Source organism: Papilio polytes, unplaced genomic scaffold (assembly GCF_000836215.1).
Source record: "Papilio polytes unplaced genomic scaffold, Ppol_1.0 DF823731.1, whole genome shotgun sequence".
Lineage (NCBI taxonomy): Eukaryota > Metazoa > Arthropoda > Insecta > Lepidoptera > Papilionidae > Papilio > Papilio polytes.
In genome coordinates, this window is record NW_013525473.1 from 2206781 (window position 1) to 2257453 (window position 50673).

The following is a 50673-nucleotide window of genomic DNA, read 5'->3' on the forward strand; positions in this document are numbered from 1 at the left end:
TTTTGTTTTGTTTTTAGTGCATTTTGTTTTGTTTTTAGTGTATTTTGTTTGGAAGTCGGTTTTGTTTTTTTATTAAAAAGTTTATTTTTGAATAATTCTTTCTTTAATAAAATTCTACACTTACGTCACGCTTTAGGCTATATATTTTCATGCCATTAAACTTAGGGGGTAAATGTTTGGATAATAACTCTAATATGGGAAAGAAACCATAAGTTGCTGCCAACATCAAGGAAGCAAGACTGTCGAGGTTAATCATGTCATGTCATTTTGACATTTGCTATTGATAATTTGACAAATGTAAACAAAAAAAAAATATTTTTTCATAATTCCATGCGGATGAAGCCGCACGGTAACAGCTAGTTTAATAGTAAAATTCATTGTTTAGATTCGGTAAATAGTTGCTGGAGGGTTTTACTTGGTTATATTTGGAAAAAAAATTTCAGTAACATTTCGGTTTTAAGTCGATCGATGCGTATCAAAAGTACGGAGTTATGATAATTCGTTGATATACTTGCGCATTTAAAATTAATTTACTAATAAGTACACAGGAAGTCTATTTAAGTAACTATTAAGCCACTCTGAGTATGGTGTTATATATTCATATTGTTTTGCAGCGTGCAACATTATGGTGTTTGACCCGGAAGGCGTGTACACTCTTCGCAACCACGGCGAAGCTGGCAACTGCTCTGTGTTGGCCATAGCGCCAGCCATCGTGCAAATATTGGCTCTTGATGTTGGACAGTCTGTGAAGTCTGGCCCGCTGAACCTTGAGACTGGGACTATTCATTTCGTAAGTTCTATTAATTTAAATATTTTTTAAATCCAATTTAGTGTATAATCTTTCGGGTGCACGGATTTGATAAAGATACGTTAATCGGATAAAACATATTGAGAAAAGTTCAATATATATTGTATGGATTTATCTATTACATGAATACGTAGTTACATTTTATTTAAATTAATGTAGGTAAATTATAAAGATACTAATTCTGTGTAACTTCAATAATTATTTTCCAACAAATTTTCATTAAGTTCGCCGCATCAACGGGCTTATCTGCCCAATTAATCTTGTTAATTCTGTGGGTAGCGCTACAGCCAATATACAAATTTACAAAATAACTTAATGTCAATAACAACTTAATTAGATTTATTTGTATGAAATAATTACTTCGAAACATTAACTAAACATCATTATTGTTAGTTACCAAAAATAGATTTTTATGTTTAAAAACGAAGTGAAAAGAATCTGCGATTTAATTAAGTTATTATATGACATAGTTACATAAAGTAAATATGGTAGCGTAAATAGGAGCCCAAGGTATGTACATCCATAAAATTTACGATATAATAAAAAGAGCGATGTTAAAAGAGCCATAATGAGGCACAATATTTGAATGTATTTATACTCAAGTACACGAACACATATTTAACAACGTATCTATTTGTATTATTTTTATAGCGTCTTAAAATTTAGAAATCGGCTATGTGAAATTTTGGACGTCTTAAATTCTTCTTTAACTAGGATTATAAGAAAAATAACTTATGGGTTCTTGCAGACTCTCCTCTAAATTTGTGCCGAGATTCATTCAGCAGTTTAGGCTACAAACTCTACGGAAAAATACATCCATTTAAAATTTCGCGTTTATAATGTTAGTAAAATTAAAAAGTTTAATATTTTTTTTTTAATTTAACTAACGCAAATCCTTTCAGTAAGTTAATGAGTAAATAAATTCTGTCAGTAAATTAGTCAATCGACCGAGACCTATCACGATCAAAGCTTAATTTGATAAACCCGACATGAACCCTTTTGACTTTTAGCTCATCACTATCCTTTGAAGATTCCACTAAAGTAATAGTTTTAGCGTTCATTTAATTACTTCATAAAGATTATATTTAACAGCAAAACGGTAAACAGAACTAATGTTATGTATATTACATTTCCGTTCATTAACTCACTTGAACTTTTGTTATGTAGTACTAAGTCAGTATAACATTTTTAACACTATCGTGCATTGTTACATTTTTAAAGTTTCTAGGGCATTATAACGCTGAAAGCTCAAGATAAGCTTTGTAATATGTTTGCTTGGAAGTTCAACAGCCGCTATCAGCGGCTGCGCTCTGACCTAATTCACACTTTTAAAAAGCTTAACTTAAAAATAAATACTTTGAACAGTACAGTAGAATTTAATGTGTCATTTATCTAAAAGTTTAACTTAAGTTTTCATACCTAAAACTTCATGAAAAATACATACTATGTCTATATTTTTAAAGAGTATAAAAAATCATGTATGTTTCTGTACAAATATACGAAAATTTCACTCTATACGTGCTAATTATAAAATTAACTCGAGAGTGATTAAAAATGCCAATTATCACGGCAAAATCTATCCACTTAGCGACCCTCGGCTTTGTTCTTAATGTCGTGAACTAGATATCCAACACAACAGATAGCGTCGGCTAACGTGGGTGGCTGACCGTACAACAACACTTGCTAACGATATTTGAAGTCGTTACATTGTACTTATCAATAAATATAAGTGCACGAGTTCTGTTTTCTTAACTGAAACTATTTTCAACTTGTGTAACTTTTTTCAGCAATATTCTGTTTCACGGCTTGACGTTATACTAAATACGTATTATCAAGGTTCGTTATTTATAAAGTTAACACTAAAAATAGTTTTACGGAACATATATGCAACTTTCCGAAGGCTTAAAGCCTCTTATAGATTGAAAAAGCAACTCAATTTTGTCTGATTCCCGTGCGTCGGATGCAATGAATATTGATGTGTTTAAATTTGCACTAAAAGCGTTCCTCCCTTGATAATTTGGCATTTTTGTAGTGAATTTTTAACTTGCAATTTAACAATAGTAAAATTTTATTTCGTAAACATTTAAAGAAATATACAACGCTATAAGAAGCTATATTTTGCTACATCTATTACAAAACCTAATCCTCATAATTAAGGAAAAATGTAAAACAAAAGGAACCTCTACAAAGGACCTTTAACAAAAAATAACTAAATTATAAACGTTTCATACATTTACTTTAATGGGATTCATATTTTTTGCCATTAATATTTCTTTGAAATTCAACATTTCATATTAATGTTTCTTGTCGTTTCGCCTTAACCTCTGTGATGTACAAAGTGTTCTTTTTCTTTGTTATTTTTTGCCGTTGCGTTGGTTATTTTTAAATACTTAAACAAAATTTTGTAGAGTTTAGTGAAGCAAATCTAATTTACTAAATTGTTAATAATTTGTTTAGTGTAAAAAGCGTGGTCTCCCTGACTACGTGGACATCGGCGGAGCTACCGGCCTCGATCATACGAAGATGAAGGTGCTGGATAACATCTGTGGATTGGATTCTATGGCAGGTAATGTACTAAATTGTGAATTTACACTGCCAAAACAGTTTGACACTTTTGGTATCTCAGGTTTTGTAAGTGGTATGTAAAGGATGACAATGTATTCAGGCTGAGGATACTCAGAAAGGTTTGTTGCCACGTCATATTGTAATATGTACCAAAAAATCTGGAACATGCAAATTGATGTGACGTCACTATTTAAAGTCGATTTTATCGATGACGTATCTTCCAGAATAAATTTACTAGTGAAAAATTCCGTATTATTTACTAATTTTAAAATGACTCGACAATCTGCAGAGTTGTCTATAATGAAATCGTAAATCTAACGGAGTGATGCTTGAACTAAGGATCTGTTGGGATCAACTTGATAAGGCAGATGTGAATAGACATTATGACGTGAAGAATGATTGATGATAATAAATCTTGAACAGAAGCAAAATTGCTTTTCTTTGTGCTACTTATTGGTTGCTCTACAAGAGTCGTTTTAAGTTAAAATATTTTTCTTCATAAATTGTAAGGAACTTTAATTAAATTTTAATAAAAATCTGTTTTCATAATTGAAAATTAAAATTGTAATTTTCTAGCCGTCGACGTCTTTACTTAGATTTCGCAACTTTCCTTTGAATGACGAAAATTTAAAAATATATTTTCATATCAAGTAAAAAATGTAATTCCATTTTCACTAACAATGTAAATTATAACATAATCTTGTACGAAATTTTATCGAAGGATGAACGAAAATCTTTTAACAAATAAACGATATCCCAGTAGAATGAAGACAAATAACAATAGTTCTCGAATTACACAAGGATTCGAGTACAATAGCAAAAGAACATTAAAAATGGATACGACTTATGTTTCAGGTCAACGACCCTTGTTCATCGCCTGTGAGGAAACCGTCGTCCGTTTGGTGTCCAGTGGCCTGTACAAAAACTCCGTGACAATCGGCTTCAGTCCCTTGATAGTTGAACATATTCAAGACGCCTATTTTAACTGCGCTCCCCTCGATAAATAAATACATCGTAATCAGAGCCCTCTATACACCGCTTATGAAAACGAAATGTAACGCAATGGTCCCGTGTACTGATGTAATTTTAGGTATTTGTGTGATTTTTTTGTCTTGATGTAGAAAATAAAAAAATTATAATACACATATATGAGTTAATTTAATTTTAGTTACGATTTCTACCGTTTTATTTGTCTTCTGTATGAAGTTAACAAAATGTTCTGTTATACATTTTATAATAATTGAAAATGTTATCATCACAATATAACAAAACTAGTCGGGATATTCATTCAGTTATGTGTAACAAATGAATCTCTCCCGTTCGTGTACATGTATTTTAATCTAGTCAAAATAATTATGTGAACATTGTTCTAAGATAACCCGAACCAATAAATATAAACTTAACTCTTCCTATTGATGTTTTATTTCATAAAATCTCTGTAGGATTTAAACTAGTTTTATCAGAAACAGTATCCTGGGAACATGGGGATATTATCATTCAATTAATATTTTTAATAATCAGAAGAGTGGAGAATGTAGAGACCTTTTTTTTGTAACACACTATTGGCCTTAACATGGTTTTAACTAAATTGTAATTTTGTTTAAGAGGTACAGGTGACATCTTGCGATCAGACATTTTTCCACAAAATGCGAAAACATTGTTTCCTTAACTTTTATCAAAGCTACGCTAGATGGCAGCAGTTTAAAGTAAATATGAGAACGTTTTCAGTAAGTATGCTTTAATTTAAAATATTGGGTCGGAATTTTAATATATGCGAAATTTTAGATGGATTGATCTTTATTAGAGTTTGTAGTCTAAACTGCAGAACGGATATCAATGAAATTTGGCATAGATGTAGAGGACACTCTGAAAGAACACTCAGGCCAATTTTATAAATTTTACATGGATGGAGTTGTGGGCGAAAGTTAGTTTCAGAATAAATTATAAACATTGTTTTAAACTAATAACTTTAAGGTAAAAGTAAACAAACGATTTCAGTTAGTTTTATTTATTCAGGATAGAGATAATAATAATAAATATTTAAAGCAAATTATCAACTATTGTCTAACAATATTTGGATAAAAATATTCCTTTTTTTCTACAGACAAACAAATCTTAGTGCGACTGTACAAACGAATTTTAAAAAACAATATTTCTGTTAAATTAACTATTTCATTCTTTTATTTCAAATAGAAATAACGTGTTAAGGATCTAGGTGTACTTCAGAGTATGGCGTGATTACTTACAGAATTAACCAATTATCCATATAACTACAAAGCTTTGATTTCAACATTTTCGTTTACTGACATTAAACTTTCTCTAAAACATCTACATACAAATATGATTGTATAATAGCGGAAAAAAGCCTGCCCTTATACTATGAATTGTTCGGTTTTCACCCATTTGGATACAAAGTATAAAACAGATATTGTCCAATGTCAAACGCATTTCTGTTTTTTTTTCTCAAAAAGATTATAAAATGAAGTGCACACCGACATGTATACATTTAGCACCTAATTTAAAGCAGAGTCTACATTACGTTCAAATTACGCACATATTGCAAGCGTTTCACAAATAACATTGAACATTTATCTAACGAAGTTTGTATTCTACTGTACTTTACACATGTATAATGATATCCAAACTATACGCTTGCTCGGAATTTCGGATCAAGCGATCAGCAAAGTACTCCTTTAAGTACCCACAGTGGGCACATCGATTTAGACAATTTGTTCGGATCTAACCCGAGCATATGTAAAGTTTGAATAACATAATACAGAATCAAATAAACATTCTAATAATGACTATAATTTTTTAGTTGTGTAATATTCGGTTTAAATTTTACATTTAACGCTACGTATAATCTGTTATTTTTTATGAATTCCTGCTATCTAGTAACTTAACAAAGCTCTTTATGAGTTCAAAATAAAATTTACAGCTTAAATTTAATTAACAATATTAGACATTTATACAAATCTAATATCGGTCACATTCAACCTATTTTTTTAAATTACACTAAAAGCTAAAACTCTATATTATGGCATAGTTTTTTAGAAATCTGCTCTTCTAACAGGAAATTAATTTTTTTACAACAGAAAATTTCACATGTAATATTTCTTACATTGTTAACACTCGTTAGGCCAGTAATAATAAAGTAAATACGAAAACATGTCCAAATAAAAAGTATGAATCCACGGACCTTTGACTATTGTCCTGGAAATAGGGTGATTTATTTCTACCATTATAAAAATGGTTCGAGATCTCAATTCTCTTCTAAAAAATTACCTTGTAGATTTAAAATAAAATGGTTAGTTTTTGACCAAAGTAATACTTATAAAACAATACTGTGTTTCTGGAAAATGAAAACATTGTAAATTTATTTCAAATAAATGAATCAGGAGATATATGGAAGATATTTGTCAGTTGTCAATTTTGCATTATTGAGCTCTGGTTATTTTAAAATCTAAATTAAGTTCATTCAACATTGTTAACTTAAGATGCCCTATATAGCTTACAATAAACCTATATTTTATTTTCTACGAAATTAATACTTGAAAATATTAACACATTAATCAAAGCATTTCAATCATAAACATTTAATATAATAATAATTTAAAGTTATTTCTATAACAGAAAATACAATTTTTTTTATCTTAATTCAACAACAATGAGACAATTCAAAGCAACTAACTTAGCACTCACAACTACAAAATACAATGAAAACACGCTTTTTAAATAAAGTATTATATTAGGATTATCTTAACGAATGTTCTCTTTACATGTCACTTTAGACTAATTAAAGCTATCCCATACAACTTCTTAAATTGTGCTAAATTCAACGAAGCCAGTGTGGGTGCAGATCTACTTTTTAATAGCTAACATTCTCAGCACTATGCGATAGTCTGAAATTTAAATACCATTTAGTTAATTTGTGCTAAAATATCGCCAGTTTAAGTAACGTTTGAAATAATTGTAATTTGTTGAATTATTATTTTTTAACTGCTGCTTACTCAAGTAATATTTTTTTTTTGTGTGGTTGTTAAAATCTTACATCATTTGTTTAGCTTCGAGCTCTATAATTACCTTCTTTGTTCGTCATATCGTACTTGGATAGTAATTGACAATATCATATTTAATTAAATTGTTTAAACTATCGTGGAACAATTACTTTGAGCGAAAATTAAACACGGTTCAACTGACGTTTTTTCCTCCAGTGATAGAGAGCCTAATACTGCGCGTGCGGGGCGCGACGTGACCGCGAACAAAAGCTAACTATTACTCGCCCAGAAGACGGACCCTACTTGGTGCCGTCACCGGAGAATAAAAACGTGAGTTAAGACGTTTTTAATTTCCACTTAAAGTCATACTTTATTAGCTACTTATTATTTATATACTTTGCATGTAACATTTTTTATATTCATAAATTGATTTTCACCTAAAGCAAAATCCTTGCAGCAACTTGTATTGATATTTTTGTAATGCATATTTTACAATATATTGGGGTAATTAAAATAAATTCATAATTTGCCATTTCAGTGCACATAAGTGTTTCCATCTATACATATATAAATTAGTCGAAAATCCTTACGTTGCTATTAAATACTCCTAACACTGCTTTTACATACATAGAAAAATCCTATTTAGTGTTCAAAATATCGTGAACTATTCATAAGAAGGGATTATTTACAAAATATATAATACTATATTTTGATTATAGTCATAAGAATGTGGATTTCATAAGAATTTCAAGTGGTACGATATAGCGCCCTAATCACAAACAGTCATAATGTACATATATTGGTAAAAATTCCCTAGATTCTAAAATATTTCCGTTATAATATATAATTCTAGTCACTACGTTAAAGATATGTATCGTTTGCTATAAGCAGAGGCACACATTGATATGTATTGTGATTCAAGTCAACTGACGTCAGGCGACGCTGTATCGAACGAAGCCGACCTACAAATTTGTCTAATTACACAAAAACTACACATCAAATTCTCAACATATAATGTTCTAATACATAAAATCGATAGACGTATTAATTAAACAAAATCAGATATTACAATATAAATAACGTCCGGAAAATACGAAGACAGTTTTAAGAGGATTAGGTAAAAAATAAGGACTTCTATAAAATTACGTATAGGAACATAGAGAAAGCAATTTTTATTAGGTACAAATAACAGTTATGTATAACAGCTTTTTACCTTTAATACATAAAAAGCATTTCTATATTTGAAAACCATATTTAAAAAAAAACGTGGGAGTTCAACCCAATTCATTAGCGACAAATGTCAAATTTCACTCCATACGTATTAGTACACCAAATTTTCGGTTCAACCTTTAAATCGTTATTAATAAACGTCATTGCCTATCAGTCTCTCACTGTATCTTACACTGTCACCAAAAACTTTACACTTCACCTATCAAATAAACAATGCAACTTATCTAATAAAACTTATAAAACATCAAGGGAAAATCACTAACGTTAAAGTACAAACTACTAAAAAAACGCGATTACCCGTTATTTTAAATAAGTGATAAATTCGACAATAGAAGCAGTTCTTGGAGCTATTTTTGGCTATTTTAGCATTATGATTCAATAGTAATTATTAGTGTCGTTTGTCACTTATCTAAGACAACGGGTTAAGGGAATTTAATCTCAACACGTTCAATTCGCGTTATATTTTAAAGTGTAGCGGTAATAGCTAGCGTTGTAAGCAACACTATCGGCAGGGTTGTACCAGCCACGCTGCTGTAGGGACCCGTCACTGCCCCGTCACAAGGCACGTGCTCCAGCTCTGATAATAAAAAAAACACTGATTAATATTACCTTCCGTGTTTATGATACAATGAGTAATTATAATAGAAAAAGAAAAGAAAGACAGCTAGCTGACATTCAATAAAACATTTAATATAAAACGATAAAATAATTTAATGCGGATGAAGCCGCACGGAAACAGACAGTTAAAAATGTTTAAGGAGCATTTCAACAAAGCAAAATAAAACTGGCACATGTGTTCCTCACCTTCTGATTATTTTTTTTTTTTTTAGGTCTAAGAAATGGAATCTATCAAAACGATGAAAAAATTTAAGTATACGAAAGTAGTTGTAGGCTATCTTACCGTTAAGTTTGTTGAGAAAATCGTTCCAGAAAGCGCATGCAGAGGCACGAGGACCCCGTGGGCCGGCTGGACCGCTGCTACCGTCAGCTGTATACGTGTAGTAATGAGGCGACGACCGCGAGTACAAAGGCCACTTCTCCTCCGACTTGTGCGGCTTTCTGTAATGTAAAGATAATGTTTTTGATTAAAAAAAGTACGCAAATTAGCTGATTATTCTAGATTTTCAGTAACTACTGCACTGCATGCTGACAAGAGCAACATAATATTACATTTGGTCTAAAGTAATCCCACCTTTAGGTTTAATAGTAAAAGGCGAGAAGTTGGAAGTAAGAAAGAGAATAGTTCTTTTCATCAAATCTATTTCGTGCGTATTTCCATGTAAAATATTAATGATGTGTGTTTATCGTGAACACGTGATTTTTTTTCAATTACGACGAAGGTCTTCAGTCAGTCATCATTACCAAGTATGACATGTTTCCATATAACTTACCCAGTTAAAGCAAATCTAGTAAATGACTGCATGATGTGAGTGGCCAGGTCTCGCTCGCGGGTGTGGTACTGCAGAGACATGTTCAGAGGATGCCCGAATACGTATTCCATCTCGTCTCCGTGCATTACGCCCATCCATTCACCCCACAGGCTGGTGCTTGTTCGCTGGAAATAGAAACAAAAGAAATAAATTAAACAATTGCTAAACAGTTGCTTATACTTTTCTAATAGGAACTATTTCTGTAGGGGATTTGTGTAACAAGAGTAAGGCTAGATCAGTTTATTTACTATTCGCCAAACGATTTGAATGTTTGCTTCAAAGAAAGTGTTTTTATTTGTTTGTAAAATTGTGTTACGTTTTAAAGGATAATGTTTTCCAAACCCGGACATTGAAGAAACCGTTTGTAACGTTTTTAATAATGCAAGGAAAGGGGCTGCTGTGTGATCTACAAACATACGGTATATGACGAGGCGAAAGGTCAACACTCATATTAAATGTAACATTTCTACCTTAATATTGTTGCGACCTACGATTTTGAACGTGTGTCATTGACCTTCTATTCTAACCTTTTCCATTCTAGTTTTTGTAATTAATTTATTTGAATAAAAGTTCGTCCACAACATATACTTTAATGTAGTCGTACATCATCGAGATCCCCAATGGAATATGTCTTTAATATCAGTACTAAACTTTACTCCGGAGTCGAATGAGTTAAAAAGCTATCAGGTCTATATGAAACAAATAAAAACTATAATCGAATAATAATTGCCCAACAAAATAAACCTTTATAGGTACGAGATCTAGTTTTAAAAATAGCATGTACCAATTATGCTTCACCTGACACAAAAATACAGTAGACTAATAAAAGCAGGTCACAAAACTAAAATAAAGTAACATGATAATCAATCGTTGGTCTACATAAAGCCCGTTATACACCTTCAGTTCACCTGAACGTACAAACTATACTTAAAACTGACGTGTGTATGCAAAATATTAGTCAGTTGAGTTTTAGGGTTGGTGACGTGCAGGCGGCTGGCCGTCAAAACAATAACATGAAGGTTTATAAAACCGTGTTCGACAACCTTAGGTGAGTGGTCCAGGTAGGTTATGATGTTTAAATATTGAGGCACTCGAATTCTACATTAAGAATCAGTTTAGTTCGTGTATCAACAATGTGATGCAATTAAGATGATTAAGACTTAGTCCTAATCTGAGACAATAATTGCCCTTGAACCATTTAATACTATATTTACTAATTGAAGCTTTCGTGTTTAAATTTTATTATTACAGACAAGGTCAAAAATAGGTCATTTTTGCACTACAAAAGAATGCCGTAAAACAAATCTAGAATTAAAAGTATATTGTTACGGTCCTTTGTCAATAAAGCAAAGAGGTTGTTAAACCGATGTCCCTGCAGATTTAATGAATTTTAAAACAGGGGTAAGGCTGAAAGGGGTAGGTTGCTTGTCAACAGGAAAGATGTTAATAATTGGACGCTCTTCGTTGGTGTTTTAATTATAAAGCAATTTAGAAGTTTCCCAATACATTATTACTAAATTTAATTATTTAGGCATTGCTGTGAATTTAATGTAAAATATCAACAATATATGACATCATAGATTATATTTCACAGTGTCTACACTGCAAAACAAAGATGACAGAAGGAATAAGGAACCTTGGTTATTAAGATTAACGCATCTTAAATTCCATCATATGACGGTTTTTAAATGAAGTTATAATTCAATAACAAAACAGTCAGCGACACAAATGGAACGGCGACGGGTCACAACCCGAAATAGCCAGCTGTTAATCTGTGACCTTTGACTTCGGCTCGGCGGCGACGGCTAGTGCGACCCATGCCTAATTTATTAAAACAGCTCGCAGCCATTCCTTAACGACAAACATCGGGGCTGTCCTCATAAATTCTCTTTTTTATTTCCATATGTAACCTTTTTATTCTATTGTCCTTATTTCCGGATTTTTTGCATTCCTTAGATTGTACATCCTCAATCTTGTTCCAAATTAAACCTAACTTAATATAGAAGAATTATTACAAAATAGCGCGATTAAATAACTGAAATATAGTTCATGATATTATACCGATGACATTCTACCTAGACTTACGAATACATTGTATATGACACAAAATAGTAAAACACATCTCACGCAAAGGAAATATCGTTAATGTACGTTTCGTTTCATCTACCATTAAACATAATGGTTAAAGGTTCATAACATCAAACACACTTACATAACCGCAGAAAACATTTTGATGTTATAAGCAGAATGTAGCGAAGCGGTAATTTTGTTTGCATATTCAAAGTTTAGCAAATTTCCGTACTAATAAAATACCGCTCCACTAGCTCCGATCAAATTTGGAGCAGCGTCGTAGGTACGGTAAAAGTTCACGTGTGGATGTGAAAACTGATATAACTTTATATTCACTAGTCTATATTTGGTTTAAGTATATAACAAAGCAAGAGCGTCGGTGGCTCAGTGGTTTAAGCACTTGACTTGTAATATACAAGTCTTGGAGTCGAATCCCGCCATGTACAAATGTGATTTTCCCTACGTGCGGACAGAGCGGAGTGACGGTTGTGAATACTCCCAGCCTCTTAGAGTAGGCTCCGAGCCCCTTAGTGGGGACATATAGTGAGTTGGTGATGATAACGAAGTACTAGAATAGTTCATACCACGAATTAGTATTAAAAGAAATAAATAAAACTGGACACATAAGTAGAATAGCCAAGCATCATAGAAATTAAAAGAACACAATACTTTTTAATAGTTAGTTATTTGTATGTAACTAATGAAATGTTTCCATATCGGTAGTTTTAAATTACAGATTGTCTTGTGGTAAGTACTTTGTATTATTTATAACCACAATTCTCGACCCACAAGACTGTCTGTTGTATTTTGTTATTGTTGCAACATGACATAGTTGTATGATTTGTTACTTGTATTGCGACATTGAATTATGATTCTAGATCTCTTCTGAATTTGCAGGGGATTTAACATTTCCTAGTACTTGTAAGCACAAAGATAAATCAATCCAAATACCCAAGCTTGCAAGGAAGTCTTTTAAGCACACTAATCACAATAGAAGAATTTTAAATTTATTAATTCATCATTAAAGGTGCCTCACAGGCTCAAATCTATTTTATAGATTTTGGAAAATAAGCGATTTCAGATTTTACTATAAACATAAATAATATAAGAGACAAATTCAATTTAGTTAATTACGATGAAGTATGATTAAGAAGCTCTAGTTGGAAAAATATGAAATCCTCGTTTATAAATTGTAACAGTTTACTTTTCAAATCAAAATCTCACTTAGAGTGTCTAAGAAAATAACGAACGTTTTATTATTTAATGCCTCACAAAATGTTCCCAACCGTCAGTTAAGCTTGTTTGGACACTCGTGACCCATAAACTGCCGACAATGCTCGTCTGTCAAACCTTATTCCAGCGACAAATCGCCGTCGTCGCCGCCCCGGACAACTTTTTGATTTATTGTCAGGCATTCATTTCTTTTCTTACTTTTTCATACTTTAGAACTTATATTAAAGCACTAATAATATTCTTTAAAGCTGTGGGCGTTTATGTTAATAAGACTTACATTATTCGATCTTTTACTTTTCGTTTCTAAAGATATAAATTTGATAAGAATTATATTTTTCTGACACGATTATGTAAAACGGTAAACTCCAGTCGAATTCGAATACGATTCGGTCTAAGTAAACTTAGCTTTTGGACATTTCCCAACTCGCTATAACTTTGACTACTTCTTTAATAAAATCAACATCTCCCAGCAAAAAGGCTGAATTCAATTAACTGTTGGATAAACAGAATTGAGATAATTTTGAAAAAATTCTATTTAACTATACGTATATATTGTGATATTGAATGCAAAAATCTACTGCAGTATCCACGTCTTCCGTAAGTTCTCAAATATCAATTCTATTCCTCTCATTATCCGGAATAATCCAGCCAGCTTTAACTTCATTTTTGACATTCAAAAATCAGAATACCAGCCACAATGTGGATCGTAAAGCTATCATATCGTTGTTTTTTTTGATACAAACCACATAATATTTTCACAAATTATAATCCAGGTTAAGTTTACCGTTGAATATTTGATGAGTGCGGCCGACGTTACCGGCCAGGAACTGACGTGCTCACAATGAACACACATGGATACCTGTCAGCAACTTACATAACCTCAACCGTAATAAATTTTAATCATTTATGGACTGGCCAGCGATAATTTCTTTCTATAAAGCTATAGCGCTCCATAACATATTATACTTAATAAAAAATACAATAGTCCTACCAATGGAACCTAAAAATATAACTTAAATTTAAGGATATACATTTCCGTTAGTTGAGAAAAGAAAATTTAAAACTACATATAGAAGACACTTGGATATCCATTTAAAATGTTACAATAGAAGCATAATGTTAAAATTGAGTCCATACAATAAAGGAACAAGCTTGAGTGGCTATTCTTGAAGAATTGAATCACAAAAGAAGCGAAAATATTCAAGGGTAGGGAGATGTATGGACACAATAGCGGCGCAAGTTTGCTTCAGAGTTTGTTAAGACATAGTGCACAATATATTCAAATTTATTTCAGAATACTTTTTTCAAAAAGAAATTGCAAATGTATGTTAATTTCATTTCTTAAATATTAAATAGGATTTATTCACAAAGTCATTTAAACTGATCGAGCCGTTTCGGAGTTTACCTGGAGCGAACATGAACTTGCAGACAGACAGACTGGCAGACAAAAAATATTTTTTCGTTATTAGCAACGCAAAGACGATTAATTTTCGATATTTATTCTACTTTACAACACTACAATTAAAAATACTAATGTAATCGCTAGACATATTTATAAATTCCGTTATAAGCGCATTGAACAATCATTCCTTGCACGGATACCAGTCAGCGGTGTAATGATGATGACTATTTAATGTCCTAATAATTTCTACTGTAATAAAGCATGGTAAGAACCTATAAACTATTACACAGGACGATGAAATAACATGAACTAATTGGTAAATCCAAGAAATTGTGCAATCCAATCATATAAACTTGTGTTATGATAACAGCCTAGTATTGTCTATTCCGGAAGTCACAAATTAATGTAACGATAGGCACAGGAAGTTTAATCTAAATCGTAAAAAAATTAGAAATTGTTGAACGTTTTTTAAAACTAATAACGAAGTAGATTCACAAACTTTGACAAACATGAACATTTTGCTGACATTGTTAAAAGTTTCTCTTTAACTAAGTCGTAGTCCTACAAAACGTACTTAACATTTCAATATAATAATTCAAGTGAGTAAAATCCGTATTCATAGTATCCTCAATAAGCGTCTACTGGTATATTGAATTTGTAATGCACTTTTGCACGGAATTCACAAAACGTTTCTACGCCCTCTCCGCTTCGACGGAATTCAGCCTTTGAGCTCGCAGCGCCAAAGCAAAAAGCGAATGTTGCAGGCAGGCTCTTCACGAGGGCACTCGCGTTTGGTTCGTTAGCCAAATTAACGTGTTAGCCCGGAACCGGTTTCAACTTTCAAGAGCGTCTTCCTCACAGAAATGACTTTGAATTTTTTAACCTACATCTGAATGTGAGGTAAGTTCTTCTTTTAAATTCTTTCGATCGTTTGGATTCTTCGAAACCAAATGTGAAGTGCACATTTGACTGCAAAATTGTAAAATACATTTATAATTTTGTTATTTTTTCTGCACTTTGGTAATTTTCTATATATTTAAGATTTAAATGAAACAGAGTTAACCTAGTTATATGAAAATCAAACAAAATTTTGGAACTTGAACATCATCAATTCTAGCTATTAATCTATGAGAAAAATTGATTATCTCCTTATAAACATTTTGGTCAGACAGGAATACTGGCCGCAAAAACTGGTCCTTTGTTTTTTCCTATCAGCTTCACTTGCAGCATTACCCTCTCTCTAGATAATGGAAATTGTATTTTCCAGCCCGCGTCTCATAATGTTTCCGCCGCAATACCTTGAGGTTGTGCTTTCTAGTTCCCTCGAGAAATTAACTTTAATTAAGTATTCTTCTTCAAAGGATTGCATTTGACTTTCATGCTTTCAAAAAGACTTTTTAAATGCATTATTTAAAAAGAAATTTAGATGTTTTGCCTGATAATTGTATATTAATGTTTCTCGGCCTAATCGGTCAATTTTCTGTCATGGCAGTTTGTCCTCTTAAAATTATCTCAGTCTGTCATAAGAGAACTGAAAGACTACGGAACTTTTTAAATTTAGAATGATTTGAAAATTATAATACTCACATGGGTAAAATAGTAGTAATAGACTTCGACGCCAGCGTCTGCGAGGATTTCAGCGAAGTAGTTGGTTGGACAGACAAAGAAGTAATCGCCCACCACATCTGCGATCATCTTCTGGTTCAAGTAGCCGTCGGTTATTTCTTCCCAATCCGTATACTAAAAGTAAAAGCAAATTGTTGACAATGTTGTTTTAATTATAATGTGACAAGTCAATCAGTGTTGTGTAAATGAAAGGATGATTTATGCACAATTGTGTTTATCGTACATGTTTCATACAAACGATTCTATTCGTCGACACACTAATTACGTCCTTGTCCCACGAGGGTCATTCTATTTGATTTATTATCTACGGTAATAGAGAATTATAATGTTTTACATTTGATGATTCCTAACAATCGTTCTGTTAATAATATTGTCTTACTACATACTTTTTAATTATGATAATGTAGTTTTTATACCTCCGAGAATACCCGGGGGTTTACTTCTAATGTTGGTGCAGTAACCTTATATTAAAGTAATGTATTTATATAAGACTAAATTATAGGGCACAGATATTCAGCACCTAGTTGTAAAACTATCCAAAGCAGGAATCGCACATTACATCTTAACTGGTCATTTCAAATTGAACATCCTCTTTACTCGTTTCTCAGAACACGACCACAATTTGCTTCATGCAAACATAAATTGCGCATATTCTGTGAAATTGAAATTGACAGATTGCTTGTTGAGGATAGAGTTGTATTCATTTGTACATCTTTCATACTTTAACAATATGAGTAAACATGCATTGACCACACAATTTAAAATAGAAATTGTGGTATTTTAGACATATTTAAAGTGTAATGTAATACATGGTTAATGCAACTTAAGGAGGAGAAAATTAATAGCCCTTATATTAAAATATAAAAAAAGTTATGAAGTAAACAATGTAAAATATAAATTATAGCACTTAATGAATAATAAATACAACAGATACAAGGTACCGATTTAATAACAATAAAATTATAAACGCTTTAAAGATACTCACTTGAAAAACAATTGCTTCTCTCTTAATTTTCGAGAATTCTTTGAAAATTGTATCAACAATCTCAAGAAACTTTTCTCGTTGCAGAAAACTTGGGCCGTCTTTTTCGAAGTAATCCAAGAAATCGTAGAGTAAGAAATATGTGCCTGTAATAAAAAAACATACATCTCTTACTTACTTAACAATATATACAAATGTATGTATATATGTATGTTTAAAAGGTAACCAATTTAATATCCACCAATCGTAGCAACGATGTTTTCTTACTGCAATCGATTTAAAAAGATTATCTCTAATTTCATATTTGAAAAAACGATTCTTTTGTTTAAAAAAATCATTGAGATGTCTGGTAGAGCAGTGTAATTTTTTGTTTCATATGGTTTCAAATAAAACTTACATAATGTAATTTTATTCCAACAAAATATTTCACAATTTAAAGATTTTATGTAAGCTCGCCCATTTGGATATCTCTGTTACGATAATCTATGAGATTACAACAATCATAACAATGGATAAAATATGCAGGAATAAAATCCATAAAAGGCTAATGGTTATTGCTCTGTTTACTAGAGAAAAAAAATAAAAGGGGATCGTAATTTCAACAAAATTTCTGTAGAAGTATATTGTACAATCGAATAAACCATAACTATGTTTAAACGATAAAAATAATATTCATATTCAATTAATAATCATGTCGTTCTTTTCAACACATTTGTTCTCAAAGGAAACACTTGTTTGCTTCTGAATAAAACATCTACGAAGTACAAAATGTTTTTTGATCCGTATAAAACACGCCGAGTTAAATTCTTCAAATACAACAAATGCACAAAGCCAACGAGGCTACAAAAGCAAAACAAACATTTGCACATCTTTACCGGGCGTCAAGGCAACGTTTGACGCTTAGATCTTTTATGCAACATAATTTATCTGCATATAAAAAATGCATCTCATTATGTATACAATATGAATGCAGTGAAGGTAAAGAGCTCTCCGAGAAGTCAGTTCATTAAAGTTATATCACGCCTTTAGTTATTCGGAAAGCCACGATTTCTAAATGTACACACAGTCAAGGTCATGTCTACAGAATGTTTCGACATATACAATCATCTACGACTAAATATTGACATGGAATCTTTTGTTTTTATGTCACTGTATCCCTCTATCCATTTGATACATCAGATCCAACGGAAACCGTAATGACGAGTTCAATTTAACATAGAGTACAAGCGGAGAGACGTGCAGATCGGATATCCGTCGCGATCAACACGCAGTTCCTTTTTAACATCGATATTTTCGCCGCAACGATTGATTTACATTAGAAAAGATTCGTGGTAAATAAGATAAGTAAAGTAGGGCATTCAACAATTTAAAATAATAAGATTCAGGTGCCGGCGGTGCCCGCATTCGAGAAGTTGCTCTTATCAGGCTGGGCAAACGTGGTGGCGCAGGAGGATGGGAGGGGGTTAGGGGTGTGCGTGGCAACACCGGCCAGGGGATGGGTGTCGGAGGCCTGAGCTACGTGGGCGAGTCTGTAGTACCTGGTAGTACGACTATCCACAGCGTGTTATTGTTGTGTCTACACAGGTTTGCGCAGGCGTGTGCCCCGTCGGCCGCGCCGCACCTCGCCGCGCCTCACCTCGCCGCGCCGCACTTACACCTGTGCGCCGCACTCTACGCCTCCGACAATCAAACGACCTCGAACTCCTCGACCGATATTGATAGATGTTGTTTTGAAGTTATCCTAATCATCTTACTATCGACGCGTCAATGTACGGGTAGATTTGAATTCTAGATCTACGAATTTTCTTTAAAAGTTTGATTATATTTCTTACTCATTGGAATCAAAAAGAACTTGTTTATTGACAATTTTACGTCATTTGAATTCAAACGCAATAGAGAAGTTTAAGTTAATAGCTAAAAAACATATCCAAAACAAATAAAATACCTTGTAATCTTAGAAACGGAGAGAATTTACTGACTCAGGTGAAGCACTCAACCTAATGACCGGATAAATCTATACTAATTATACGGAGGAAAGATTTGTTAAGTTTCTAACGAGTAAAGACACTTCTGTCCTGGTAATTTTTTGTGGATATGTAAATGTGTGTTATGTATGTATGTTTGTATGTTTGCATGTTTATCAATAGTAAAATTTTTTGAAACGTTAGATGGGTACAGTGAGTTGAGCTTAATAATCTAATTATCTCATAAACAAGGTTGAATTTACATTCGTGTAATTCAAATACTGGTTTAGACAAACCGGACATTCAAACATGACCTTGACGGTTGTAATTAGATTCCACATGTACTCATACTTATTTAAAGCGTTTTATCCCCGTCGTATATTATATTGTGACGAACTAAATGGTAAACTTACCTTCATCTTGATTACTCCCAAGTAATACTTCAGCATTATGAAAATTCCCTTCTTTTATCATCGTATCTGGATCTTTCGGAAGAAATACACCATCAACGGTTGGCGCTGAGGGGAACCCTAATATACCGGTGTAAGAATTCCATTGTTGTACTGATATTGTTTTAGCATCCACACCGCGCATGCAGTCCATTACAAGGCTCGGATCCGTAGCTAGCAGGCTACTGTTACAATTGCAGTCATCTACCAAAACTTTGCCAATGCTTTGAGCACGTTCGCCCGTCATCCAACTCCAAGGGGCATTTAAAGTTCCCGATTGCAGTATGCCCCTCTTAAACAACCCCTTCATTTCGGGTGAAAGCATGTGCAGACTAACGCAACCTCCTCCTGCCGATTCACCGAACAATGTTATCAATTCAGGATCTCCACCAAACGCACGAGCGTTGTCTTTGATCCAACGAATTGCCAACTGCTGATCCCACAAGGCCATGTTACCAGGAGCTTCTTCACTGCCCGGAGAAAAGAATTTATTCAAGTACAAAAATCCAAAAGCGCCAACCCTGTATTGCATTGAAGCCACTATGACATCACTGGAGGAAGCCATTATATCAGCTTTGTAAAGGTCGAGAGTGGCCGTGCCGCTCATGTAACCACCGCCGTAAATCCATACTAGTATTGGTACTTTCGGCCTTTCGGTTAGTGGCTTATCTTGATGATGACGTACACGTAAATGTTGAGGCACCCATATGTTGAGATATAAACAGTCTTCTGATATGTTTGTATTAGGATTCCACATCTCCTCGCCCTCGAATCCAGGGAAATACTCGTATCTCTCCTGATAGCAACTGTTGGGCATAGCCGTAGCTTCCAGTACTCCATGCCATGGATCAATGGGTACCGGCTTTCGGAATCTCAATGGACCCAGAGGTGGTTTTGCGAATGGTATTCCAGTAAAAATGTGCACTTCGCGACCCATTACTGTTTTGGCGTAACCCTTCACTAAACCGCTCTTAGTTTCGACGATGAGGGGGTCATTATGAAAGTTCTTTGGGGGTGCACTGGTTGTTGGCGTGGTCTGAGTTGTCGAGGTGGTTGTGTCGTGGTGGTTTGCCCACGACCTGCTCCAGGCGCCCGAAACAAACAACAGCAATAGCAATTTTGTGTACACGATTTTATCGTGGCCACTCATATTGACAGATTTAATCTCTAACTGTCAATTTAATGTAATCTAAAGTAGTCTGCTAGTTTGATCAGTAATTGTTTCAAACACATTTCTTTTTCCCTGTATTTTAACTGCTGGTGACTTTCTGAAACAAGGAAAATGTGAATATTAGCTCATTTGAATCATTTACATACATTTGATGGTGTTGAGACGAATCGAAACGATTGGTGTGAGGTAGATGGAGACGCTTCTGTGTTAGAAATTGCATTTCGATTTTTATTCTTCGTAATATTCATTTTAAATATTACAAGGGAAGGAAATAAGATCAAAATTTGCATACTCAAGCCTTGGATACTACAGAAAAATTTAATAAACTTATGGTTGTGTCATTATTGGCATATAAAATGGAATACATGCATTTTAAAGGCGCAAAACTCAATTTATTTCTTGAGGGCAGCGCTACTCTGGTATTTCTTTGAGAATTCAACGTCATAAAATTGTTAAAAGGTATTTCATAAACTTTGAATTAATTGGGATAAGATCACGAAAATTCAAAAATACGCTTTCATTTCAATGAAAAACAAAATTATTTTTATTTCATCTAGAGTTACTTCTTATTGTGGAAATGTCAAACAATACTTTTACCACTTCGAAATACGATACCACCACTAGAAATATTGGCTTACAATTTTCACTGTCACATTTTTTATTGGCATTCTTATGTTCATAAAAATAATGACAAAGACAATAATAAGGTGGTTGTTTTAATTACTCAATATGCTTGCTTTTCGTGAATGATTATCTACTTACACTGGACGTACAAAAGTGAAAATTACATTTTATAATACAGTTTTATGATGAATCAAAAATCTTCAAGGTCGGCAAAAACTGCATAAAGATCCAGACATTTTAATCAACGTAAAAGATGGTGGTGTTAGATTGGAGTCCGATGATAGAGCTTTAAGTAATGAACCTACAGTGCATCGATTCAATCAATCACAATCAAGTTTCAGGTTAGAAACTATTTAAACCTTCTTTATAAAAAGGACACGATCTAAATTTCCTTTAAAATTTAAAAAATATACCTTATCGTAGTACTTTCTTCTAAGTCCACTGCATATTTCTGTCGCACTTTAAATTTTTTGACGAATTAATAGGTTTTTAGGGAATGATTAGCTTTACATAATCTAAACCATGATACTCCTTTACTGCTTTTAAATGTAATTGAAACGATTTGATTATTTCCGAACATGTGTTTTTCAATTTTTTACTTTAAATATATTATTGAAGACAGATCGATTCGTGTCCTAAAAGTTCGAGGGTCGAATCCCGGCTTTTGACCGAAGGCAATCGTTATTTCATCGACACACGTTATCGTCCGCCGGGGACACATAACATTGTTTTCGAGCTTACGAGTGGAGGCGAATAAATATTGAATTAAGGTTCTGCGTGAAACACGTAAAGGTGTGCATGCTTTGAATGTAAAATGGGTGTTCGACAACTTTTACATTGAAACCAAAGATGAACGTCGAAGACTACATTTAATCAGCATCTTGTACATATAACATCTTATAAGGTGTATGTTGGAAACTGACGTTTATTTTCTAGTCAAAATGATCCATAACAAAAATTGTCTCGATACGATGAATTAAAAAGTAATAATACTCGTAGTACAAGGGTTTTTAGTTTGAGTTTTATCAAAGGTATCTTCTTAATACTACTGTAACATATTGTTAAAAATTTTTATTATCCAAATTTTAAAATGATTTCCAAAATACGTAAACCTATTTCTGTGATTATATTCGAGTGCTTTTAAGTGATTAGATAACATGTTTACATTATGTTATCTTTAAAAGCGTTATTAAATTTTCTCTAGGCTTTTAAAAGGGAATTATTTATTAAAAAACAAATTACAGGATTATTTACAACAAGCTTTCGTTGTTCGACTTCGTCCTCGTGAAGTTAAAAAAAAAAAACAAAGTGTGTAGCCTATGTGTTCTTCCAGACTAACCTCTACATCTACACCAAATTTCATTGTAATCCGTTCTGCCGTTTAGGCTACAAACTCTAACAAACATCCATCCTTTTGCATTTATAACATTAGTCTGAAGTATGATAGAAATTCTAAGAAATATGGCTACAATTTTGAAGGCAAATAACGTTAAAGAGTGAAGTGGCTTCTAACCTAAAAAAATTGCAACAACATAATAAGCTGCAAAAATGTTGCCAATCGTGATTAATTTAAGGTCAATATCAAACGCAAACATTTATAATTAAGATCCAATCACTATAAAAAAAGCTGGAAAATTCAGCGCACACTGGTCACAGCAAAAGTAATTACTAACAGGGAACAATCCGAAAAGCCATTATATTTAAAGATTAAATATATTCGTGGCATGTTCGGAATAGTAAAGCATATCAAAGCACCGTTTGGCGGGATCGACGGCGGGATCTCTCGGGAGCAGACTTCGTTGCAAATTAACTTAAGGTCGCTCTGTATGCAGACTGTGGTACCGTCTAACGATGTCCCAGACCCTGCGGAGCTGGAAGTGCTACCAACTTTACGAAATAGTCTCCTAACAAATTTATACATAGTGAACATGTATGTTGTTAGCTCTACTCTTGAGCCCGCAACGTTTCTAATTAGAATTTTGATTATTAAAGTCCGCTTTGTAGTTGTTAGATGATCTAGAAGCGGTAGAAATTATGGAAGGAAATACATACATGACACAATATTTACCATATTGTGGATATTTTATTACATTTACATTATTATAATAATGGAGGAAATTATGGTAATAAAGTCTCTTTCTAAAGCCATTCAATGAAATGTATGTATTTAATATCATAAAATATAGAAGTGACTTGGATTTAATTTTATTTTTTAACTGCAAAAGTCATAAAAATGTGCATCTTATTTTTTGTTACATAGTTATTTCAGGCAATCTTAAATTTAAAAAATGCATAGTCGACTTGAATTAATTTCAATAATTATTTTACCAATAGAAAAATACATAAAATAAAAGTCATATATTTCTTTATCGGGATCGACCACTTACTAATGTAGCGACCTTATTACTGTAATAGGGTGATCAGAGATAAAATAACCGGCTTTTACTAGTGATTCGAAAGCAATCAACGTAATATATGAGATGTCTAATTTAGTATTTATTAGTCTGAGATACGATCAAACATTTTTTTATTTATTGATTGTCTGCCTTCTTGTTAAATTTGTAAGATCTACATATTAGAAATCATTACGATACCAGCGGCCGAGCTTCATTCGTATTTTCTGTACCAATTCCGAAGTGTTGTTTTAGATTTTGAAAAACCATTTTTAAAAATAAATCGTTTCAAATTTGAACAAAATCAATTTTACCTGTCATGTTAATTTAATTCTTTAAATAACGAACGTATTAAGAGAAGCCACTGTCCTGTAACTAAAGAGGGGGCCCTACTTTAGATAGGGACCTATCTTAGGAGGTACAGAACTAACGACCTGTAAACTTTTATAAAAAAATATAGTTTTTATTTTATTTTTAAACTTTACTTCTCATAACATTATTACGTGTGTGAACGTTAACTTCAATGTTCAATTATTTGAATCCATTTCGGTTTGATGTATCCAATTTTGAAGATCACTCAAATGTCAGAACGGCATACTATTGTGAAGTTTAAATAGCGATAGGTTATCAAACATCAGTCGCGTCGAACTGGGTCATTAGTGACGCTAACAATCAATCATATGTTTTGTGTTTTTATAGCAATTACTAGCCTTCGCCCGCGATTCCGTCCGCGTGGAATTAAACAAAGTGAGTAGCCTATATGTTCTTCCATACTATCCTAATTTCATCGAAATCCGTTAAGCCGTTTAGGCCACAAACACCACAACATCCATCCATTGGTGGATATCAATGCATCCATCCATCTAAACTTTCTTGTAATATTAGTATTAACTATGATCATTTTAAACTAAACACAATTTTTTCCCCTGATCTTTTTTACACCTTTAATTGTTAGTGATACATTGAATGCGGAAGTAGAAGAACCGCATACTTTTGATAGTGTTAAGTAAGTCCGATGTCCAGCAGTGGACATACAAAGGCTAATGATGAAAAACAGGTGAAAAAGTAACTTAACAAGTTACAATAGTTTGCATGCTCAACTAGTTCATCTTATTTGTACATTATAACAGTTTACTTAGTACGTTTAAATAGGGTAGATAAGCTTTTCATGAGAGTTGACTCAGTATTCTACCGGTAATGTTTTTTGTCTAAGTCTTCTGAAAGTAGACCAGATACAGATACTTTGTATAACGAAATTAGTCGGTTGTGAACCTTTTATAATAAAACTAGCATTCGCTCACGGTTTCAAAAAAAAATCTCTAACAAACATCCATCCATCTAAACTTTGCATTTATAATATTAGTAAGATATAAGTATAAATCATCAATTAAAAAGATTACGACAAGAAAATTGGCTGTTATAAAGCATCGTCATCAAATTATGAACGCCGCGCTTGTCAAGAGAAGAGAAAACAGCAGATAAAAGTCTCCTAAGGAGGCGAGGAGTCTTGAGGAGGCATCGCCGGTGCTGGTGGGGTGTTGCGGGGTGTCGCGGGATGTTGGAGGTGGAGGGAGGGTGAGGGAGGGCGGCGCGCGCCGCTCGATAAATCGATGTGGGTGATACAATGCTATGCGGCGGACGGCCTTGAGCGCTGCAGCTTGCAAGACACACCTCCGCCCTACTCACAAGTTCAATGCCAACTCGCTGTCTTCCCCCAAACACGTCCTCAACCACTAAATATGTATATCATGCATACATTCAGGAATACATACTTTTCCTCTTCAACAATTCTCAGTAAATAATATAATTCAAATAAAAAATAAAAAAAATGAAGCATCGGAGCAATGATACTGAACATGAATTCATTAACAAGAAGCCAATGGTGAAAATATTTAATTGTTAACTGGCTAGTTCACGGTCACTGTTTAAATGGCCTTAGAAGGTCGATATATCTGTTAATCATATTACGAAGTATTATTATTATTAGATGTCTATACGAAAAGAAAAAGTTAAAACAATCTAAATATCCTCCTCTGATTAATTTCGACCTATGAGCAGATGACACTGTTAATCTTACTATCTTACTAATCTTACTTCTTACCAATATAATAAATGCAAAAGTTTAGATAGATGGATGGATGGATGGATGGATGGATGGATGGATGTTCGTTAGCGTTTGTAGCCTAAACGGCTGAACGGATCTCCATGACATTTTGCACAGGTTTAGAGCATAGTCTGGAAGAACACATAGGCTACTTTTTATCCCGGGATAAGTTACGGTTCCCGTGGGGTTCATTAATTTATTTTTTTAATGTTTACTCGCTCATTCTGCAACGGTTCAACACATCTTATTGAAATTTGGCACAGATGTAAAACAAAGTCTGGAGTATACATGGGATAAGCTACATTCCCGAGGTGTCCGGTTCCCGAGGGATACGTAGCTTTTTGTTATTTATATAGTTTGTATGTTTTCTAATTACACGCGGACGAAGTCGCGGGCAACAGCTCGTTGTTTTTTTATCTAAAAAGAATGTTATAAAAAAAATACCGTCTACAAGTACAAGTAGCCAAGATCTCAATAACAAATCAAGAGCTTTGACGTTGAATATGAATACGGCATGTAATGTTTAACTAAATTTAATGTTTAAAGAGTGGAGGTTAAGTTTTGCAAAAAAAAAGAATGTAAAACCTCGAAATGCAAAAAGCTTCTACAAAAGTCATGAATTTTGAATATACACAAAAAGTGAAAATTAATTAATTAATATCACAAGAAACAAGAACGTTATATCTCTGGCCGTTGTAATTTCAAATTCAATTAAAATGTACTGAAGCTGCAGAATTATATAAAAACCGTCAGGAACAAGATTTTCCGTTTGTTCCCGAAGCTACAATGTAGACAGAGCCTGTCAACACAAGCAAATACATATTAAATATCCCTCCTGAAGTCTTAGGGATGTAACAAATAAAAGAAGCTGACCTTATTTAAGATTGGTTTAAAATCTTTACTAGTTTTCTTTGAAAATAAACGTAAATTATAATTTTTTCAATAGTTCAGATTAATTATATCTTAACTAATAATAAGTTAAGTTATTGGTCTACTAATTTAAAAAAAAAAAAATAGCTTTATTGACATTAACATATTTGTGCCTCTGTATATGTCTATGAACCTCGAATGTCTCTTTCTATTAAGGGTCCCACGTCGCGTTTGCCAGATGTCCAATAAAAAAAACATTGTTTTATTGATTACTATCGGATATGAATTGATTAGTTGAAAATTCTCAACAATTTACATGGAAGCGTGCCTTATGTTTAGGCGGAAGTATGGTTCAAGGGCTCTTCAATTTTCCTTACAAGGTTGAAATTCATTAAATTGTACTCAAGAAATTTATAATCTCATAATAAAATTGTAAAATAACACTTATCGTTAAGGAAAATTTATATTCGTAAGTTAAAAGTATGTGAGATGTTATTTCAATTAAAAATTTAATTATTATAGAAGTTCGCACATCACTTATGTACATTTAGTATAACTATGCGAAAGATTCCTTGAAAAGGTTGTAATAATATCACGAAGTCTATACTTATATAATAAAGCGTAAACACACACTACTTTGTGGCGTAGGATGTCAGCAATTACAGCACATTTTTGAATAATTATTTCTTTGATAAAAAGCCTTACACTTACGACAGGCTTGAGGCTATATATTTTCACGTTATTAAACTTTAGGGGTAAGTAAATTATAAAAAACCTTAAAGTGGGCTAGGGACCATGAACTACAAACTCCCGACAAGCGGAAGCAAGATTATTATGATAACGGTAATTTTGACATTAGCAATTAAGGATTTGACAAATGTAAACAAAAAAAACATTTTTTTTTTAATAATTTCATGCGGGTGAAATCGTACTGGAATAGCTAGTATGTGATAAATTGAAAAATATAAAAATATATAAGCATACAAGTAACATAAGGTTTATATACACAAGTAAACTGCTTTGATTTAATATTTTTAGGGTTAAGGATGGCAAGAATTAAAGTTTAATTCGATGAGTTAAATATAAAATGATTCAATGAAATAGTACAATACTATTATATAGTTACAAACGCAAAATAATAAAGTTACAAAGTAAGAAATATCACAAATATTGATTACTCTCGGAAGATTAAGTTATGAACATAATGAAGATAGACGACTAAAATTTTCTCAATTATGTAGTTAAGCCAGAGAGTGTGGAACTTCTGTTTGCTTAAATTATAATCACAAAGTTATAATTACTTATAAGTACAATCTAGCTATGACGTAATACTCCACACTATATGTAGGTACACCATTTGAATAGACAATGATAAACATAGACGAGCACTTTGCCTAGAGCTATCCGGGTCACAGGTGATATGTGATGGCTGTTGACAATGTACGCAGATTGTACCCCGTTCATTTTTTATGGGGTACGTTCATAGGAAATTCTTACGTTGAGCCAATCCAATTTTGTTGAGCAAACCAATTTGTATTTTCGAAAAATGTAATGTTACTGTATATTAATTATTCAGTAACTAGATTCATGCAATAGTGTTATTTGATACTAACATTTGGGTGACGTTAGACTAAAATTCTGGAGAAATTAGTAATAACGAAGCAAGTCAGCTGCTCATTCGGTGATGTAGAAGCATCCTATAAAAAAGCTAACGACATTATTTATTCTTTGTTTCGAAATTCAAATGTGATGACGAAATTCTTACTATGTTTTCCCATTTCCTTATCCATTTCTCCAAATAAAATTTTCAATTCAATACGCCAAGTTTAGTGAATTCTCGATTCTCGAAAATGAAGGCAAACAAGTCTCAAACTATCACTCTTTTTCCGTTGTAAAATCCCTGACCCCAAGTTGTAACATCGTTTCTATATATCGACACTACTTCACAAAGAAATTTAAGCCGTTTATTTTTTTTCCCGAGCGACATTTGACCTACATCCCGCGTGACTCAAAGCGGTAATGAAATCAGAGACGAAGAGCATGTTGACCTTCAAATCTCTGTTTATTCAATTGTACACAGATGAGACAGAAAAAAAGTTGAAAATGTTTGTTTACACTACTTTATTAATAAAATAATTAAAGACACTAAGTGATCGGCGTAAGAGTAATCCAAGGAGATGTTAAGATCTAAAGGAATACTTCCGTCATCTCAAAACGACATATACTTATCTGAAATTTTTGCGTAATTTTTCACCAAGTCTCATTATCGGCATAAACTTCTTGATAACAGTCACTATGAAATTTATAACCAAAAAACGGAACGATCCATTGCGTTGAGTTTCATCCGTTTAATGAAACTCAACGCAATGGTGTAGAGGTGATTCCCAAAGACCATTGAAAAACCATCCTCTTCTTTGTATTATTTTTGTAAATATTTACTAAGTCTTCTTCATTTACATATTGGACGCAATTATACACAAAAATAGCACTCCAACTATTTTCTAATTGAATTCTGTTTCGTGTAAAACGTTATTCTTTCACTTAAAACGAAATAAAGTAGACTGTATGAATAATACATTCTCAAATCCGATTGACCGCTTACCACTTCATTTGAAAGCAACAGAGGTTCTAGTATAGATAAACAAAACCTAAACAAACAATCTAATACAAAGTTATCTTCATTCTTATTCTTATCGCATTACCTGAATACCGTTGATAATGAATTATTGATCAAAACCAGCTTCGCGAATAGTACAGGATCTAGTATGGTCAGTAATCATTGTTATTCTGAAAGTATTCCAACACAATACCATATCATTAAAGGAAATGAATTAGCAAAGGATTTTAATTCCCTTGATGTTTATATTGGAACTGCAATAGACGATAACTGCATGTAATAAAGATGACACAAACTTCAGAACATACGTTCATTTCGTACAGTGATACGAAACACGTGAACACTTTGTATTCTTATCTAAAACAACTTGTCCAAACGTTGTAACAGTTTTACGATGCTTGTACAGAAACTGGAAGTTAGTTACTGTCTATTTCCAAAACCATTACATTTTCAACTGTTAAAAAACAGTTTCACTGTATTTTAAACGTTAGAATTTTGGGATTGTGTCAGTAAGAACATGAATTGCGTTAGACAGTAGGTATTTCGATTAAACTGGCGATTTCTATCCTATTATTTTGTATGCATTTATGTATGAGCTTTACTACAAAAAAATAATTTATGTATTCTTTTATTACTACTATTGCAATTCGTAATATTTTATCTTTAATTTATTCAATTTCTTTACGTTAATTTTAATAAAATGGAATGCTCTATAAACATAGTTTCGAGCAATTTATGTAAATTATTTTATAACACGAGTTATTTACAGAGCTTTAACTCTCATGTAGGAATTTAACCGGCATTCGCAAAGCATTTCACGATTTAATTAAGCCATAAAAAACGTTACCGTTGCTATTGCAAAGACCTTGGTAATGTGAATTCAAAAGGAATTAACATATTCTTAACCTCTATTGCAAAATTTTCTTCGATAAATATAATTTATATATTTACTAATAACACACTCCGTACTAGTAGTTAATAATCTGTTATAAGTTATACGTTAATAATGTAAATAAAAATCGTCCTAACTTTTCAGTTGAAGCGAATTTTAGATTTTTACAAAAAAAAAATCATCAAAAGTGGTTTCTTAATTGCAGAGTTTATCTTCGATTTTATACCATGACATGAGATTTTCAGATATTTTCAAACTTTATCTGTATTAAAGTTAGAATGAGTGAATACAATTAAAGATAAACTGAAACCTGATTCAGAAGGGAAATGGTGGAATTTTATACATTGTTAGTGCACAATTGTGTACAGGCTTTTAGAGCGGGCTGTAATCCGATATACCTGCGATGTGGATTAGCGGAATTGTTAAGTGACTTCCACTTTTAAAACATATTTCAATTGTTTTCCTTGTAAATTGTAATTACATTCCGGTTTAGTTAATTTACCGAGTAATATAAAATGTTTGTTATTTTAGCATGTAATCGCCTTAAATGATAGAGACGGGAATATGTACTTTAGCTGTAGAAATCCACGGTTAAGATGTTATCTAGCGAGGTATATAAAATCGACTGGTCGCTCGACGGAAGGAAATTGAGTGAAGTATAAATATCGGATCAGCTTTAATGTATTCTATTGTTCCAGGCTGCATTGTACCGTGTATTCAGAGTATGTAAGCCAGCACAAATCTTTAATATACTCTCAATTCTCTAACTGGGTTATATGCAGTATTAATTTGATGGCCTATTTAAGGCGGATACGACTTAAATAAATATCGAAAATTATATTGCAAACTTTAATATTTTCTTATAATTATATTTCTTATTTCTATACCTATATTAACACATCAGAGATATTTTTGTGAATCAAATTCCATCTATACTAATATAATAAAGCGTAAACACACACTTTGTTGCCTAAGAGGTCAGCAATCACAATATATCTTTGAATAATTCTCTTTTTTAATAAAAAGTCCTACATTTACGCCACGCTTTAGGCTATATATTTTCACGCTATTAAACTTAGGGAGTAAATAAACTGGAAAAAAACCATGTGGGAAAGACATAAACTACAAGCTGCCAACATTAAGGTAGCAAGGTTATTATGGTTATTGACATATGTATGTAATTGAGAGAGACAAATGTAAACAATGAAAATAAAGTTTTTATAATTTCACGCTGGTGAAGCCGCACGGCAACAGCTAGTTTTCAATAATTCTCTAATTTTCGATTTACAAATTGAAAACTGTTATTAATCTCAAATAAATTTAATATATTTTTTTTTTGTTACTTTCGTATGCAATGATATTGAATCCATTATCAACGAACAAATAACCAATAACTAAATTGGAATGTCAAAATGTAAAGTACAATGAATTTTCATTCGTTCGCGCTGCCAAAAAGTCTCTCATTCGCAATTGTTCCATCGATTTCGGAAATTTCATTTCATTTGGCTACATAACAGGACGATGTTTATTTAAGTGTTTCATCAACATACACTTTGTGTGCAATGTGGACTCGACGTATTTTTTTAAAGGTTTTACTTAAACATAGTATTTTTTTAAATGATAACAACAGATAATTTAAAAACTCTTTGTGGATGATAGATTATGTAGACAGAGGTAGAGTCCGCTTTAACATCTTCGCACGAATGGGCCGGCACGCCCGGTGTAATACCACGACCACACGGCAACAGACGTGAAGTGGAAGCAACGCCGCGTTTCGTCTGATGAGTGTGGTGCCCGACTCCTAATTTTAGTCCCTTTCCCTTTCCACCCTTTTCTTAAAAGGAAAAGTGGTTTTGACGGTGGAGGAGAAGCATAGGAAGGGGAAATTCCTCTTTATGTGCGTCTCCTCCTTTGCCAATTAAGGGTAGGCAACGCATCTGCAATTGCGGATGTTTATGAACAGCGTTCGCTTTAGGTGGATTCAGTTGGCCGCTTGCTCGTTTGCCACCTAGTATTATAAAAAAAACGAGAAACTAACATTTGTTTGTTCAAGTTGTCATAGTTACTAATTTCTTTTTTATGATCTGTAAGTCTCGGTAAGGCAGGTAGTGTAGAACAAAGTCTAATGAATTTAATTTTATTGCTCTAGTTCAATAAATTCCTTCATTAGGAGTTAATATTTGAAAATAGTTCTAACCTTGTTTGTATTTAGATCGTATATTCTTGGCGGAGATGTCCTTAAAGCCACGGACTTGCATGGCAATATTAACAAGGCCAATAGCTTGCTGTAAGGTCACGAAAGCGTTAAATTTAACCTGCGATAACGGTTAAATCAAAAAGTCTTTTCCCATTAGAACGTTGATATTATTAAATATTTACTTGAAGACAAATTGTTTATAATTTATTTAATATCATAGTAAATATTAAGGGTCTGTCCCACCAAATTCTAAATTGTCTGATAACAAACCAAAGTGTAAAATATGTGATGATATCGGATTTTGTTACGTTATCTGACAGTGAAGTCATTTTTAATCTATCGCGAGTCTATCAGCCAGTCGTGGGACAGGCCCTAAGAATCATAATTCAGATACGTTACGAAGCAAATGCCCAAAATATTGTTTTAACGATATAAAATTGTTGAAACGTTGAAGAATCGAATTTATATCAGCAAATAACATAGCCATACTAACAGCTTAGTTCCGAGATTCATAGTTATAATATTCGGTAACATTAACAATCGAATAAAATAATTTGTCCTAATACCGATCAAGATATCGTAATTGAAATATAAGGGTAAAAGATTGAATCAGTAGAAATTACCCACCGAAATAAATCCGTCGGTAAATTAGACGTATTCATTTTCGAATACGACACGAGAAAGCGATAGTTTTAATAGGAATGACTAAAAATTAAAATGTTTATTACGTTGAAATGTTTGTCAGGACTACTCTATTCTTTGTACCCTAAACCATTAGCCTATAGACGTTGAATTGTAAAGTGATTCTTTCTGTACATGAACTAATATTTGTTCGGATGTCAACTACAGTTTAAGGAACCTTACGTGTAGTATTTCCATAGCGTTAATCAAATATCAGTATAACGAATTTTAGAATTTGGAGACCGTATGCCCTAATTCAAAATAGAATAAATTTACTGCCGTTACTTAAATTTCACGACAGTAAATGTATCATTTAAGTATTGTAACTTTTTAATCTATTTGTAAATCGAGCATTAGTATTAAAATTGATGTTAAGTGAACACGCAACATCCGTAGTGTGTACGTGAATTACAACGCCTCATGGCAATATAATATAATTGTAGGTTTGTTACTTGCTTCAATCAAATTTGATAGCGCTACACCGAAGGTTAATATGTACAGGTTACATACATCAGTTATACAAGATTCTTTACTTAGCGCCTGTCCCACAATTCTTGTAAATTGTCAGATAACAATCCAACGTATCAAATGTGTGATGGAAATATCGGATTTTGATACTCTATCTGACAGTGACGTCACTTTTAAACTATCTGAGCTATCAGCCAGTAGTAGGACAGGCTCTTCGAGTTGGTATTAGGAAGAGGACTAAAATTATTGATAAAAAAGATACAAACTGTGCAAAAAACAGAACGGACTAAGAGTCTGTAGATGTTGATTTATAAAAAAATATCGATCTATGTTATAGAGAATAAAAACCTGGTGCACCAATCATACCATGATTGTTAAAAATTATTAATATTAAATCTAATTAATAATATAATATTCTTTCAAATTTACAGATTGTCTGATACAAATGGAAACAGTGTAAGTTGGAATGAGTGGCATTGAGTCACGCTACTGTCACAGTAGTTGCGCTCTTTATTCGAAAACCTCGTCCTCTTTCGTGAATATCTTTGTTTTTATCGCTGCCGTAAGTGGAGCTCCAGACTTAACTAATCAAATGCTTTATTAACGTGCAATGAATTTCAAAAATATCGGCGTTAAATTTGCTACACGCTATCGACATTCTTAAAACTTTGTTTTTTATAATTGGCATAGTTTTGAAGAACCTTCATAGAGTAATGAAATTGCTGATTATTTACTGGTTTACTAATAGAAAGGGGAGGGTGATGTAAGCTGCGAGTACATCATACTAATATTATAAATGCGAAAGTTTAGATGGATAGATAGATGGATGGATGTTTGTTAGAGTTTGTAGCCTAAACGGCTGAACGGATTTCGATGGAATTTGGTACAGCTGTAGAGATTAGTCTGGAAGAACACATCGCCTACGCACTTTTGTTTTTTTTTTAATCCCGCGTGGACAGTCGCGGGCGAAAGCTAGTATCTAATAGATTTTATTTGTTCAATCATTCCGTCTATTACTTTTTAATTCTCTTAAGTTTGACAGTGAAGTTTTTGGTTGGTAAGTCATACAGCAAAATAGATTTGCCTGTTTTTTACGTTAACCAAAGCAAGGGCACATTTTTAGTATCGTTTTCCATTAATATGAAGTATATCTTTAGTATTTGGTTCGTTGAATAATAAAGGTATAAAACGACGACACTATTATTGTTATTAAACTAGATATAAAAGCAAATTCTGTGTATTACAGAATTAATATATTAAAGGAGGTTTTATCGACATTAATATACGTCTTGTGATTTGTGCGTAGGGGTCTGTGTGTTTTATTTGCCAGCTATCACACTTTATATGCGTAAAGTTTTATTAGCTTTTTAACCTTTCCATGATATTTTGATGTGAAAAATAAATCCCTGAAATATTACAAATAACAAATTAACAAAAGCTTAAACCCTAATAAACTCAATTTAAAATTTTAATTTTAAATTGAGTTTATTAGGTTAATATACGTTAATCATATGATCTTTTTTTGAGATGTTTATTAGATTTTAATTAGTATAAGAATTTGTCACGGAATTATAACACAAGCAAATGTAGAAAAAAAAAAGTTTTGTAAGAATGTTAAATAACATGTAGATTAGTGTTAGTGGTATGTTTCATAAGTTAATATTTTTGTCATAAGCTGTTATGGTTGTAATTTACAACACCAAGAAATGTTTTCTCTTTATCGTTGGTCGGCATTAGTCGACCATGTTGAAAATAGGCGTGGGCCGTGAGAATAATGTGCTCATTTTTTCACAGGCCTATGATAAAATCTATTTATTTGCGTGCGTATTATCTGCAGGTAAAGCAATTTTACGACTTTCTGGTTTCACATTTTTACAGTTTGTTTTCCGTTAAACAAACTTGGTACTAAGACATTTTTATGGCTACTTTATTACGTAACTATTTTATATCTAGACATCAATTTGATGCTACTTTGTAAGAGGTGAAGTCTGTTTAATAAAAAACAAGGTTTGGGATTTTCACTTGATCATATTTTCATCTATATAAACATATATAATAACAAAATTGGAGTGTCTGTAACATCAAAAGAATAATTACAGATTTCGAGAATGTATTTGCGTTGCTGATAACTGACAAGCATAGGCATATTATAGGCTATTATCTGCGCTGTCAAAATAGCGTTACGGGTGGTCCAAATTTACGCTACTTTTGCGGGCGACAGTTCGTAGTCTTAATGTAATAAAACATTTATATTGTGAATAGCTTTTCGAAAGCTTCGTATAAGGAAAATTCAAATCGTTTTCCTTGACTTTCATTTCGTATTTTTTTTAAATAAACATCTTGATTCATAAATGAAAGGTAAATATAAATAGAGGTCTAAAAATATCAACCCTCAACTCTATACGCTTTACTTCCCAACCGCAAACGATGCGACATAAGAGATTTTATTTTCAGATCATATATTTTTAGAAACGTTATAAGTCTATAAATATATTCGCAATTACCCATCTTCAAAGGCCAAAAGAATAAATAAGAATATGCGACATCTAAAGTACTTACGAGATAAATTAATAGCGACATTCTTACTGTTGACTGTTACGTGCGAGTCAGGTTTATTTCGAATAAAATGTTATGACACCCGCGGGACGGAATCGTAGCGCAACGAGGAAAACTCTACACGTAGAACTTCTAAATGGAAACAAAGATGTCTTTCAAGATTATTCTTTCAAAACGTAGCAATAACGTAAAAAGAATTGTACATTTATTTAATAAAAAACATACATTCTTATAGTAGAATGTGGAATCAGATAAAAGGGTCACTTGATAGAAATAATGAAGTGACCGCGACTTGCGAACGACTTGTGCAAAAGTTAGAGGGTTGCCTACTACGAGTACTCGTATTTGCAAGGATGTAGAAAACGGATATTTGATATCGAAAGATCCCGTTCCTTTTAAAAAGGACTAGTGATTAACATTTTTTTTCTTTGTTATAACAAGTCTGATATTTTTATCGTTTTTTAAATGCGTATTTAAATAGTTAGGTAGAGACATTAATTAAGAGGTGTAAAGTTAACTATTTCGGACTTACACCTTTTACTTTAATTTATTCTTAGTGACTTTGAAGGGAACTCTTCAAAGGTTGTCCTTTTCCGATAATTTAGGACGGGTTGGGCTTAACTTTCTAATTATGGAAATCAACTTATGACATTTCAAAGTTTAGTGTCAATCATTTGAGGGTTATTTTAACTAGATTTTCGTAGACAACCATTTGTTAATTCCATTTTTAGCACGTACTATTCTCAACAAATACGTACAATGTACTTAATGTACATAATTATTTCTACAGATTGTTTTTTTTTAACACATTACTCATTGCCCCTTTGTAATGATCCAGGTTCGCCTCTTGAGCGGAACTTGTTTGCAGCTTTAGGTCGTTGCCCATCGTCACCGTACAAGATGTATGGCAAGTTACATCATAATTCCGTTAAACCAGTTTTGCTAAATCGATTTACAATCGCTAAATCGTTACTGACATACAAGTTATTGTTTTTATGGATTTTAACTCGCCTGATGTTACTCAATTAAGATTAACAATAAAGCTTTTTTCTTTTAGGATTGGATTCTTACAGGAGTCAGAAAAGAACCAAGAAGATCCTAACTGAGAAAATGACAACACTCGAAACAAAACACACAGATATTTAAAGTGCGAAACAAAATGTTTTACCAAAAGAATAAACAGTCGTAAATTAAATTAGTCCATGTCATAGCTGAATTTATGATCTTGATAAGCGTTGAGATTAATAGCAAGAATTACGGGAGCAAAATAATGGTCGTAGAAATTTTCTTTTCACATAGACGGAGTTAGAATGACTATTACAGTACGAGCCCTCACGCAAATAAGGCCGAGGATGAAGAGGCTCATAAAAGTCATAAATCATACTTAATTCTACGTCAGAGTCACACTCGCGGCCCCCCATCCGTGAACTGAATGCTGATCTGCCTCTATACAACGCCCGTTTTTTTCCACTATTAAAAAGCGTATTACCGTAAACCTTGTCTGAGTTATAAAGCTGTGAGTAATGATACGTCTGTGTGTATCTCCTCTTTGTCACTTCTGTTTCTTCAGTAATAACGTATAACCAAACTCTTTAACACCATCCCTCTTGGTAGTTAAACTGATTTGGTCAAAGAATATCACGATTCATTTTAGTCAGACATCTTAAAATTGAATACAAACGCTATGTTATCAAGCATCATCTATGTTTTAGTTTTACAATTTGGTTTAAAAATATATATCGTGGTGAAGGATAAATTTTAACAACATTTATCTATCTTTCTACACATTCTAATAAAATTAGTGTGTCTGTGATATCAAAAGAAAAGTTCAAGATTTCGAGAAGATGATGTAGAGCGTTGTTAATAACGAAAATCGCTATCTTTTTTGTCTACCTGTCAGTCTGTCCGCAAGCCGCATTTTTTCTGAATGATGTCCGAAACGGCTTGACCGATTTTGACCGGACTTTCACTGCAGGGTAGCTGACATAAACGGGTATATTATAGGCTATTTTTTATACTAACATTGCGTGGACGAAGTGACAGTAGCAGCTAGTCTTAAATGAAATTAAAAAAAAAAAACAGTTTATAACAATTTATGCAAGTAAATGATTATGCGATAACGTATTTCGTACTATTTACTTGCTTTAGCATTGGAATAGTATATTCTCATATAATGCGGATATTGTTGATAACTAATCGTCTTTAGTTCAATAGCTCTTACTCAGAAGCATTCAATTCGAACTCAACTGATAGCGTTGGATTTATGCAAGGAACTCTGGATACAGTATACTTCACAACAATCCAATACAATCAATCTAGACTGTATAGAACAATCAGGGTATTGATTACAATAAAGAAGCTTTAGTTAAGCCTTAATTTTGTTATGGAAGATGAACATTGCAAAATACAAACGCGGAAATATAATAAGTCTTTTTGGTTTACATGATCTTTTTTTAAGTTAATGTTTCACGATAGTTCAAAGTTTATTTTTTTTAACATTATATCGATAAACAAAGATAAACTTTTTGGACATGTTTTAGAAGTTTTTTTAACTTGTTTAATTATTACTTATTTCAATATTATCATATTCAGATATGAGGTTGATTCTCAATTAGTTTCTTGTAAGAATAATTATAACTGCTTCTTGCTTCTTCAGTGATGCTATGCAAATATGATTCATAGAACAGAATAATGTAAGTTCGTTCAGGAATTATCATAAATTATAATATTTCGTTACATAATATTAACTAAAACTTGAGCAACTACTACGAAAGTAAGGGAGAGAGAAGAGAAAAATACGAAACGATGTACCAATAAATTAGTCAAGAAAATACACTCATACCCTGTAAAAATAACGACGAAGGAATCGATCAATATTTATTCGTAATAACCGAAAACTCGGTCTATGGTCTGATCCACTGGAACAGATATGGTTTTAAGTGTTATGCCGTTACTGATGTATTCTATATCAGAGGGCCTATCCCGGAAATTTACGCGACAGTGTTCGTATCGACACCACGTAAATTATATCGAATCCGACAAAATTTGCTCCTAAATCTTCGTGGTCGGTGTGCGACTGTATCCTATTTTAACTTTATGTAAATATTTTTGAAAAGCTCCGATGAGTATAAAGCACTAAATGTTATAGTAAAATTACTGAAATATTTATCCATTCAGTCTTTACGTTAAGTATATTTTCATCCCACGTACGGAATTAATGCCACAGATGTGTTTACTTAGGATCTTGTTCAACTTGCACGAAATTAAGTAGTTTTTTATTTAAATTTTCATAGTACCGACCATTATCAGAATTCAAACTCTACGAATCTTCAAAATATTTGGCAAGCATGTTTCTTTTATGACACTTGAATGTCATTCACATTTGATGGTCACAAAAAATTCAACTGACAATTTCATTTGATCATTAAGTCAAATAAAGGTTCATATAAAGAAATTCACTCTTACTTCTTTATACTGTACTGTAAATGGTTCTTTTTTATTTGATTATTTCATCAATTTGCCGTACGTAATGATATCGCAAGGACAGAATGACTATAAACTGCGTATGTCTACAGAGCTATAAAAGCCGGTGTTGCAATGGGTGCGGTCGCATTAGCTAGACTGCTCTATCAATATGTGAGCATTTAAAGACTAACTTACAATAATGACTGCCGATACGCGAATACGATTTATGGCTGGTTTCTCAGCTACGTTTAACCGACGTTTGACGACGTTAGTATTTTTGCATCGATAAATTCCCGAATGCGTTTCTTTAGAAATTCTTAGTTTTCTACGTAACTTGTTTTACTCCGTTGAGACATGGGTCACCATAACACTAATTAATCGCTAGGTAATGACGAAATAAGTGGAAACTTTAGAAACCCAGCGTAAAACAGATATGAACATTAGTTTTTATTGCATCCATCTGTCCGCGATTAGATTCTTATCTAAATTCTAAGGACGTTAAAAATTGTTTTGTATTGGTATTTCGGTAAAAGCTTAGTCAGCTTAAATTTTCCTATGTAGCTTTATTAGTGTAAAAATAAGTTTGTGGTTAAGTATTGATTAACGCCCAGTTTATTTTATTCCAATCCAGCGTTAGAATCCAGTGCTAGGAAATTGGAAAGCACTGTTTGTACACATGGTCGTAAACGATTTTTTGATACCATAATTTGCTAAGTCTTGAAAAATTAAGCGAAACAAACAAAATGTTTTTTCCAGATATTTTTTTTTAAACAGTAAGATACTGAACACTATGTTACATTCCGCTTCACATTATTAACATAATTAGTTAGATAATAATTAATTCAAGAGGAAATAAGGTCGCCCTAATAAATAACGGCTAACTCGGTTGGTCCCCGTACGTAAGTGTAATAATAGTTTGGTAAAATCAATACAGTAGTCTCGTATTGACATTTCCAGCTGTTAGCATTGAGTGGCGATGTCAAACACAAATGAAAAGATATCAATTAAACTGTTAAGTGAAGTTTCAACGAGCTTCTGTTGACGTTCGAATTTGTTATTCAGTATCTACGCTTTGCTTGTTGCGCCTACAAATCGATTTGTGGTGATTATTTATTTATTACTAGCTGAGAGCATGTAGTCAAAAAGTATTAGAAATTCATGCTTTAGTTCGACTCTTAAGCGGAAAGGTTTATTAAATCTGATAAATATTTTATTTTTTTAGTTATTAAAAAGTGCGTCTTAAAAGCGCCCTATCAAAATTTTAATAACAATATATCTAGTGGCTTATTGATATGTCTAATTGTATCTGCTCTAAATCTTCAATTAACCTTTTGTTAAGGCATACTCATCAAACTAAACGCTAAATTTTAACCACAGCGTTCTCTTTGCTACATTTTTTAACTGCAATATTATTTCTTGCCTATTCAGCGTCACGTCTAACACACTTCTCGAGAACCGCATCTCTATACTAGTCATTTTAATAACATGCTTGCCAAACTTAGTTAAAAAATAAAAGTACAATTTTGTCGACGACCCAAAAAGATTTTTTTCTAAAATTGAATTTTTTTTTCTCGGTAAATGTAGGCATAACATTAACGTAATGTAGTTTACGCATTGTTTCTTTAGTTCTTTTCAAAACGCATGTTTTAATTAATTTTCCTTAATAAATTATAAAGATTCTAGATACCTATCTAGAATCTTAGATAACCTTATCTAGAGGAAAATATAAAGTAATCGCAATCAACAGCTCGCCGATGCATCTAACGGCCGCGCGGCGAAGTCCTGCCTTGAGGCAGAATGCTAGGGAAGTACCAAGTCGATAGTATCGATACTTTTCGTATAATACATTCATATTTTATGTTCATAATTTGGAAAAATTTAATAACGTATCTTACTCGATTAAATGTAGACAAATATCATTTGACTATTTATATTGAATCTACATATTAAAATGATAAAATATTAAAAGATGTTTGGATATTACAATTTGTTAGATTTAATAATTTTACTAACGTCAAAACGTAGGCGAACTCAAACTAAACTCGAACTGGCGACCGTAACTTGGTCGAGACTGTCGCTAATTTATTTTATTGGACCTAGATACGAAGACGGTGTTAAGAAAAACTGCAATTCAAATGATAACAAGATGACGTAACGATATTTATAATAATGTGCATCCCTAGCAGCATCTGCAGCTGTGAAACTGCCTGCCCTCTGCTCGTCGCGAGATTTAATTGAATTATTTGAATGAATCCGACGCTTCCGCCGCCCGTGCCCGGCTGTCGGCTCGCTAGCCAGGAAATATCAATTGCCGGCTTACAAACAAAATATAAAAATACCCTAAATAAAATTAATAAAACAAAACACAAACAGTTACTACAAAAAAAAAAACAAATAAATAAATAAATATTAAACTACCAGTTTAATTGATTAAAATACGAAAATCGACATCAAATAAAAAGACCGCAATTTAAAAAAAACCTTTAAGTTTCATGTCAAGAAAATGTAAGCAATGTTTTTTTTTAAAGAAAATGTTAATAAATCTTGTAGGTAAAATATTCCTTACCTTTTGAATAACATAAACAACAGGTGTCACGATAACCTTGAATAAATAGTTTATAAAGCGGAGTGGGAACGGCACTAAAAGTAAAGAGTCGCTTATACACACGCGTATATGTATAGTGGGGAGTGATCGAGAGGCCGCGGGATGTGCCGGCAACGTCCCTGAGCAGACTGAAGCTAAAGTCGGTCGGTGGCTTACAGTCAGTGTTGCCACTATAAGATATTATTTACCATTTATTTTAAATTATACGCTTTTAACGTGTGAAAATTATTATATCATTTAAGAAAATTTTCCAGTGTCTTAAGTATGTTGTGAAATGAAAATAAACATTTACCTTTTAGACCTATTGTAATTTTTATTATATTATTTTTCACATTTCTTGTAATAACAGTATAGTGGACCAATGAGTTTCTAATAATATAAGGCACACGTGCTGCTGAATTATTCAGTTCGCGGAATTTTACCTAAAATTCGGGAAAATTTCAAAGCACAACATACGCGCTTGAATGATCACTCCTCCCTATTGGTATCGTGCCTGGGGCACCCTACACGGAGTACCGTTACAACGCACGTATTCGCCGACGGTCACTTTAAATTGTAGCAATACATTGCTACTTTTAGTTCTTACCAATAACTGAAGGGCTTAATAAAACAGAAATGTACAGAAAATTGAAATAGACCTTGTTTAAACGCTGACGACAGTATTACGAATCCAGTTTCCGTAAAGCAACACCTCAAAAACGATTAAATAATTGCAGATTCGTGGTTGTGACGTGGTTCAATCGTGAATATTCAACGCAATTGGGGCATTTTGAGGCTTGCTTGATTACATTGAAACCAATGCGTTAATAATAAAGTAGTTTGGTATGAAGTTGTAAGTAGTTCGCAATATTCACGAACACGAAGTTTTAACTAGTGAAATAAGAAAACGTAGTCAAATAGTGCTACGGTTTTCATAAGGCAGCTACGTTGCGTAGCACTATAATCTATTCGTAGCGCAGTCTACCGTTAAGCTTTCACGTATTTCCATATTATACTTTAAAGTTATGAATAAGTTGATAATAAGGTCAAGGAAAATGTAACCCAAAGGCAAACAAATACAAAACTGTTATCCAAACTTCAAATTCAAAAACTTTGGCAAGGAAAATTTTATACAAAAACAATATGCGTAGTTGCTAAAAGATTTTTTTTTTTCAAATATCAAAGGTCAACTGAATGGAATTCTACAGTTAATATAACATTAATATACACGTTTATTACATTTTAAAAAATATTTTGATTACTTTGGTTCGTCAAAGTTTTGTTTTAGGGTAAAAATGTTAAAACAATTGACTTTTCACTTGCTTATTGCTCAACGACAAATAAATATCAAATAGAAAATCATACAAAATGTACTGACTTCGACTCTCAATCTAGTACTCGCTTCCTCGCTTAGTATTCAAGTCGGTCCAACTCAGATCACGTCCCAAGATCAGAGCGACGGGAAATATTTGAATGGAGATGAAATCATAACGCCCTAGAATTATTCACGCTCGTCTGTAAAGTATTATTTTGAAATTACCAAGTAATTTTATTCGAAATGTTACAGCTTATTACGTATTCTACTAATTTGTTTTTACGTTGTATTCAATCTACAAAATGATAATTCTTTGTCTAAGACATATGTTAGAAATAAATCTTCAATTAACATAATCATATAATGCGATAAAATAAATAATAATAGACATAAATAAAACCTTTACAATCTACTAGCTGAAGGTAACTTGATGTAATCAGGTCCTTGATATTGATGTCTTCCCTTCAAAAGCTAGTGGGTTTAAAATATTTATCCGTCATCCTGAAGCGTTCCTCGATACATGTTTTATTAAATAGCCCAGTTGAGAACTCAACCTCTAAAAGGACACCTTTAGAGCGCGCGCACGCCTTTGACTAAACTTTCGCACAACTGTTTAGTCGTGCTTCGAAGCCTATGAACTTATATAGAAATGTGCAGATTACTCGATTTTTAGTTGTGCAACTAAACAGTTGGATTGGCTACGAAACAATCGATTGTTTCGTTCGTTTCGATTGTCGACAATCAGCACAACAGTTGTGTGATAGTTTACTCAAAGGTGTGTGAATGCTCCTAAATCGTGCCTTGTCCTAAACTATAGATTTTGGGCTAAAATCTCTTGAGACTTAAGTGTTACCACAAATTCAAAATATCATAATAAAATTTAATGACAAGGTATTCGTTATCAAAATTAGGTATTATTTTACATTAAGAATACTATTATCTATGTCTTTGTATGTTTATTTTTAATTTGTGTTAGGTTTTTAATTTTAGACGCTCATCGGTTAAAACTTATGGGAAATAATATAAAATAAAACACTTATTATTAATGAAACAAATATATTTCATTACGAAATTAATTACCCAACAAATCCATTTTCAACACGTTTTCAAACCATTTTCAATAAGGTATAATAGGAAAATGTGCTTTTTTTTAAAGTGCCAAATATTCAAATAACACGTTAAAAATATGGTTACTGATTATAATGAGATCATTGTTATATTAAAAAAGCACAAATATTAAAATTACGGACAGCCTTCACCACCCGAACTGAGCTCAGTAACCATATTTTCGCAGCTAAAAATTTATGCCTAATGGTAACACTACAACACACACATTTATTGCACATTTAGAAATTTCGTAAAGTGTTTTTGTCTTTTTTTTTACTTAATTTTAGAGATCCAAGACATTTACTATAATTTTGCACATCAATATTTATGAAACAATATACACAATAGCAATTTACTTAGAATGTGACGCAATACACATCCAAAATATGGAACTATATCTAAATTAGTTTGGACAATGGACAAGATACATTAAATAAAATGGACTGTTCTCAGGTAAAAAAATGTTCCAAACACCTATCCGCCAAATTAAAAATCTTGAAATACCTATATAAATGTTAATATAATAAGAATATCGTGTTAAAACTATAAAACAGGACTATGTTTAACAGTAATAATTATCTGAATATACCAGTAAAAAAAATATATCATATCATGTAACAGTATGTACTATAACCTAGATTTATGGTTAAAAATCATCCGAAGATTTGAGTATAAATGAAAATATTCTTCGGCAAGGACCGTTCAAAACTGTGACTGGAAAAATATCAACCCACAAATATTTAAAATTCATCAGCGTATCAAATTCAACATTGTAAGTTCATATATCAATAGCAAGAGAAGTAGAAACTTCAAGACATCTTTATTACCTAGGAATAATGCTACATATAAAACAAGTCAACACATAAATATAAGCAACTAAGACAAGAGCCGAAACCGATTAAATATTTTCTACTTAAAAGTACCTGCTTTATCAACGATAGAGGTCGCACTAGTTCAAATCAAATCAAACACAACATCCACGTCAATATAACATTCAATACATTTTAATTTTGTTACAAATAAGATAATTCAGAAACCAGTTGTGTTAAAAATCCTTACATAATAGAATACTTTGGTTTCTAAGTGACACAATTGACCCGGCGATTCAGTTCACAATTGGAAACTAATAAGTGAAGCCGTCACCAAAATCAAATCGCTGATAACGTCGGATGAGTTTAATTAATTACCTATGAAGCTTCAATAAATAAAAGGTCTCTGGAGAACAGTTTCTATCACATATCATTACACGTAGCACCACGCGGTTAATAGACCCATCTACTTTATCTACACTTACCACTATTCATTGTTGTATATGGACACGTATAAAAATCAATACATCTGAAAAATAATTTAAGATCGGTATATAAAACATTCTGTATAAGTTATGTTTAAAAATTAAATAAACTCTCTTATTGTTTTATGTATTTAACTATTGAAAGTGTATTTGGCTTTTAAAAAACATTTAAAATCAACACCTATTTGTAGATTACATATTGACTGAGAAACATCTGGCCTATCTTACTTCTACCCGAAAATCAGTCTGCGTTCGTTCGTCGTTGGCTTTCGTTGATTTGCCGCCATCTTATTTCACGTGGTATCTAACTTATCATAATATCACAATCGCCGTAACCGCCAAGAAACATTGTTCGAAACCTATCAGCATGAGCCCCGATACCTGACAGAGATTGTGTTAACGTTAGTTTGCTTTCTAGATCTTACAGAGTCATTGTGTCCTTATTGAGCAGAATTTAATATTAAAACGTAATATATTGTTCAAACGCCACATTATCATATCTTAACCGATAGTATCTAAGGAATGAAAGTATAAAATTACTGCCAATAATATAAATTAAAATGAATTAATTACCAATAAATAACTCCAGAACCAATTTAAATTATAATAAATTAAAAATAAATTTAATAACAACTAATTTCAAACGCACGTGCGTTCAATGGCATTTAACTCTGAACATTTATAATATTCTTGATGATAAATTTTTCGTAAAATGAACACTAAATTGTTTTAAAAACGACAAAGTAAGACAACAAATTTTACATAAATTTTCATAAATATCCAACCTCTTGTTACTACGCCCTTCGCAATTGACTTGCAGTTATAAAATAAACATCATAATAATCCATAAAGTAATTATGTACATGTTATATTCAAGAATCAAATTAATAACAAAAGTCGTCGATTGCTGCAAACCATAATACATAGTGTCCAGCTTTTTACAAAAAGAAACAAATGAAAAACAATTTGATGACAAAGATCGGATAACTTAAACCGCAAATTGAATATTTGACCTTCGTATAATAAAAGAAACAAACACTATTATTAGAAAAGCAATTTTTACTAAAACATAAGAAATAAATCAAATTAAAAGTTCAAAGAAAGTCTCGATTTCAGACCAATTACAGTGGCATTGAAATCTATTTTCGCATTGTCTGTTTCAAATTAAAATACAATAATAAGCCGGACACTATTAGCAAAAAAACCTAAAGTAGAATACAATTATGAAATGGACGGAGATATTTTCACGTACGATGACGTCACATAATTGTGCGTAATTCTCACGTTCAGTACGCAAGCCCGCAGTCTCGTCCTGTTGTTAAACCGAGATAACAGTAATTACACTCCAACATAATATAAAAAAAATTAAAACACTCAAAATAATGCCCAAAAACTCACAGTCAGTTAACGATAAACATTAAAACGATATCATTATGGGTAACGTTTAAATTTAGGGTTTCAGAATTTTCTATTCAGTCAGAACAACTTATCTGTAAAATTGGAACTATAGAGCGACACAATTATCCGACTGGCAAAAATGAAACTAAAGTGGACGTTTTGTCATGACACGTGTGTTATTTTTATGACCGTGCGATACTAGCGCCACCCTCGGCAAGCCAGATAAAATGTTTTAAAATAACGCCGTCAACTGTCACCCGCACCATGGTAATCACCCATAATAAGTGTTGCCTGAATCGCTTGCGAAGTGAAAACAAACTGTCAAATATTTCACATTTGATGCAGTTATCACTCGCCTATATACAGGACGTTTGCTGTGCTCAATAAATATTAAAAATTCAATTTAAAAAATTATAAAAACTGTTACAATTTACATTACGAGAACATATAAAGACCACACCAATATCTATATACTACGAGAATTCAAAATAATGAACCACTCAAAGGTACCTCGATCTTAATACACAATAAGAATTGAATGAAAATAAATATTAGCTAATGAGGAATGTCGCCTCGACTACTTTTATATTGAATTTTAGGTACATACTTTGAGTGGTTTAAAACCTTAAATCTATAAGACACTAATTTACACCACAACATCGAGTAACTACCGCTGATATAATTATAAAAACAGTCAACATCAAGTTCTGAATAATTATTATTTATAATATAAATTTGACATAGTGGCAAAATATCTACATATACACAAATCCAATGTCGCTACATTGTTCATTTCAATGGTATTGTATAAATTGTATAAGGGCTCGATTTTATCTATTATTTAGTCAATTTCGTGATTCTATTATTTTCCATCTATGACTTTGTCGTACTTAGAAGTATATCCGTACACTTTATGCCCGATAATACTCAATCTATATTGCACTTTGAGTATTTCGCTTGTAAAAATAACAAAAATTCAGAGTATTGCTTTTCGTTTATACTAAAAGTTTCGACTACCTAAATATAATCCTTATAATATATCCCTCTGGCAATGTATTTATTATATATATTATTAATAAAATTTATATTCTGACGTAGGCGATGTAACAATCAACTTAATTGTAAACGGAATAATAGAAGGCGATCCATCCGCTCAAGTTCTGACTAAATAAATAACATCTTTATCGTTATGACTTAGGCTATTTCGTTGTTCTTCAATATATCAAATATATTGTTGAATGTGTACTATATAGACAATATAATGACGCAGAAATATACATACAACTTGGGAATAATATATTGAATGAAACAGAACAGATAAAATATTTAAATCCATTTTAAAATCTGTAATAAAAATGAAAACCAAATTACTGACTGATTTAGGCCGATATATAAATATAAATGATTAAGATGAGCTATTTCCTATATTCCTTTTGATGTTACAAACAGACATTCCAATTTTATTACATGTATAGATTTGAAAAGAACTAGCTTTTTTTACGTCTATTTGAAAAATCTTTTCAATTTCTCAATTCACGATTTCAAAAATTGTTTCATTAAAAGATTATTCCCAAGTAGCTCTGAAACTTATGTTCATATAATGTATTAACTATAAAAAACGTAACCATTGTATTTAATACATTTATCGGAACAACACTAGCTCGCGTCTAAACTTACGTATTTACATATAAGAATAATTAATCATCCTATATATTATTTTAATTGACCTTGTAATTTGTCTTTGAGACATTAAAATATTTTGCAATAAAATAGTATTTCTATTGTTTAATGTATATTAAAAAGTAAATTATGAGAACATTTTAAGACACGAGTTAGCTTTTGTTTTACGGAAGAACAAACAATAATGGTACATGATAACTGCAAGTAAAAGATTATTAATAAAAAAAAATATGGAAAAAAATAAACAGATTTTTCTGTAAAAAAATCTCTAAAATTATACATTAATTATATATTTAATCGATGCGTGTCACAAATGAATTAAAACCGATATTACGCGATTTCCTACTCCCGTTTAAAATGTATCTCATAATTTACAGTCGTACAAATAATATCACAATAATGGCAGTATTAGTATTTAAAAAATATCGGAGCAATGCAACGACGCGAGCTAGTGTTGGTACTTTATTAGGATTGACAGTTTGTCTGAAATTATATACTTTTTTATCTATACAGATACTACTTTTTTATCTATACTGAATACTCAAGGGATCAAAACTATTTTAATAAATGAATTTTGCAAGTGTTCCTGTAACAATGAAATCTAAAACAAAATGTGTATACCATAAACAATTCTACACAATTAATTTATCTACATTGTTTATTTTTATGAGGTACGCGTTTTGGCACAGAGAGATTTCTTAAATCTATTATTCATTTATATCTAAACGTTAATAATATTAAAAATTACGTTACATAAAACATTTTTTCGATGTTCTAAATCTTGTTGACTGGTCTTAATCGTATGAATCACAGCTTTTTTGCATTCTCCTACTAACCTATCGACACCACTACAATTTTCCTAGGTTTCCCTTCAATGGAATGAGTTATCAATCTTATCATAACGTATTGTGTGCACACAAATATATGGCAAATTAACTTCTTTACAACTTATCAAAACATTCAGTGATCCTTAGGGCCCCTGACTGGGTTTAATTAAATAAAATTGCCGCAAACAAGTCTTAAAAAGACGCAAGGTAACTCAATTCATATCAATTATAGATATTAAATAAATTAAAAGCTCCATGTAACCTAAACAGAACCAAAAACGCAAATCGTCATCATGAAAACAATAACCTAACGCATGGAATTGCTGTACGATTATTTGACAGTCGTGTGCATCATTTATCTGGAGAGGTAACGAAAACCTCGTTCTCATATATTTCCTATAAAATAAATATCCGAAAATTATTATATAAACTATACGATCACCTTAGAAAATAAAAAGTTATGTAGACTTCTAATTAGACCTTCTTAGATATATCCACAATAATGTAGTAAACTTTAAAAAACTCTTTACAAAAAATATTAAAATTTGCCGTTACAATAACATGACTCGGTCATTAACTATAGAGGTATGAAAAGATGGTAAAGGGGACGGCGCTGGCGGGGGGAGGACTTAGCGGGCGTTGTGCACGTGCGTGGTGAGGTGCTTCGAGAGGT

The 50673-nt window shown here is 32.3% G+C and overlaps 2 protein-coding genes across 2 annotated transcripts in view; one reads left to right on the plus strand and one right to left on the minus strand.

The window, feature by feature from the left end:
- Positions 1 to 4441, plus strand: part of LOC106103603 (corticotropin-releasing factor-binding protein) — a 9849-nt gene extending 5408 nt beyond the window's left edge. Inside the window, exons 5-6 of the mRNA XM_013283385.1 lie at positions 3266 to 3374; positions 4229 to 4441. Of these exons, the coding sequence (XP_013138839.1) occupies positions 3266 to 3374; positions 4229 to 4380 (261 nt within the window). The 3' untranslated portion in view covers positions 4381 to 4441. The remainder of the gene's footprint in view (positions 1 to 3265; positions 3375 to 4228) is intronic.
- Positions 4442 to 6999: 2558 nt separating this feature from the next.
- On the minus strand, positions 7000 to 42523 carry LOC106103689 (acetylcholinesterase-like). Its single transcript, XM_013283516.1, has 7 exons — positions 42362 to 42523; positions 19722 to 21025; positions 17348 to 17490; positions 16324 to 16476; positions 9993 to 10156; positions 9503 to 9660; positions 7000 to 9178 (listed from the first exon to the last, which is right to left on the minus strand). Exons 2-7 carry the CDS (start codon positions 20905 to 20907, stop codon positions 9066 to 9068), a joined length of 1917 nt encoding a protein of 638 aa, XP_013138970.1. The 5' UTR covers positions 20908 to 21025; positions 42362 to 42523; the 3' UTR covers positions 7000 to 9065.
- Between the last annotated feature and the right edge of the window lie 8150 nt (positions 42524 to 50673).

Bases quoted from the DNA above. Each gene is read 5' to 3' on its own strand.
- LOC106103689 (XM_013283516.1), bottom strand. From the start codon at position 20,907: ATGAGTGGCCACGATAAAATCGTGTACACAAAATTGCTATTGCTGTTG. The intron at 17,491-19,721 runs GTAAGTTTACCA...TTTTTATTACAG, and splicing joins TGGGAGTAATCAAGATGAAG to GCACATATTTCTTACTCTAC. The intron at 9,179-9,502 runs GTAAGATAGCCT...TTTTATTATCAG, and splicing joins TTTTCTCAACAAACTTAACG to AGCTGGAGCACGTGCCTTGT.